At 43.2% G+C, this 72089-nt stretch overlaps 1 protein-coding gene across 2 annotated transcripts; it reads left to right on the forward strand.

Annotated features, from left to right (window-relative positions):
• The first annotated feature begins 29087 nt into the window (after positions 1-29087).
• Positions 29088-43985, forward strand: LOC124980499 (olfactory receptor 10A7-like). 2 transcript variants are annotated; one of them, XM_047546107.1, is made up of 4 exons: positions 29088-29281; positions 37033-37182; positions 39438-39638; positions 41889-43985. In XM_047546107.1, exon 4 carries the CDS (start codon positions 41912-41914, stop codon positions 42824-42826), a length of 915 nt encoding a protein of 304 aa, XP_047402063.1. In that variant the 5' UTR covers positions 29088-29281; positions 37033-37182; positions 39438-39638; positions 41889-41911; the 3' UTR covers positions 42827-43985. The 2 variants fall into 2 exon arrangements, with proteins under 2 accessions (XP_047402063.1, XP_047402062.1); XM_047546106.1 differs by lacking the exon at positions 37033-37182.
• The last annotated feature ends 28104 nt before the right edge of the window (positions 43986-72089 follow it).

Genomic DNA, 72089 nt, shown 5'->3' on the forward strand with positions numbered 1-72089 from the left:
CTTGCTCAGTGTCTGTGAGGGGCTTTTATGAGGCACGGGGGACACAGAAATGATCAGAGCCTGTTCTCCAGTGAGTAAGAGAGAAACAATAAAGAAGTCACCTGTGTGTGTGTGTGTGTGTGTGTTGCAGGTTACATAGTGGTGAGTGCTAAGGGGGAGAAAATCAGCTAGGACGGGGAGTCTGAAGGACTGCGGTGGCGGTGGCGAGAGGCTTTAGGAGGGACAGGAAGCTTCAACAAGAATGTGCGTTCTGCAGGAATGGGTCATGTGACTGTCAGGAGGCAACTCATTCTAGCAGAGGACGTGGCACGTGCCCAGACCCGGAGGCACAGGAAGTGCCTGCGGGTCATCCCCAAGCCTAGAAGATCACAGAAGGAAAATCTACTTTGACTCAGTGATGAGAAGTCACTGGAGAATGCTGAGCAGAGTGGGGGTTTGAGCAGATTGACGTGTGCCAAGGTCCCATGGCAAAGAGACAGATGGAGAAGAGTCTGCGGGGGAGCAGGGGCAGCCACAGAAAAACCAGTTAGGAGACCATGGCACCATCCAAGAGCGAAAGGATGCTTACCTGAACCGTAATGGTGGACCAGGATTGAATTCTGAATATCCTTTGATGGCAGAGCCAAAGGATCTTTCTCACACAATGAGTGTGAGGTGAGAGAGAAAAAGGAGGCAAGGATGACATCTTGCCCCAAGAGAAAGGAAGAGTCGAGCTGCCGTTAGCCAAGATGGGAAGACTTTAGGAGAAGCTGGTTTGGGGGAGGTATTAGGAGTTCAGATTTGGACCACTTCGTGTTTTGCTTTAATGAGGTTTACATAATTTAAAGACAGTGAACTATTATATAGCAATCAAAAGGACCAGTCACATAACATATAATAATATTTTTATTAGGTTGAAAAAAGCACTGTTTATGTAAAGTTTAAGAGACTAACACCAAATACTTTTAGGAATGCATTAAGATGCAATGCAACTATATAAAGCAGGAAGCTGGGGATGAACTTGAGATGTAAGTGATGACTTATCAGGTTGATGGGGGCAAGGAGATGGGATGGGATTGCTGGATGTGCTTTACTGTCATGCTCCTAGCTTTGGTCTGGGTGTTGAGTTCATGGACACATACTTCATTATTAAAAGGAGCTATGATCAGAGGTACCAATTCCAGGAATGCAAGGTTGGATTAACATCTGAAAACCAGTTAAGGTAATATGCTGTGTCAAAGGAACAAAAACCACATGATCATCTCAATAGACACAGAAAAGCATTTGATAAAATTCAACACCATTTCATGATAAAGACACTCAACAGAGTAACAATAGAAAGAATTTCCTCAACCTGATAAAGGGCTCACATCACACTCAAATAGTGAAAGGGAGAAGCCTTTACCCAGAAGGAAGAATCATGAGGATGTTCATTCTGAACCACTTCCACTTGATGTTTTACTAGAAGTTCTTTTAAACATTGCGATTAGGCAAAAATTAATTAATTAAAACAAGGAAGAGTAAAATGATCTCTACATATTCAGATAATGTGATTATATAGAGAAAATCCAAAGGAATCCACTGAAAATGAGTTAGAACTCATCATTGAGTGCAATAGTTTCAGCATACAAGATCAATGTACAAAATCAATGACCTTTCTACATGCTAACAATTGCATTTACAATAGCATTAAAAATACTTTTAAAAATTGACAACAGGCGTGGGATTACTGGGTCAAAAGGTGCGTCCATTCCAAGTTTTCTGAGAAATCTTCACACTGCTTTCCAGAGCGGCTGCACCAATTTGCAACTCCACCAGCAATGTGAGTGTGTCTTTTACCCTGCATACACACCAACACCTACTATTGCTTGTGTTCTTGATAATATCCATTCTAATTGGAGTAAGAGGAAATCTTAGAGTTGTTTTAATTTGCATTTCTCTAATTACTAGAGATCTTGAACTCTTTTGACCCAGTTATCCCATGCCTCGGTTTATACCCAAAGGACTTAAAATTAGCATACTACAGTAATGCAGCCACATCAATGTTTATAGCAGCTCAATTCACAATAGCTAGATTGTGGAACCAGCTGAGATGCCCTTCAACAGATGAATGGATCAATAAAATGTGGTATATATACACAACGGAATATTATTCAGCCACAAAGAAGAATAATATTATGACATTTGCAAATAAATGGGTAGAATTGGAGAATATCATGCTAAGTGAAATAAGCCAATCCCAAAAAACCAAAGGCCAAATGTTTCCCTGATTAGTGGATGATGATATATAATGGGGGTGGTGGGTTGGGGGTGAGAGAAGAATGGAGGAACTTTAGATTATGTAGAAGGAAATGAGAGGGAGGAGGGGGCGGGGGTATGAAAGATGGTGGAGTGAGACAGACAGTATTACCCTATGTACGTGTATGATTACATGAATGGTGTGAATCTACATTGTGTACAACCATAGAAATGAAAAGTTGTACCCCGTTTGTATACAGTGAATCAAAATGCAGTCTGTAAAAATAAAAAGAATAAAAATAAAAACATAAAAAAAATTGACAACAAAGTTAAAGGAACTTGTACTCTGAAAAGTCACAAAATGTTATCGAAAGAAACTAAAGAAGATCTAAATGAATGCAAGACATCCCCGTAGGTACCTGGACCTTCCAGCCCCAAGCTTTCTGCAGAGGCCTAGCTCACTGGGCTGGGTCTCTGGCTGGGCCAACTCTGGCTCCTCCACATGAGAGGATCAGACAATTTCTATATCTTGGGAAGGACGAGTGCCAACATTAGCAAACATGTAGGACTGTGCCATCAGCGATCTGTGCCAAGCAGCAGAGCATGCGTGGAGAAGCCAAGAGTGTCCAAGGGCTTGGGTGTTTGGAGCCTGAGGTTGGCCACACCTGAGCTGGAAGGCCAGTTGCTCCACTGGGTAACAGTGAGGCCCGGCCATTTGCCGGAGGAGGTATAGTAACAGCAGGTACATCACAGAGTCGTGAAGGGTTCAGTGAGAACGTGGGTGAAGCACCATGCTTGGCATACCTCTGGGGCTGTGCTTCCAAAGTAGGGATAAGGTGGCATCCGAACCCTTCCAGTGCAGAGGTAAAGTCAGGCGACAGCAGCACCCTTCCGAGAGGCTGCATAAATTAGTGGCTAAGAGCATAAAACCTGGATTCCAGTCCTTGATTGAACTGAAATCCCAGGGCTCACCACTTCCCCTCCCAGTGTAACCACTGAGCATCTCCATACTTCAGTGTGAGCTGCTGTACAACAGCACTACCTCAGTCTGTGTGGGCTGCTATAACAAAACCCCATGGGTGGCTTATAAACGACAGAAATTTATTTCTCACAGTTCTGTGACGAGAATCCTGGGTGTACCAGGCATGGCTCCAAGGAATGGACTGGGCTTGAACACAGAACACTGGGCTCTCTTCATGTCACATGAGAACACTCTGTGATGACCCAATGCCTCTTGGGCCTTCCTGGTCCCCAGTAGAAGTCCCCATAGTATGGTATTGTAAACATGTAGCCCGAGCAGTGGCCTGGCTGTCTCATTAAGATGATTGGTTCTCACTCCATATATAAACTATTGCACTTCCTGAATCAATCGAGTCTGCGTCACAGAACCTGCTCCTGGTGTCTGAGTTAAAGGGCACCATTGCACTCACTCCCTTCCCGAGAGGCCAACCCACATGTGACGACAGTTCTGGAGTCTGCGAGTCCAAGAACAAGGCACCAGCAGATCCAGTGTCTATGGGGCCACATCCTGGTTCACAGATGGTGTTTTCTCGCTGTGTCTTCACAGGGTAGCAGGAGCAAGGCAGTTCTCTGGGGTCCTTTTATAAGGACACTAATGCCATTCAAGAGGACCATGCTGTCATCCCTTATGACCTCCCAATTCCCACTTCTTGATACTGTCACCCCTTAGAGGTTCATTGTATGAAAAAATTCATGTAGGACACATTCAGACCTCAACGGAAAATAATAATAAAGATGAAGATACCTGCTACCTCTTGGGAGGGTGTGAGATCTGTCCCCTGATGTGACACACTGAGAGACACAACATCCCTTCTGTGGAATTCTTGACAAAAACCACGTAATGTAAGTCTAACCTTGAGGACACATCAGGTGAACTGTAGTAAGGGACATTCAATGAAATCAGTGGCAGTACTTTTCAAGGTCAGAGTCACAGAACAGCCCAGTTTGAAGGAGACGAGAGAGACCTGACGTCTAAACACGTGTGATCTCAGTCGCTTTGCGGGTTATGGCGGGACCACTGGCTAAATCTGAGGAAGTTCTGGGGGTTGGGTGATAGGATTAGAACTCAATTTTTGGAGCCTTAAAAGCCCACAACTAGAGTCCTGTGTATGTAAAAGAAGGCCCTTTTTATTTTTTAGGAAGTGCCTGCCAACGTATTAAGGAGTAAAGGATAATTTTAAAAATACACAAAGTTCTTAGAACCACACGTGGCACAGTGTACGAGCGTCTGCTGTTGTTTCTGATTGGGTTTTTGCAGCCGCCGAATTCCGTGCTGTTGTGACCTTCACCGACAATGTAGCAGGACATTTAGATTAGCAGGGCTAATCTAACTGCGTTTGGTTTCGGATGTCGTGCTGTCCTGGAGAACACAGGAAAGCTATGAGGACCTCCTTGCTGGCACGTCACACCTCCGCCCTCTGCTTCCTCCTGCTCTCCTTACCCAGCCAGTCTCCCCTTAAGGGCCTCAAGTCAGTGCGTTGAGACTGGAGAGAGGATCTGCCCCCGCCGGCTGACAGTTGGGATGGGACTCCCCACCTCCGCGCAGAGCAGTTGTGTTGAGCGAGGAGAGCGGAGCGCACAGAGAAGCACAGCACCCAGAGGTGACCTCTGAATACCCTACAGTGGTCCTCCTTCCCCTGTGGACTGGGGTAATCAGGTGGGATAGGGAGGGGTGGTAAATAAAAATGCTACTTACACCGGGTGCTGGTTCCCAGTTCATTGGGTGCATAACTCCCTAGGGACCCAGACGGCCAGACAAGGACAAGAGAGCTATCTTTCAAAATCCTTGTGTGTGTGGATGGCGAAATCCTGCAGTCAGTCACTTGAACCTTGGGATGAGTGGACTGGATGCTGCGGTTACCTTGGGTATTTTCCTGCTCCTACGTATGACATAGCGACCCAGCTTTATTGTGAGAGAAGCCAGCACTTTTTTTTTTTTAATTTATTTTTATTGTAAACAAATGGGATACATGTTGTTTCTGTTTGTACATGGAGTAACAGCATGCCATTTGCATAATCACACATTTACATAGGGAAATGATGTTTGATTCATTCTGTTATATTTTTCCTCCCCCCCACCCCTCCTACCCCTCTTTTCCCTCTATACAGTCCCTCCTTCCTCCATTCTTGCCCCCCTCCCACTCCCCATTATGTGTCATCATCCACTTATCAGCGAGATCATTTGTCCTTTGGATTTTTGAGATTGGCTTATCTCACTTAGCATGATATTCTTCAATTTCATCCATTTGCCTGCAAATGCCATAATTTTATTATTCTTTATAGCTGAGTAATATTCCATTGTATATATATACCACAGTTTCTTTGTCCATTCATCAATTGAAGGACATCTAAGTTGGTTCCACAATCTGCCTATTGTGAATTGAGCAGCTATGAACATTGATGTGGCTGTATCTCTGTAGTATGCTGATTTTAAGTCCTTTGGGTATAGGCCGAGGAGTGGGATAGCTAGGGCAAATGTTGGGTCCATTCCCAAGTTTTCTAAGGAATCTCCACACTGCTTTCCAGAGTGGCTGCACTGATTTGCAACCCCACCAGCAATGTATGAGTGTACCTTTTTCCCCACATCCTCTCCAACACCTACTGTTGCTTGTATTCTTGATAATCGCCATTCTAATTGGGGTGAGATGGAATCTTAGTGTAGTTTTGATTTGCATTTCTCTTATTACTAAAGATGGTGAACATTTTTTCATATGTTTGTTGATCGCTTGTAGATCTTCTGTGAAGTGTCTGTTCATATCCTTAGCCCATTTATTGATTGGGTTATTTGTATTCTTTGTGTAGAGTTTTTTGAATTCTTTATATATTCTGGAAATTAGTGCTCTTTCTGAAGTATGAGTGGCAAAGATATTCTCCCACTCTGTAGGCTGTCTCTTCGCATTGCTGATAGTTTCCTTTGCTGAGAGAAAGCTATTTAGTTTGAATCTATCCCAGTTGTTGATTCTTGCTTTTATTTCTTGTACTATGGGAGTCCTGTTAAGGAAGTCTGATCCTAAGACAACAAGTTGAAGATTTGGACCTACTTTTTCTTCTATAAGATGCAGGGTTTCTGGTCTGATTTCAAGGTCCTTCATCCATTGTGAGTTGATTTTTGTGCAGGGTGAGAGATAGGGGTTTAGTTTCATCCTGTTGCATATGGATTTCCAGTTTTCCCAGCACCATTTGTTGAACAGGCTATCTTTTCTCCATTGCATATTTTTGGCCCCTTTGTCTAGTATGAGAAAATTGTATTTCTTTGGGTTTGAGTCCATGTCCTCTATTCTGTACCATTGATCTACCTGTCTATTTTGGTGCCAATACCATGCTGTTTTTGTTACTATTGCTTTGTAATATAGTTGAAGTTCTGGTATTGTGATACCCCCTGTTTCATTCTTCCTGCCAAGGATTGCTTTAGCTATTCTGGGTTTCTTATTCTTCCAGATGAATTTCATGATTGCTTGTTCTATTTCTGTAAGGTATGTCATTGGGATTTTAATTGGAATTGCATTGAATCTGTATAGCACTTTTGGTATTATGGCCATTTTGACAATATTAATTCTGCCTATCCAAGAACATAGGAGATCTTTCCATCTTCTAAGGTCTTCCTCAATTTCTTTCTTCAATGTTTTGTAGTTTTCATTGTAGAGATCTTTTACCTCTTTGGTTAGATTGATTCCCAAGTATTTTATTTTTTTTGAGGCTATTGCAAATGGAGTTGTTTTCCTCATTTCCCTTTCAGCTGTTTTGTCGCTTGCGTATAAAAATGCTTTAGATTTATGCGTGTTGATTTTATAGTCTGCTATTTTGCTGAATTCATTGATGAGGTCTAGAAGTTTTCTGGAGGAGGTTTTTGGATCCTCTAAATATAGAATCATGTCATCAGCAAATAGTGACAGCTTAAGTTCCTCTTTTCCTATTCGTATCCCTTTAATTTCTTTGGTCTGCCTAATTGCTCTGGCTAGAGTTTCGAGGATAATGTTGAATAGAAGTGGTGAAAGAGGACATCCCTGTCTTGTTCCCATTCTTAAAGGGAATGGTTTCAGTTTTTCTCCATTAAGAATGATGTTGGCCATGGGCTTAGCATAAATAGCCTTTACAATGTTCAGGTATGTTCCTACTATCCCTATTTTTTCTAGTGTTTTGAGCATGAAGGGGTGTTGTATTTTGTCGAACGCATTTTCTGCGTCAATTGAAATAGCCATATGATTCTTGTCCTTAAGTCTATTGACATGATGGATTACGTTTTTTGATTTACGAATGTTGAACCATCCTTGCATTCCAGGGATGAACCCCACTTGATCATGGTGCACGATTTTCTTAATATATTTTTGGATACGGTTTGCCAATATTTTGTTAAAGATCTTTGCATCTATATTCATCAAGGATATTGGTCTAAAATTTTCTTTCCTCGATGTGTCTTTGCCTGGTTTGGGTATGAGGGTGATATTAGCTTCATAGAATGAGTTTGGTAGGGTACCCTCCTTTTCTATTTCCTGGAATACTTTGAGAAGTATTAGAATGAGTTCTTCTTTGAAGGTCTTATAGAACTCGGCTGAGAATTCGTCTGGTCCTGGGCTTTTTTTGGATGGTAGATTTTTAATGGCTTCTTCTATTTCATTGCTTGATAAAGCCAGCACTTTTTATGTGTGGATGTATAACCAGCTGGGGTCCCACCCACTGAAACCACAGGTGGGTCTTCAGGGTACTTTCACAGTGAAATGTGCTTCATGTGGTTTTAAACCTCCATGGAGGGAGGTCTGCCAATTGGCAGGATGAGAAAACAGTTGGGTCCTCTCTGACTGGTCTGAACTTGAGAGGGAGAAGGACACTGTTCCAGAGGTCAGACTGGCTGCAGAAAGAGGAGGCTGCACTTCTTGGTTCAAGACTGGGTGTTAGAAGAGTGTAAGGCAATACCTCTCAGGGTGAGATGGGACCACTGGTGATTTTAGATGGACACCAACTAGCAGTGACCAACATTTGAGTCTCCTTCATACATTTGAAATATTATTGACTCCCCCAGGTGCCAGACACTGTTTCTAAGTCCTGACAAACCAGTAATAAACATGTGCATGCACAATTCTCTTCCGATCTGTTGACTAGTCAAGGAGAAAATCTCCAGAGTTGAAAGATCTTTAACGCCTCTCTCATTTATCAGAGGAGAAAACAGCAAGTAGTCCCATCTAGCTGGACTTTCATACTAGTGATTTTTTCATGGACTTATTTGTGGTCTCCGTTATTTGTTCACGTATACAGCGCTAGTTACTGAGAGCCTACTGTGGGCCAGTAAGTTGCAGGCCGTGGTGTTGCCCTGGGCAAGCTGAAGTGGGCATATTGTGATTGATGGATGGTTCTGCATCCCAGGGGGCCGTTCTCTGGCATCCCTGAGCTGGTCACCTGTATGACTCTTTCCCCGCTGTTGGGTATACCTGAGGGTCCTACACTGTTCCAGGGGCCTTGGAGAGCATGCTTTGGTTAGCTGTTTGTGTCCTTTCTATTTCCTTCCCTGGAAATCAGACCTTTCTTAATTGATGACAGGAAATTCTGTCACCATGGGAAACCATTTTTCACACATTCACAGCTCATCTGCTCCCTGTTTCTTAGGAAGACTCCCCTGGGGGATTAGAAGGGAGTGCTTTCTCTTGAAGTTTGTCTCCAGGCAGTTAAGACACCGTCATGACTTATCAGCCGGTAATATCTGTTTTCTGTAAATTTAGCAGGATACCCAAAGGTGTGAGAGGCACAAAGCGGGAGGCAAAGGAGGAGCCTTTCCTGAACCACAAGGGGAAGAAAGCGAGAGTCTCAGCATGAAGGCCTGAGGTCCAGGACAAAGCCATGAAGTCCCCTGGGACTTTGGAACCCAGTTCAGTCCCAGGGGTGGGCATTTCCCCACCCCTGCTGTTCCTCTCTGGGTGGCTTCTCACCCATCAAGACACTGCGGTCAGTTGGTCCTCTGATCATGTCCAGCACCCTTTCCCTTAGACTGTTGAACATGACAATCCTCACCTGCCCAAACCGCCCATCTCCTGAGTCCCCAAGGTCTCAGTGGTACCAGTATTCCTGGTTAGCCAGCCGGAACAGAGGCATTTAAGAGGGCAGTGCCAGGTCACCTTACAGCCCTGTGGCTCAGACCCTGCTGAATCAAACCCTGGCCTCAGAGCAGGCTGCATCCCACATCTGCCTCCACGCTGGCCTCCACTCCTGCCATTCAGCCCTTGGGCCTCTGCACATCCTGGGCTCTAGCCAGGGCTCCTCCTGCCTCACTCGCCATTCTCTGAATACGGCCTTCCATCTTCTACCTGTGTGCTTCCTGTCATCCCTTTTCCTGGGATGCCCGTCTCCCCCATTCTCCCCATCTGTCCTTCCCACACCTGAAGGACACCCTGACTCTGTGCTCCCTCTTGGCAAGGCTGTTCTCCTCGCCCCGGCTGGGCTGTGCATTCCGACAGCGTCTGTCCAAGACTGGTTGTGGTACAGTTCCTCGTCCTCATGTTTCATGTCCCCCAGGACCTCTCCTTAGGGGACCAGGCTTTCTCACCCGCACAGAGTGGTGCACTGAAGTGACTGATCCTGGGCTCTGGAGCCATCTGCCTGGATTTGCAGTCTGGCCCTGCTACTCACTAGCTGTGTTACCCTGGGCATTTTACTTAACATTTCTGGTCACAGGTTTTTGGAGCATATGAGAACAATAACAGTGTTACTGGAGTTCTAGACCAGAGACACGCCTGGGGTCAGGGGGATGTCCCAGAAAATCAGGTCCAGCCACTCACCCCCCCGAAACCAAATGGAAAAGTTATGATGAAAAGCAGGAAAGGAACTTTAATCCATATGGTCATACCAGGAAGGCAAAGTGAGATCCAGCATCTCAACCCTGTCGTCAGGGAACTGACAACGAACTTTAGGTTTAATAGCAGAAGAATTGGGGAAAGGGCAGAGAGTGTGCATTATTACACAGTCTTGATGAAACTGCATTGTTTTTTTCATTATCCTGGTTCTGTTTCTATGAGATGGCTCTGGGGAAGTCTTTATCATGTGAGGGGACAGTTCCCATTTGCTATTCAGGATGTTCATCTATAGGCCTGTGAGTCAGGAAGGGGGTCATTGGGTTCCCATGAGATTGCTCCTGCTTAGGGGGGACAGGCAGTCTCATCCTGGGGTGATGTTCCTGAGAGGCTCTGCTTTCCCTAGAAGGTGTGGGGCAATGGCCGGTGGCGTCCGGGTGCCACCTCATGAGTCTGGAGCAGGACATTATAAAAGCTGGCATTAAATGTTCCTGCAAGTCTTGAAAATATCTTGGTTACTCTTACCTTGGTGTCTTCAGCCTTGAAGGGAGACCGGATAGAGTAGGTACCTTTAGGGCTAATAAGCCTTTTATCACACCCCTTAAGTGATTAAAATGCCTATGCGCAGAGTCCGAGCTTAAGGTAATAAGGGAGGCATGCTAAATGAAGGCAGAGGTGCCAAGCTTTACCCTGCTTCCGGTTCTCCCTCGTGGGTTGTGGTGAAGGTAGGTAGAATAGCATGTGAAGAGACCAGTCTGGTGCCTGGCTCAGGGTTGCTGCTCATGGTGTCACCTCTTGTCACTGCTGTCGTCATCATCCGGACCACCACCTTCTTACTCTCACCCCACAGCACTCCCAGAATGCCATCACGGGGCAGGCACTTGTGGTAGTAGCATTACAGTGACGAGCCAGATCAGGTCGCGGCCCGCGTGAGGTGGTGCTGGAGAGAGGGCAAAGGAGACAGGAAGCAAAGGGAGGGCAAGTGTCAGACAGTGATAGATGCGGAGAAGGGATGGGTGCAGACCACAGCAGGACGGTGTGGGGGAGCTCAGGGGCTCTCAGAGGCTTTGGACCACTCTCACGTGGTGCAGCTTGCAGATGACTTGTATAGCCCCCAAGACGTTTGGGAACGATGGACAGAAGAATGAAGAATGGGCCAAGATGACATTTCCCAAGGGCTGTGTTTGTTCTCCTTGGTTCTGGAAATGTGAAGAACTCTAATGATTTGCTGGGTTCAGGTCTCAGACAAGAGGGCAGCCCCTTCCTCCTCATTCCATATGCTGGCAGGCTCCCTTGATCTCAAGTCCACGTCCTCAGGTTCAGACGCTTGATCTGGCCAAGTGACACAACCCCAGCCTTCCACTATTGGAGTGCCCAGGTGACATGAGACACCTGCACTGTGGGCGGTGCTGGGGCATGGCCAGAGAGGCACTGCAGGTATTGACCCAATTTAAACCCACTTGACTCAGTAAGGATGTGTCCAGGGGAAGGACCAACTTTGCACATGGCGGGTAGAACTAACCCCCTTTCTTTCTCCCCTCAAGATCACCTTCAGGGGTCCTTGAGAACTTATCTTTTGGGCAAATTTACAGCAGTTTTTTCTAACCAGATGCCACTGAGAGAAACCCTCTTTCACGAAAGCAATTAAACGTAGGTTCATTTCTCGGTTCTTCAGCAGAAAGTAGGAGACTGAGAGAGCTTTCAGACCCAGGGCAGCGACATTTTCATACAAAATGAATGTGTCAGGAACACGAAATGCTTCTCAGGGCCATGGAGCCATCTCTAATAGGAAATGGCATGCTTGAACAGAGCATCCGAGGTGGAAGGAGGCCAAGGCCAGGAGAGAGTGAGTGTGTAGGGAGAGGAGTGAGATAAAAGAACAGCCCAGACAGGCTTAGTTGTGTTAGTCAGCTTTTCATTGCTGGACAAGAACAACCTAGAGGAAGAAGCGTTTACTGTGTGCACGGTTTCAGAGGCTCTGTCCATGTGGGCCAACTCCATTATTCTTGGGCCCAAGGTGAAGCAGAACATCATGGTGGGAGGGTGTGGTGGAGGAGCACTGCTCCATTCATGGCAGCCAGAAAGTGGGGGCCGGGTGGGAAATGGACCACAGAGCAGAAGAACGCCTCCGGGGCAGCCCCCAGTGACACATCTCCTCCAGCCACAGCCCACCTACCTACAGTTACCACCCAGTCCATCCAAATTTGAATGGACTGAACAGGTTCCGGCTCTATAATCCATCCATTTTACCTCTGAACACTCCTGCATTAACACAGAAGCTTTTGGGGGGAACAGCTCATATCCAAACCATAACATTAGTCTCGCCCTATCTTGCCTGAACTTGGTCATACTATGAATCTAAGTAGAGGTAGCATAGATTTGTGAATGTCAGTAGATTTAAAATGTCTTTATGCTATTTACCCTTCTGAGGTAGTTCTTTGTGCATTAGGAAAACAATACTTAACCAGAATGCATCTCAATGTCATGCAATATATCCCAAACTGTCTTCCAGACCATTTGGGGGACAGCAAGGTTGCATTGCCAGTGTGGTCAATAGTCACAGGGTATTAAAATGTTGACATATTTATATTGTGATTGGTAAGGAGGTGAATAAATAGCTGCTTTCTGCTCCCCATTACACCTTCCCTGTCCCCTGCCAAAGCTGAGTCTGTGCTGACTAGTGGGTGATCTTGCCTTACCACATATAAAATATTTTGGATATTACTCCTAGGATGCCTGAAATTGCTGCATAAAATAACTGTAAATCTATATTATATATTTAGACATTTAAAAATACTGAGTTAAACTATTAGCTGCAAGTTGATACCTTTTTTTAGTGACTGCTATGTTGAGACTTCTAATGGGTTGATATGATGCAGGTGAGGGCCGTGCACCCCCACCTGGACACACTTCACCCCACAGAAGCTCAGATGGTTGCAAGCCTCAGTCTCCCTTCCCACAGTGAGGAGAAACAGGAAGAGGAAAGACATTGTGGACATACCATGGTAGCCAAGCCCAAATGAGCTCTCTTCCTCACTCACTAGGGGACCAAGCAGTGCCCCGGGCATAAGCAGGCAGCATGGAGAGTGTAGTGTGTGGCAGGTGCTTCTCCAGTCTGGAGGTCCAGAGCTTCTGAACAGGCTTTTGAGGTCACTGCTGCAGATGACTAAGCCATTCATGGAGCGAACGCATGGAGGTCACAGGCACTGATTTCTCCGGGTCTGGTGAATGGCTGTAGGTTTGGAGGTAGGTGGATGTGCGACAGAGTGTATAGGTGGTGGCATTTGACTGACTGGCAGGACTTAGGGAGAGCCTTCTCATGCCCGGGCATTTGGGGTCAAGATTTTTCCCAAGTTCTGACATCTTTGCAGTTAAAGCTCTCTCCTGTCCTGAATTATTTATTGAAATGCACAGGTTATCCTTGGATGAAATTTACTCAGTTTGAAATGTCAAAAAATGAAGGCAGAAGATGGAAAGAATAAAAGAAGGCAAAGGAAAACAGTGCTCTGTTCTGTGTTTTCCCTGTTATTAACCCTTGGAGAGCTGCTTGGCTCGCCTGTGGGCCATCTCAGTGGTTCTTAGAGGGCACACTCTCACTGTTGACTGCACGACCCTGCAAGTCCACACAGTGGAGGGGCTTGTTCTCCAGGGAGTCAGGGGCCTTGACTTTCAAGTGTCCTCATCACTGGGATGATGAAATTGACCTCCCCTCTGCTCGTGCTGTGAACGTGTGTTCATGTCATTCATGCCAACATCCAGGGGTTGAAGCAAGGAGCACTCTGTGTTCCTGATCTGCACATGGTAGGGAGAAGGGTTTGAGCAAGGTGGACGTATACAGACATTTTAAGTCACCCACACCCCGAAGGCCACACAGGACCTTTAGCAGCCCTTTCCTCTCCTCCGCACACTAACTTCTCCCCATACATCCCCAGCAACCTCTTGTGTAAGTCCTCATGGACCTGGATTGAAATTTAATTGCAAGCTAATGTTCAACTGTTAAGGGATCAGCGTTGACATTTCAGAAGTTAATTTGTCAGAAGTTCAATGAATAAACAAGCCATGTATGTAAGAAAAAAAAAGAAGAAAGGAAAAGTTAACTTATTAGAAGGTTAATTTATCAGACATTAAATTATCATGTGCTGGCATTTTGAAAGTTACTTATCAAAGAATCCCAAGGTTGGAAAAGATGTTGGAGATAATCCAATACCTGGGTCAGCAAATTATGCCAAATGCAGCCTGATATCCATTTTGGGGAAATAAAATATTGAAATGCAATGTCTATTCACTTACATTTTGTTTATGACTGCCTTTGCTGACCATAGAGCCAGCAAAACCGAAAATATTAATTTACTCCTTTTCAAAGTTCATCAACACTTGATCCAGCCTAACATCATTTACCTCCCTTCCCAAGTGACTGCAATTCTTGAACACCTTCTGTGACAGAGAGCTCCCTTCCTAATACTCACCAGCCCTTTAATTCTAGAAGGTTCTTTCTTACGTTAAGCTGCATTTGTTTTCTTTTTTTGGGGGGAGGGTGGGTACCCGGGATTGAACTCAGGGGCACTCGATCACTGAGCCACATCCCCAGTCCTATTTTGTATTTTACTTAGAGACAGGATACTGAGTTGCTTAGCACCTCACTTTTGCTGAGGTTGGTTTTGAACTTTGAATCCTCCCCCTTGAGCCTCCCAAGCTGCTGGGATTACAGGTGTGCACCACCACCCCTGGCTGCGTTTGCTTTCTTATGTTTCTTTTTTCTACCATTTTATTGGAAAACTAAAATGTCAAGTGATCCAGGAGAACTAACTTCTAATGGCAGAATTACATACACCTTTACAGACTGGAAAGACTGCAGTGAGAGGAAAGGGAAGAAATGCCCTTTTCAAGCCACATGACCCAGGGAATGGCCTCTTTTCTCCCCATTGCAAGGTCCATCCTAGTTCTGAAAATTTGGGGCTCAAAGGTTGAGCCTTTGGGGTGGAATTAATTGCCTCTCAGTGTTCCCTTTTCAGTCTTTTGAAAGCTCATAATATCTGTGATCCACACACATGAAGAGTGTGTTTCTGATCTCTCTCCCAGAGAAAGAGAAGTGATTATGCAAGAGAAGAAAAGAGTCTGAGGTTTTGTAAATCCAGGGTTTCACTTGGATATAATTCTCTATAATATTGCTGTGTGACAAATCACTCTAGAACTTAACAGCTTGAAATCACCATTTAATTTGGCTCATAATTTAGTAGATCAGGAATTTGGGAAGAGCTTAGATGGGTGATTCTAGTTTGGGGCTTCTCATGGGGGCATGATCAGTTGTCTCCTGGGCTGGAACTACCAGATGGCCCACCTGCAGGGTGGACAGAGGATGCTGTCCGCAGGGAGCTCATCTGGATTGCGGACTGGGACACCGACTCCAGGCCTCTCCAGCGCCACAGTTTGGCGCCTTTGGACTACGTATGTGTTGACTCAGATTCTGAGTGCAAGTGTTCCAGAACGTGGCGGGAAGCATTCCCTATCAGTTGGCGCAGTCTCGAGCCCACCCAGCTTCAAGAGGACTGGATCCACCTTCTATTTTTTTTTTTTTTTTTTTTTTTTTTTTTGCGGTGCTGGGGATCGAACCCAGGGACTTGTGCTTGCAATGCAAGCACTCTACCGACTGAGCTATCTCCCCAGCCCCTGGATCCACCTTCTGATGGCAGGAATGGCAAGTCCCATTGTAGAAAAGGAGGTAAGATGGGCGATAATGGTCACAACCATCTTTGGAAAATGCCATCTGCCTCAGGTTTTGCATCTCCTGCTTCTTCAGGAGTGTGCCCCACACAAAGTAACTCAGGTGGGAGGAGCTTTAAAACAAACTGTCTCCACTGTCTATTCCTCAGCATCTCTCTTCTCAATCGATTCTCATTCTTCTCCCCCACCCCATTTCTATAATTCTATTTATATAAAACCCAGAAAAACCAGAGTGTTAACTCAGATACAGATTTAGGTGATGCGACTTTTAAGAAACACAAGAAGGGCTGGTTGTGTATCTCAACAGTATAGCACTTGGGTAGCACTGGGTTCTACCCCACTACCTAAAAAAAAAAGTCAGAATGGAAGTTCTCTTGGGAGCAGAGAGATGATGGTCATTGAGAGGAGACAGAAGAGATCCATGTTGTGTTTCTTGACTTGGGTGGTGGTTACATGATGTTTGCTTTTGGTTTATTGAATTGTCCTTTTTAGTTGGTGTCCCCCTGCATAGTTGATATATTTCAAAATAAAATAAGGTTTTAAAAATGTAATCCACTCTCAGGATATATTTGTGGATGTTCGAGATCCAGGACAAAGTGAGAGCCCTTACACTATGCTGATCAGTCCGTGACCAAAGATTGTTCCGTTTGGGGTTGTTCCCCACTTCTGGGCATTTGAGAGGGACATTGACAAATTAACAAGTGAAGTATGACCCAACTAATGAAGGAAAGGCATCTAGCCTAGGAAGGCAGTGTGACCCGCATCTTCAGAAACATGGAGGGCTGTCATGAGAAGACAGGTTGGTTTGATTCTGTGTTAACATCTGGTGGGCAGAGTGGACCAACGTCATGATGCTCACCCTTCTTGTGTAACAGTGGTAGCAACTGTCAATCTGGACATGCTGGCTTGCCTCTGACATCCATGTAGTCTTGAACATCAATGCAGTGCCATTTGGTTTCACTGTACATTGATAATTTATGACTCGGTACAATTATTTTCTCTATTGCATGTTGCTCAACAGCTTTGTTTTCCTGATATTTATATCATGGTTGGATGACAACAGATGGCAATTGATCATTTTCTGGAAGGTCTTTTGGAAAATGTCCAGAAGGGTGTGAGAACCCACTTTTCACTCTCTATAGGAAATCATCCCTCTATTCTAAGAAGGCCATCTGGCCCCAGACCTCTGGAGAGAATGGCCTGTGCCATCTTGTGCAGCCCCGGATACAGGGCCACACACTTTTCTTCCCATGTCTTTTTCAAGACTAAGCTGGTTCTTAGAGCTTTTGAGTAGTTATTTGGCGGGAGGCGGAGGGGGTGGGGCTTTTAATGCAAAATACATAAACCCCTGAATCATACTTAAATATTTCTGACCTGTACCAGCAGTTCCAGTGCTTGGCAAGCTGTTTCAAAGGAACAGCTAAGAGCCTGTAGGGGAAAAGTAGATTTCTTACTCATCATTTGTTTATGACTAAGCTGTTTTGTAACTCGATACAATTCAGATTTGTATCAAAATTAAAGGGAGAACTTAGCAAAGAAATAAAATTTGCAATACTGTACTTTATGAAGGAATGAGGCAACTGTATACGTATATATCTCTCAAATTAAGGTACCCACCCCACGAGTGGTCACGAGACCTGCGATCACCTTCCGCCTCCCACCCACCACCGCCGGGAAGGCACGTCCGGTGGTGTGCTTGCGCTGTCTGCTAGCCCGCTTCTCCCGGATTTACATCGGACTGCACGGCTCCCTCACAGTCTCGAGCTGTTCTCGATGGGTGTCCAGACAATCTAGGCAGCGCACAGAAGATGAGGTTTGCAAGCCTCCCATGCCTTAGATCTAATTTCTCCATCCTAGAGTTTAAGAGCCATTTTCTTATGCTATAAATGCACCTAAATATTATTTGCATCAAATCACTGCAGGTGTTTGTTAAAACACAGCTTTCTGAGCCCTGTCCCTAAATATTCTGATTTAGTAGTGCGAGGTGGGGCCCAGGAATGGTTACCATCAGCTGCAGGTCACACTTTACCCAGCCCTCCACCTCTCCACCTACTGCCACCCCTGCTCTCCTGTCCCCCGTCGCCCCTCTTCCTGAGGTTCTACTTTCTACTGGGCCATGCCCTGATTGTTTTAGAGAGAGAGAGAGAGGGAGAGAGAGAGAGGCACCCTGGAGGGGCAGAAATGTAAACCCCCTCCTCTTTTGCTTTCACTGAGTTGAGCATAAACCTGACTTCTTAGCCTGAAGGGCCTCTGGTCATGGGCAGAACTATCAAAGTAAGCATTTTATCGATACGCCTTTCTCCCTCTCATCTCTCCAAGTTTCTTGCTAGCAGGCTTCGTGGCACCTGGAGAACGACCTGGAAATGAAAATGGTCACTTCAGGTGTACACCCAGGGTGATGAGAGGACAGAGCCCTCCCTACCCCCACGCCAGAACTAGGAAGTTCTTTCACCTTTCTGCGTTGAAGGGAGAATTAGGATCGTCCTAACAAAGACCTCAGAGGTCTTCAGAGCTGAGCTCCTCAGACATTAATCTGCCTGTGAATTGGGTGGGATCTTGCTATGCAGTCTGACTGAGCAGGTCCGTCTGGCTGGGGTGGAGATTCAGTTTCTAATAAGCCCCCAGGTGGTTCCTGCTGCGGCTGTGGAGTAATGAGGAAGGAGACTAGACACCAGAATCTCACTGGAAGAGAGCATCGCCTTCGCGGGGAAGCCACGTCCTAAATGAACTTTAAATAAGTGTGGGTGGGTAACTTAGTGAGTTTTGGAACCGATATTTTCCCATAAAGGGAGCAGATGAGGGATGTCAGAGGGCCCAAAAAGAGGAGATGAAGTGGGGTAAGGAGGGCTTTTTACCAGCTCCTCTTGAAGGGCATACGATGGGCTAAGGGTGCCACTCTCCTGGGTAGCCCCCACTGCCTCCCGGCTGCAGGGATAAAAGGCGTAGCAAATGAAAAATAAAGTGCCCTATTAAGCTTGAAGTTCAGATAAGCAATAAATACTACTTCACCTTTGAACCCCCGAGCACTGGGCAGGCAGTGAACCTCAGTGTTTATTGAATAATTAATGTCTAATTCCTTTTCCCTCTACTCCCCAATTCCCTGTTGTGTCATCCTTAGAGAAAAGAAGGATAATAAAACACCATGTCCCCGAAATGCCCCTTTCCATTCCCAAGAACCTAGCTGTCAAGGGAACGATGACAGCAGGTCTTGGATGGAATGCTCAAGTATTATCTCAGGGGACACTGACTTTCTCTCAGTGTGCTGGGAATCACAGCAAGTTAGTGTGAACTGTAGGAACGCGCTTTCCTGCTCACAAAGTTCTTGGGATGCTGGTCATCTAATGGGACAAGGCTAGTGATGTCACTTCTTCTGTAGCCTAATTTATAAAACCGCTTTCCCTGGGGGTAACTGGGGCAGAATCGAGGGCTCTGGGAGAGGATAAGTGCCCTTATGCAGCCAGCCTCCCTGGACAAGGTGTCCTGAGGGGCGGAGGCGCTGTCTTCTGGGAAGCACTGTGAGGGACGGAGGCGCTGTCTGTCACCCTGTTGGCCTCTGGCCTTTCGGGAGCACTGTCATGAGAGACGGAGGCACTACGTGGTGAAGCCCGGGGAGGGATGGAGGTGCTGTCTGTCCAGCCTGGACCTTTGCCGTGAGCAAGTTTAAATCGACCTCCTGTCCTGTCTGCTGGCTCTGCGTACTTCCTGTAGTCTCTCAGCAGTCTCTCCCACGGCTCTGCACGATGGGGCCGTAATCCTGATGATTCCTGGGGATCACCTGGGGAGCCAGAGGAAAGCCCAGGGGTCTCTGACCTGAACTCGCAAAGGAGAGTGAGTGCCTGGATTAGGTCCCAGGGGACTCCTGAGACCAAGCTGCAGAGATGTTCCAAAATGGCTCTTTAGGGCCAGAAGGAGTATCAGTGGCTGAGAAGAAGAGCCAGGAGCGGTGAGATTTGCCAGGCAGGTATAGGCGGCCCGAGCGAGAGGGGTGTGGGCCTGAGACCTGCTGGGGCCGCGGCCACAGTATGGGTTTTTTGTCCTTCCATGTGCTCCTGCTTGACTGGGTGGAGTCACATGAGGAAACCGGCAGTAGACCGGTATTTTGAAATGTCGTCTGGGCCTGGGAGAAGCAGGACCACCTCTTGTTGTTCTGTGGTCTCTAGGCTTTGTGGGGCCACCTGGAGACTTGCACAGAAGAAAGGGTTGGGAGGAAGACTGGGTTTCCCACCTGGGGAGAACTAGGCAGGAGGAGAGTCGCTTTGAAACAAAACCTCTTTGGTACTTTTCTTAATCCAATCAGGTTGCTATACAAAAATACCATCAACAGGGGAGCCATTGACAGTGGACATTTGTTTCCCACAGTTCTGGAGGATGGGAGGTCCACGATCAAGGTGCCAGCAGACTAGGTGTTGGTGAAGATCCCCTTCCTCACAGATAGCTGTCTGTTTAGCCTCACGTGGTGGAAGGTACCACCAATAGGGTGGCTAAGTCCATTCATGCGGGATCCACCCTCACGACCTAATCATCTCCTGTGGACCCCACCTCCTCACACCATCCCCTCAGGGTTAGGATTTCAGCATCTGAGCTTTAGAGGGACACAACCCTTCACACCAGAGACAAATCCATATATGTCAAGAGTAAGTAAGTGGAAACAGATGTTCATTTCTTTCTTTGGAGTTATTTTAATAAAAGCCAAAGAAAACAGACAGCACTGATTGACCCAAGATAAGGGTCTAATCATCTTTTGGAAGTTGATTCACCATCATTAAGATGAAGTGAGTAAATGCACTTGATGTTTGTGCCGACCCAGAGTCTGGCTGTGGTTGAGCATAGTCTTTCCTTGTCCTGTGTGTTTACTGCAGTAGTGGTGACTGAACCCAGGGCCTCGTGCACACAGGACAAGCACTCTACCACTGAGTACATCCCCAACTCTCTTTCTGCTTGCCTTGGACTTCTTTGTTTACGGTATAAAAATGGATGAGGGCCTTAAGTCACAGTTACGGTAAGGAGAAGGTTATCAGGAAATGATACACTTATCAGTGCTTTTCATGGCCTATCCTTGTTGGTTTTAAAACAATCAGTAAGACAATAAATTTAAACATGATAACAGTAAAGAAGACAGTATTTAAAAAACCCTCAGATTGCTTTTGCTTGTTGGTGACTCTCATCTCCCCTCGTGGGGGGATTGCTTTCTGGAGAAATGGAGCTAGAGAGGGTGTTTTGTGGTTGATGCGTGCTTCAGCATTCTAGGGGCCAAGGTCACGAGTGTGAATCCCTGTGTGGCACCAAGCACAAGGTCGTACTCGGTAACTGCATATGGACTGCCTTGATATTCTCCTGATGCTGGGTGTGCCTGAGGACCCCAGATCATCCAGGGGTCCTGGAGAACATCCTGTGATTTGCCGACCTTGTGCTTTCAGAGATTTATCTGGGATTCCTTACCACACTCACCACATTGGAGGGGTGGAGGCAGGAACTGGACCCAAAATTTGAGAGCAAGTTTCTTTTGAAAGTTTTGAACTGAGTCATTGACGTTCAAAGAAGAACCCAAACAGCCTTTCTGACATTTCTGTGCATTGCTACACTCTGGAGAAGATGCTAATTGATGCTCTGAACTCTGTATCTTTTTTCAATTCAGTTGAACAATTCTGCAGACCTAGTACAAGGGAAACTCAGGGCTGAGCATTGTAGGTGTTTAGATAGCAAAAGACCTCTAGAGAGCTAGGTGACAACCCAACATGTTAGGCCTCAGGGGCTTCTTTTATTTCTCCCATTCTTCCCACCATCACAGCTCCCCCATCAAACCTAAGAGCAATCGGAGCTCAGACATTTACCCTGAGTCTGTGTGTGGCTCTCTTTCTACAGTACCACCGTCCTGGCCCAAGACCCAGACATCTCTTGCCTGGCCTGTGACAGTGACTGCTGATGGTCTCCTTAGCTTCAGTCTTGGCTCCTGTAGGAAGCTGAATAATGTTTGCTGAAGATCTCAGATGCTATTCCCTGGAACTGGTAATTGTTACCATATTTGGAAAAAGGGTCTTTGTAGACATGATTAAGAACCTTGAGGTCAGGAGATTATCCTGTATTACCAAGGTAGGTCCTAAAGTCCATCGCAAGCGCTCTTATAAAAGAGAAGCTGAGAAATCTTGGACACAGAGGAGAGGAGAGGACAATGTGATGACAGAAGTGGAGACTGGACACAAGTCAATCAATGTCAGCAGCTGCCAGAGCTGGAAGAGCCAAGGATCAGCTTCTCCCCTATAGCCCCTGGAGGGAATTCAGCCCTGCCAACACCTGGAGATAATGATTTCCTTCTTCTGGCCTCCAGATCCATGAGAGAATAAATTCCTCTGTTTTAAGTCACCAAGTTTGTGATAATTGGTTACAGCATCCCATGCCATTCTTGGGGGAAAAAAAGGACAGTGAAACACCTTGTCCCACTGGGTGTGGTGGCACATGCCTATAATCCCAGAGGCTTGAGAAACTGAGGAAGGAGGATCACGAGTTCAAAGCAGCTTCAGTAATTTAGCGAGACTCTAAGCAACTCAGGGAGACACTGTCTCTGAATAAAATATTTTAAAAATGGCTGGGGATGTGGCTCAGTGGTTAAGTGCCCCTGAGTTCAATCCCTAACAAAACAAGCAAAAAACCAAAATGAACTATGTCCCTGAAATACCCCATTCCCAAGAACCTGGATAAGACCAAAGAACAATGAAAATGGGAACAGACTAGAATGTCCAGTAAGTATTATCTTGAAAGACACTGATTCTCTCCCTCCCTCTGGAAACTAGTGTTAATCATGGAAACTGCTTTCTTGCAAATATGCCAAGACAGGTATTTCTTGGGATGCTGTTCAGACAGTGGAACAAAGTAAGTGAATGATGTCACTGCTTATGTTGTCTAATCTATAAAATCCCTCTCCTGTGGCAACTTGTTTGGAGCAGAGCACTGTGGGGAGGATAAGTGTCACTCAGCCACCTGGCCACCACTGGACTTTCTGGGAGGCAGCGTGAGGGATGGAGGTGCTACCTGTCCAGTCTCATCCCTGGACTTCTCCATAAACACGTTTCAATAAGCCTTATGTCTCACGAGGTGTCTCCAGGCATTTTTTTTTTTTTTGTAGTTGTAGATGGACAGAATGCATTTATTTTATTTATTTATTTTATGTGGTGCTGAGGAAGGAACCCAGTGCTTCACACGTACCAGGCCAGTGCTCTGCCACTGAGCTAGAGCCCCAGCCCTCAGGTATTCTTTTCAGTCTCTCAGCAGCCCATCCACTGCCCTAGCACAACTGGACCTGACGCATCTCAAGGGAACTAAAGCAGCCCCTCAATCCATTCTCTCCACAGAAGCCAGAGTGACTTTCAAGGGTGAAAACCAGACCATACCAGTCTCTTGCATAAAACCTATTCATGATTATCTTCACAATTTAAATAAATCCAAAGTTTCAAAGAAGTATTTGTTGAATGGGAAATTTGAATATGGGTTGGATATTAGAGAATGTTGTGGAGAATTATTGTTAATTTTCTGAAGTGGAGATCTTCTTGTGATTACCTAGAAGCAATTCCCTGTTCTTGGGAAATGCATGCTTCAGTATTTTGAGGTAAAGTGTCCTGATGTTTGACACTACCTTCAAACAATTTATGATTAAAGTTCATTTATGTATATTTTTTGGAATGGCCTTATCAGATGGCTCCAGCTGAGAGTCTCTCAGTCAGATTTTGGCTGAGGCCACTGTCATCAGACTTTCTGAGAGCTGGAAGGTCACTTCCAAGGTGGCCTACTCTTGTGGCCGGCAAGTTGCTGCTAGCAGTTGGTTCCTGGCTGTGGGTTTGCTTGAGCTCACACTAAAGTGCCGGCCTGCCCTGGAAGCAAGCAATCACAAAGACAAAGGCAGGAGCTGCCGTACACTGTGACCTGCTAATGGTAGCCCTGCTCCATCACTTCTGTTTGATTCTGCTGTTCACACAAGCCAGCCTCAAGGCAGTATGGAAGGGACCGACCCCAGGAGATTAGGATTATTAGGACCCATGTTGGATGCTGGCTACCATATTGGAAAAAATATCAAACCAAAGCAAATCACTACCAACCACCTAACTCTAGCTTATAAAGTCCTAGACAATCTGTTCCAGCAGTAGTTACAAAGACTAAACCAAGAGTAGCACAATGTGCCAGAGAAGCACAGAGGAGGATGTTTCCTAGCTTTGGAACTGGGGCGCCCTATCCGGTATTTGCTTCCTAGAGCTGTCCTATGAATAGATCTGTGACTGTCCTAATATACCCTGTGACTTGGTCTGACAGAGCCTAGGGACCCTAATCTTCCTGCCAGCACTCTGAAATCTGGAGGTAAGAGTCCTTCTCTAGCCCATCTGTGGACCCACATCTGTGCAGGGTGACCCTGGGCTCTTTATCGACTCTTGCTCTAGTCAACAGAGGCATAGAAGCTTGTTGTCTGGCTAGATCCTGCAGGGAACTCTGAAGAGAACGAGGCTCTTGCTTGCTCATAGTCTGTCGTGGATGGCACGGCATCCTCTGGGAACTTCTGAGAACTGAAGAACTGTAGAACTCAAGCATCAGAACCTGCATTTGAACTTGATCCCCAGTCCATTCATCCGAGCATCACAGTGTGAACAGCACTGATGTGACACGGACAGAAGAGCTGCCCTCAGCAGAGGCAGAGGAGCTGAGGTGTTTCTGCTCCTCCGTGGGCTCCTTACTGGTTGGGGGCTGCCCCAGGGGGAGTGAATTCTCCCCAGGAACATCTGGTTTGCCAGGTGCAGTGGGGGGGGGGGGGGGATTCTGGCAGCCTGGGGACAGTCCTCCAAGGAGGCAGATGCTGACAGCTAGGAGGGGAGGCTCATGACGAGGGGAAACGGAAAGGGAACAGAGCGTGTGTGGGCAGAGCCTGGATCCACAGCCACGCTCCTTAGCACTGGCTCTGATTTCATCTCTGATCTACCCACCACTGCTCCCAGCAACCCACTCTGAGAGGAAGTGGAAACACTTAAAATGAAATATCCTTCCAGGCTGCCAGACTTTGAACGAATTGTGACCAGGTTGGAGGAACAAAGAGAGACAATCTTAGCAAAGCTAATTTAGTTCTCTAAAAAAAAAAAAAAAGAAGAAGAAGAAGAAGAAGAAGTTGTCGTTAAAATCTATGTTTTCAAAAACAAAGATGAAATTGAAATTACCTACCATACAACTCACCCCCTTTACATTGTACAATTGACTGGTTTTCGTATATGTACAAAGTTGTGCAATTATCTCTACTACCTAATTCCAGAATATTTTCATTACTCCCAAAAGAACCCCAAACCTGCTAGAAGCTACTGCCCATTTCTTTTTCCCTAAACCCTGGCAAGAGGTAATTTTTGTGTCTCTACAGATTTGCCTATTCTGGATATTTCATGTGAAATAAATCATATACTATATGGCCCTTGTTTCTGGCTTTTTTTACTTAGCATGTTTTCAAGGTGCATTATATTGTAGCATGTGTCAGAATTTCATCTTAGTTTTGTTTGTTTGTTTGTTTGTTTGTTTTGGTGCTACTAGGGATTGAACACCCAGGACACTCACTCTATCATGAAGCTACATCCCTAGCCCTTAAAAAAAAATTTTTTTTTTTTTTTAAAGTTTCCCAGGCTGGCCTTGAACTTGTGATCCTCCTGCCTCAGCCCCTTGGGTAGCTGGGGTCACGGGTGTGGGACACTGCAGTCGGCACTCCCTTACCTTGGTGCCTTTGTCATTAACCAATTGACCACATTTGCTTGGTCTTTTTCTGGACTCTATTTTGTTTCATTGATGTGTAGGTCAACCCTCCTGCCAACACCATGCTTTTAGAGTAAATTTTTATGTCCAGTAGTGTTACTCTTCCAATCCTGTTCTCCTTTTCCAAAGTTATTTTGAGTATTCTAGGTTCTTTGTTTTCTCATATGAATTTTGGAATCGGCTTGTCAGTTTCTATTTTAAAAAAGAGGAGAGTTGCTGAGGTTTTGATTTTAATTGCATAGAATTTATAGATCCATTTAGGGTGATTTGAGATTTTGACAATATTGAGTTTTCTCACTTAGGAATGTGTCCATGAGCAGATAGTTCTGGGGAAGGCTCATTGCTTTGCCCTATTCTGACATGTTTCTCTCTCAGCTTTGGTTGTTCTAAGCCAAACGTGGCAGTTCCCCTCCTCCTGCCATGCTTGGCTGAGAAAGGGCGTGTGACAATTCTGGTCAGATGCTAAAGGGAACATTGGTTCTGGCAGTTCCGGAAAGACACCTCAGCCTTAGAAACTCACAGGAAGAGGGGCCCCTTTCTTTCTCTGGGTGTGGTATTGTCTAGATATGATGCCAGGAACTGTCTCCATTATCTTGTGAAAACAACCAGATGGGGCAGATAGCCAGCAAGCAGGCAATGATGTAGAGAGATCTTGTACCTGGATGACCTCCGGGTGTCCAGAGTAACCAGCCCTTGAGCCCTGAGGACACTGTCCCGTTACGCGAGAAACAGGTTGTCTGTGGCTTCTGAATTCAGCCTGCACGGAAGCTCTCTGTTTTATACTGTGGAAGTCATCTTATCTAATACAGCCATTCCCATCACACAGTGACGACACATCCCTGAAAAATCACAAGACATAGATATTTTTACCCCAAGATTAATGTATTTTTCCCATTCTCTCTTTTAAATTTTAAAATTGACTTCAAATTTATAAATTCAATATCTTAATTCAGTCATAAAAGTACAAACAGACCTGATTAATACAAAAAGTCAGCTTTCCTCGAGCATCCCCATAAGCTAACCCAACCCCTTAGATGGGAAGTAACCATTGTCATCAGTTTGATGTGTATCCTTTCAGATCTTTATATATGAAAGAGATGTATGTAAGTATGTTGTAAAATTATAGCTTTTTTTACACATTTCTAGGCACAAGTGAATACATATTTAGAATTTACAAAAACTCTTTCATATAAGAATTTTGTCATGTATATTTGAAAGTGTTTTCATTTATGGAAAAATATTATATTGAGATATTATACGTTATTTCTCAGAATCCAGTAGATAGTCCTGCAATAGTTTCCCAGTAACCTTTTCTAAAAGATAAAAATGTTTATCTGAAAAGAAAAATAGTGATGTCATTGAATACTGGTTCACATATTTACTATTGATTATGTTAGTCTGCTTTTTGTCTCTGAAACTAAAACACTTGAAAAGAACAGCTTAGAAGAGGAAACAATTACTTTGGCTTGTGGTTTCAGAGGTTCAGTCCATGGTGGGCTGACTCCTTTGCTTTGGGCTTCAGGTGAGGCAAGAAGAACATCATGGCAGAAGGGCATGGCAGAGGAAAGCTACTCAGCTCATGGCAGAGAGGAAGGAGAGAGGGAGAGGGAGAGAGAGAGAGAGAGAGAGAGAGAGAAAGAGAGAGAGAATGTAGGAGCTTGGGGGGAAAATACTTTCCCAAGAATATGTCTCCAGTGACCTACTTCCTTCAGCCATGCCTTACCTGCCCACAGTTACCTCCCAGGAATTCACTCAGATGTTCAATCTATCAAATGCACTAATCCACTGATTAAGTCACAACCCTCATGATCTAATTATTTTACCTCTGAACATCCCCGCATTTTCTCACACGTAAGATTCAGGGGACACCTCATATCTAAACCATGACAATGATACAGTTCCAATTTTAGACGATCCTATTAGAATTGGTGACTTTCACCTGCTGTAAATTTGCACCCTTTCCTCAGTTACACTTTTCTTCCACTCATAAAGACCAGGGCTGCAACTTAAATGAAAGATGCTATTTTTGTGTGTTTTACCAGTGGAGGCATGTGAATGAAGGCTGCCCAGAGTTATTAAAATAAGCAGCTTAATTGTCAAAAAATTCAAATAAATCAACATTGAAAAGTTCATAATTTCCCCCCAAACTTCTACAATCCTAATGTCTGAAGTATTTAATGTTCAAGTTTTCTATACAATTTTCTTTGTCTTATGCTCTGTGTGTGTGGGTGTGAGAAAATGGGGCAATGCATTTTTATAAAAATAACTACAGGAAGCATTTAGGATGCATTCAGTTACAAGGAATTGAAAACTCACGTTAACTTGGCTTCAAAAAACAAGAAAATTAGTTGGTTCACATAACTAGAAACTCCAGAAGTAAGACAGATTTCAGCGTTAGTTTAATTTAGTACCTTAGTTCTTTAAGGACCTGGTTTTTCTTTATATCTCTTTTCTGCCTTTTGGGGTTTCCTCTTCATTCTAAATCTGCTTAGTTTTGGGGTGACAAGATGGTGGCTAATAACATCCAGCACTGGGTCCTCCAGACACAAAGGAGTCCTAGATTGTCCTCAGATTGGACCATCTTGATATGTGCCTCTTCATGTCAAGCACTGATTGACTCAGATCTGGGTTAGATGCTTGTCCCTAGAATAAACACTTTCAAGAGAGGATCTTATGCTGGGGTTAGAGATGGAGTGAATCCCAACAAAATTGCCTAATGTTCCCCAATGGAATGATGTTGAGGACCTGGACCACCTCAAACCTGTCATCCCCAAGAAAAAGACTGGAAGGTGTAAATCACAGTGGTTATATTTAACATTTGTTTTACAGAAAATTATTATTTGAACAACTTCAAAGAGAAATGAAGGCTCTGAATATGACCCAAAACTGGCGTGCAATGTCATTAGCAGCTTGAGGGATTTAAAGCAGATGTGTTGGCAAACAGGAAATAAGAATTTTCAGAATCTAACTGCCTTTCTTTTGCCTCTGTTGTGAAATTGCAGTGGCTTCTACAGTAATCGGAGATCTTTTTTTTTTTTTTTTTTTGGTGCTGGGGATGAATCCAGGGCCTTGCTTATGCTAGGCAAGTGCTCTACCACTGAGATCCAGCCTGAGCCGATGATCTGAGATCTGTGAAGGCTAGTTGTTGACTTAAAAGCATAGACTCCTGCTGGTCAGGCATGGTGGCATATTCCTGTAATCCCAGGCTGAGGCTGGAGGATTGCAATTTGGAGGCTTCCCTGGGCAATTTAGTGAGACCCTGTCTCAAAATAAAAAATAAAAAGGGCTTGGGGTATAGCTCAGTGGCAGAGCACCTCTGGGTTCAATCCCCAGTACCACAAAAAACAAAAACAAACAACCTAAAGTGGGCCCAAAGCCCAAAGGGATGCAGAACCAGGTGCCCCTTTACAGTGGGACCTTGCGGGCAACAGTGAAGCCCATGGCTCTGAGTTCTGCCACTTCCTTTTTAGACAGAGAGGCTGAACTTTCTTTCAGGAAGTGGCCACCAGAGTCCCTGACTTTCTCAGCCACCCGAGAGCCCTACACCCTGTGAATCATAGTGTGTCCCTGGCAGTAGGCACCAAAGAGGGGACCCTCGGGTCTGAAGGCTCAGGGTCCTGGGTAAAAGCAAAGTGAATCACACCCCTTGGTTCACTGCCATTGGAGTTTGGGTTTTGGAAGTTTTGCCTGGAATTTCAGAGAGAATTCTGTCACTTTTCCACGTACTTTTTCATGGGAAAGAGAACTCGTACTGGCAGAAGAGCTCTCCACGGTGAGTTAAGGTAAGAACATCTTGCATCAGGCTGGGCCCTGTGTGCCCACTTTGATTTCTGCTTGACGTTGATTCTCAACTCTGCATTTTCAGTACTTGACTTTGTGTGATCATGTCCCTTGTGAGTTATTCCACCGAGGTGATAAGCAATGGGCCTGGCACTTAGAGTTCTGCTTTACCAAAAGGGTGGAATTGCCCCAGGTTGGACGGTTAAGGCCACTCTGGTCTCAGTAGAAAAATACACGTGCTGGGGGAAATGAGGTGGGAGGTAGATGTTGGGTGGGCTTGAAGGAACCTTTCTGTGTCTCTCCTGGTAATGTCATTGCCCCACAGGACATAAACTTCGTGAGAGAGAGGTCTTTCTCTCATCCAGTGTTGCTTCCATGGCATCTAGAACAGTCAGAGATGCTCAGCACACGTGATGAATGAATGAGCGGAAGGCTAGCTAGCTGAATGGAAGAATGATATTTTTCACATCAGTGTCCTAAGGGAAGTCTCTGACCATTCTAGAAAGATTGGAGTTCCTTTTCTGAGTTTCCATAGCACTTTAAGTTGAAATGCTTAATTCATAAAGTTGAAATATTTTGCCTATGTATCTGTATTCCCTGAGAGATGACAGACTCTGCCAATGTGGTGATTCTGCATCATTTCTTCCATTTACCCGCAGGCATTTGTGCAGTGCCTGATGCATAGTAGGTTCCCATTGAATAAAATCATATTGCTGTGGCAGGGCTGCAAATGTTTCTCACCTCGAGGAACAGACTTGTCAAGTGGATCAGACTATGACAAGTGCCCTTCTGCTTCTTCAGTGTTGACAATGCATTAATAAGTTCTTGCTCTCTGCTTTTTGTGAATTTTAAGGGAATAGCCACTCTTCAATTTTCAGCTGTTACTTGAATACTCTCTATACTTGTTTGAACCCACAAAATGTGCTGAGTGATTTGATGACTTACACTCTGGGATCATCAACCACTTCCTGATGTTACATAAAGAGGCACCAAACCATCTGTAAGTCTTGGTGCAGGGTATGTTATTTCCAGGAGGGTCTCCTTGAGACTTGACACTGGTCTTGGGCTACGTGGATTCTGACAGCTTTGATCACACAAGCTGAAGCCCCAGTCTTGTCCCACCTACTTTTGGCCCATCTCTTTTACTGCCTAGGGCTCTCCGTTTGCATGTGCTCCCTCTGATGGCACCCTTGCCCTTTGATCAAATTACTCTTTCTTCGGTTCCAGGTAGGGATTGGCATGTCACCCTTATAACCATTCTGAAAGAGCAAATGACCTATGTGACTTCCAGTTCTGCATCATTCAGAAATAATATTCAATGTTTTGAGACCAGCAATCCCAAAATCAAGACACAGACTAAATGGGAAACACATCAAGTCAGGGTAGGATAAAAGATCAATTAGATACTCAAGTTAGGTCACATGGGTAATAATCCCAACCAGAGAATGAGAACGTCAGTCTGATTCTTAGGTAGAGTTTGCTACTGCCCAAGATTCCTCGTTTTCTGTTAATTTATGTGAATCTGAGCCCATTGATGTGGATGGATTAAGTGGCCAAAGAGTTGGCGAAAAGGAAGGTAGGGACTTTACGGTTATGCCGAAAGGTTCTTTGACCACTGGAGCAACTCTCACTAGATGGGAGTGACACAGCCCTGCCTTTGTCGGGTCCACACCATGGGATTCATGTGTCCCAGCCATTATCCCTTATGGGAGGTCCACCTCCCTTCCCAGGACACCTTGCATCATGCACCTGCGTTGTCACCTGAATCTGCTCAATTGTAGTGCACGCTGAGAATCCCTTTAATGACTGACTGTCATCTGTCTGTGTTGGAGTGGCCTCTCCACACCCTGAATCCCGGTGACTTTGAGTCTGTTAGTTATTAGGATCTGGTCATGAACTTAGCCAGGGTCAAGACCTCGCTGACTGTGCTCTTCGACACTTGCAGGTCCTTCAGTCAGGTTCAGTGAGGTTCTCTCTTGACCATTTCCCTCCTGCAGGCATGGGATTCAAGCCCGCCTTTATCTCCTTCCCTCTCGTTTCCTAGCCAGCCTTTGGCACCATCGTCGGCCCTAGAGGGCCTCCTACCTGCTGTCTCTTCCTCTAACAGCCTCACTAAGCATCCTGGGGCCCTGGTTTTTTCCAGGAGGTTTCTTCTTCTAGCCCCATGTCTGTGCTGACTAGGATTCATCTCAACATCTCCTGCCTGGGCTTTCATGCAAGAGAAGGAAGGGTCCTCCAGATCCTCTTGGGAGAAAGAAATGAACTCTCCTTTCTCTAACCAAAGAGTTATAGTTTTCATACATTTTCTCCAACTTTAAGTTTTTTAAAATATGAAATTGGTCTGTTTTTGCCTTTTCTCTCATAAACTGTCCTAGTGTTAATTTCTGCTCCCCATTCTCAAGTCAATGAAGTAAAGTTTTTCAAGGACAGTGAGCTTATCTTATTCGTCTCTGCTGGCTCTGCATGGAGCACAGTGCCTGACACTGGGTAGGTGCACAATGCATGCTCCTTGAGTGAACAAATGAGCACATGAGCGAATGAGCGAGCAAGGATTGTATACATGGAGAAAATGGGACATGGGTGTGAATTGAATTCCAAATGACTCCATGATTTGTTCATTCAAATATGATATAATGATAGATAGCTGGGGTTTTCAAAGTTAGTAATATTCTTTGTCATCAATACTGAGAATGTAAGTAGCATTAGAAAAATACAAACTGTATTTACGAATTGAAAAATGGCATTAATAATAATAAGTATATTTTCTATTTGGGAAGTCTATTAAATAAAAAAGATAAATATAATGGTTGAACTTTAAAAAAATCACAAGGATAAGTATAAACAGCTATTTGCTCTCTAAGCATGATTCAGAATTCTATACTAATTCATAATCATCTAAGACAAATATAAATACTAATGAAAAAGACAAAAACTTTAGTAACTTGGCATAAATGGATTTTGCTATGGAGAAATGCAAGTCCATCGACATGGTAATAGAATTTGATATGATCGATGGGCTTATATTTCTTCCAAAGTAACTTTATAAATATATAGGCCTACTACAATTGGGAGAAATTGATTACATGGTAATTAAGTGAAAGTTCAAGTTCATAATGTAGTATGTGCCAGAAGTACTCAGAGAAGGCAAAGGTTAAGTTATTCCATGAATTTTCAGTTTCAATTTTAGTATTTATTTAAAATCATATAGTTTTTGGATCTGAAGAACAATTTTGCACAGCACATATAATCAAGTATATTATATACCATGTAAAGACACCTAATAAAGATAAAAACATGTAACCAAGCCATGCATATTACATGTACACTTCAAAACTAAGCCATGTATCTTACATTTGCACTTCAAAACTTAGTTTCTCATCTGTGAAACTAATCACAGGATATAAAAAATGTTAGTAAGAATAGCTATAATTAAATTATATTTTATTTTAGAAAGTTACAGCTGATGGTTTACAATAATCCCAACTGCTAACTCAGAGAGAGAAAACTAAAGAGCTTCATGAAATCTGCTGATTTCAACTTTTCTAAGACTTGCACCAATAAAACAACCTGGTTTATGGCTAAAGCTGGGTGTGTTCTGCTGAGACAGACAGGGCTTGTCTTATTGCTGTAGGTGGGGCCGCTATCTTAACTGTGCAGTGAATGAAAATGGCTGACTTTTGAGAGAAGCTGGCCAACTAGCAAATCAAACACATAGGCTATGATGTGTTGTATTGTAGGCTTTAATAATGCTAAGGTCCTACACAAGCAAATTAACTTTTAACTAGCTTAAAACTTGCCATAATGCAGCATTTTAAAAGCATCAGCATATTTCAAAGTAAATGCTACAAGATGAACTCAAGAGACAAACCAATGGCCCAAAGGCAACATCTTCCCTGCTTCTGGAATATAGTATTGGCAATGAATCACGTGCTCAGTAATGTACAGATTGATGTTCATTCTTTGTGGCTTATTGGCATCACATTGCCCTTGACATCTGGGAGAAAGGGAAGAAGGGAGAAAGATCAGATCACTCACAGGATTGAGGATTGGACAAACTCCATGATGTCAATCTGGTTCCTGTGGTTGTCCCAGCACTTGAATCCCTGCTGGGGGCACTTAGTATTTAAAATTCACTAATTGGTTGAATAAATATCTGTTGAGACAGCTTCTTTTGTTCCTTGACCTGTCCAATGCCAGTGCAGAAAACTCTGATGATTGTTTTATTTTAGCTAGAGTACTGTAATTTCTGATAAATTCATTACTTAAGTTTTTATTGAGATTCATGAAATTCACGAAATATGATAATTGTCATATATGTCGCTATTATAGTTAGTGTTGCACAATCTTTTTCTGAAATTCTGGAATGACCCCTACACCTTATTTTTATTTACTTATCTGTACATATAGTAAAGATTGAAACATGTCATTAGATTGTATCCTTTGTTCCTACAGATATCATGGTTAGTGATAAGGTATAACCACATACACTTATCATTAAATTGTAAGATGAAGAAACGCCATCACCATTGCTATCAGCTACCTTCTTTCCAGTATTTCCCTTTTGAATATTTCTTTATGTTCTAGGTTTGGTAAAGATGCAAGTGCATGTTACTTTTAGAGATGTGTTTTTAAATGTAAGTATTTTAGAGAAAGAAAGCATTCTATTAAAGCCAGAGAGTGACTCTTTTGAATAACCAATCTCATGAGCACTTAGAAGAATGTCTGTAGATCAAAATTTTGGTCAGAAAAAAGTGGAGAAGGAAGCTGGAGAATTTCCTTTCATGTGAAGAAGGCAGGTTAAGGCTTACAAAGTTAATTGTCTGGGGAGCCTCTCATTAGGGAAACGTGTAATTTTCCTGAATTCAGAAGTGACCAGAATTCCTAAGGAGGCTTTCTGATTTCACTCAGGCCTCCATGTCACCCTGTGAGCTCTTTCCAGATGATTGACAGTCATAGCTGATGTTTAGTAAATGCTTCCTCTTGATGTCGAGAATCTGGTGATAAGTAAAACCCATTCCCTCCCTTCCTTCCTTTTGAGAAGAACAAGAGAGGAAGTTGCCAAAGTTTTATGGACTGGAGTGATTTCCAAAATATCAAAGAAGAAAGGTCCTAGAACACAGCAAAATATAAGGAAAGGTCCTTAACGAGAAGGGGCATGTTTATTGCAGAAGAGGAGGAGATCTGATCCTCAGGGGAGGTTGTAAGAACATTCTGGAAGCATCTGCTTCTCTTCCTTGACCTTCTGCCAGTAACCCTGAGCACATGACATCACTTCTGTACTTCCTGGTCGGCTCATGAGTTCTGCCCATCAGCAATTACTCAGACACTTGCTCTGACCTTGGCGGCAGGCACTGCCTAATGGACCATAAACACCTAAAAATTAAAGAACCTCCTTCCTCTCAGAGATCATAGGTCTTTCTTCCTTCAGAAGTCCACATGTGGGTCCTGGGAGGAGTCTAGCTGAGCCCATGGGAAGCCACCCAGACACAGATGGCAGCTGGCAGCTGCTTCTCCCTGCTGTAGCAGTGCGCTTGTGCTGCATAACAAAAGTCAAAATGCTGGAGGCTTAGACAACGCTTCTCAGGGTGTGGGGGTTAGAAGTACAAGATAAGGTGTCCTCAGGTTGGTTTCTTCTGAGGTGTCTCTCCTTAGCTTGCAGGTGGCCACCACCTTCTGGTCTTTTCTCTCTGTGAAAGACATCCCAATGTCTGTCTTTTTATGTCCCAAACTCCTTTTCTTAGGCCACAAGGACATCAGATTGGATCAGGGATCATTAATAAAGTCATTTTACCTATTGACCTCTTTGAAGGTCCTATCTCTAAACACAGTCGTATTCTGAGGTGCTAGGGTTTAGGACTTCAACATAGGAGTTTTAGGGGGACATAACTTTGTGACACCCAGGATTTTTTTTTTTTTATGCAATTCACTTACCCAACCTTTGTGCTGTTGGGAAAAAAGGTTGAACAAACCACAAGAACAAAACATGACTTCAGACACCAGAAGAGTTGGGGTTGAAGTGGGACTTCTCTATCAACCCACCGCTCCCTCCTCGAGAGTTCTGTGTTCGCCTTCTCTCAGGAGGCAGGATGAGAACATGGCCTGCTCCCCTCTCTGCAGCCTGTTGGGAGGAGCCAGTGAAAGCACGCGTGGGCACCCTTCACAACTGTTAGGTGTAGGCTTGGTGCACCTGGCCCAGGGGCTTAGCGAGGGGCACCTAGAGTTGGACTGCCTGGTTCAGATTCTGGGATCACCACCTCAAGTTCATTGTCCTTGGCCAAGTTACTCCTTCCTCCATCCCCCAGTTTTGGGGAATATGGTAGTATTGACTTCACGGGCTGTTGGCATGGATTAAAGAGATCGGTACCTCCTAAGCCATCTCAAAGGATATGGTCAATCAGGCTGTCCTCGGTCATATCGAGCATCCGTCATCACCCTTCTCTTATGTTCCCTTCCAGTTCAACCCTGCTACCCACTTGGATTTTGTCTGAAGTGGGGTGTCTGTTCAGCAGGGTTGCCTTGTGGACTCTCCAAAGTGAGAGAAGTGGAAAATCCTCCCGGCTCAGTGACCCAGAGCCCAAGATCCAGAGACGAAGGTAGCGGTTACCTTCCAATCTGTCTCACTTGCCCTAAGTCCCCAGGATGCCCCTGCTGTTGACCAGGAGGGCATGGGATGGGGAGCTGCATGGACCTCCACAGTTCATAGTCTCCTGGAAACTGGGCTTGGAGCACATGTCCTCCTGAGAAGCCACTCGCACCGTCTTTTCATGCTGATGTAGAACCAAAGACCAATCAAACGAGAATAGGCAGATTCTTTACTCAGAGCTCATGTTTTGGCAGAGACTCGAGGGCAGGCAGAGGAGCGAGAAAGCTTTACAGCGGGAGAAAGGGAAGGCTTCAGGTGTGCCCTGACTGGAGGCTGCTGGCACGGGGAGGCTGCAGACAAGCTAAAGAGAAGGGGGACAGCCTAAGTGACTGGTTAGGGGAGCATATTTGACTTTCCCTGTTTAGTTCCGGGTGTGTTAAGTTTTTAGAACCCAAGGATGAAAAATGCAGGACAGAAATTAGGAGAAGTGTCAGTTAGTAATCAAGTCTTGACTCTTTGGGGTCAGTTTTTATAGGATTTATCATTTGGCTTCCTGGACTGTCATTAGAGATAGCAGTCTGACTTCCGGCAAGCCTGACAGCACAGATAAGGGGTTGGGTTCCTGGGTTGGTTGCTGCAGGTGGTAGGTCAGAGTTTTATTTTTGTGTATGGCCCATTCATTTCTACTTCTGTCTCTCTGCAAGGGGGGCATGTTGTCCTCAGGGTTTGCCCTGAGCAAGACTCTTAGGAGGCCAGATGGTGTGCTTTGTCACCTGCTACACAGGACTTTTGCAGAGAGTGGGGGTGGCTGGCTCTGATTTTGTCAGGGTGCTTGGAGATGTAATGTAATTCCTTGCTCCAGTGTCTTATCTCAAAGTGGAGTCTAAGTAATAGTTTGGATTAGAAGGAAGTAGGTGTTCCCCATTTTAGAAGTTCAGAAAGTGGTTCTAAGCACTATCACTAAATGGGATTAATATGTAGAAAGGGGAACTGACTACCCATGTAGTCAGTTGGCTGCCACAAGTTCCTGGTATGCAAATATAACTCCGGGAAGGAATGGATTTGGAGGCTGGGAGGTGCTGGATGTATGATCCTAAAGAAATCGCTGATCCTCCTGAGATCTCACAAATAAACTAAAGGTAATAAAACCTGCCTTTATTGATTTTGCAGATTTCCAACCCTCTTGAAGCTCAAGTGTCTGCTGTGCCAATTTTCCCTTTGCTGGGCCACCTGCTCTGCATGTCCAATACCACCCCGCACAGACGCACCTTGTCTTGGCTCTTCACCTCTGGCATGCGTTCCTCATTTTAAATGTGCAAGGTTACTTATTCTTCTTCCCTTATTTTGAGTAATGTCTTTATTAAAATCACAATAGGTACCACTTTGTATCCACTTGTATCCAAGTACTTCAAAATCTGATAATAAACTTGGGCAGCTGTAATCCCAGCTGCTCAGGAGGCTGATCCAGGAGGATCAAGTTCAAAGCCAGCCTCAGCAAAAGTGAGATGCTAAGCAACTCAGTGAGACCCCATCTCTAAATAAAATACAAAATAGGGCTGGGGATGTGACTTAGTGGTGGAGTGCCCGAGTGCAATCCCTTGTACCAAAAAAAAAAAAAAAAAAAAAATCTGATAAGAAGTGTGAATCTACAAGCTTCCTTTTTCTTCTTATTTTATTAGTGCATTAGAGTTATACGTAACAGTTGGGTTCATTTCGACAAGACATTACATGCATGAAATTTGCTTTATTCCATTTTGGTCCCCCCACCCCCATTTTCTCTTCACTCTTCCTTCTCACTCTTCTTCTACTCTACTAGTCTTCCTTTCACTCGTTTGTTTATTTTTGATTGGTGCTTTATAAATAAACATAAAGGCAGAATTCACTGTGGTGCACTGGTACATGCACATTGTGTAATTGTGTTAATTTCACTCCACATTTCCTTCCCTTTCCTGTCCTTCTCCATCTCCTTCTGTACCACTTATCTGCCCTATGTCTTTGTGATATCCAATCCCTCTCCCTTTCCTCCTTATTTTGCTCTCACTTCCACATATGAGAGAACACATTTGACCCTGGATTTTCTGAGTTTGGCTTATTTCATTAAGCATGGTGTTCTGAAATTCCATCCACTTACTGGCAAATTCCATAATTTCTTTTTTTTTTTAATTTGTTCTTTTAGTTATACATGACAGTAGACTGTATTTTGACATATTATACATATATGGTGTTTAACTTCCCAATCTTCTGGTTGTACATGATATGGAATTACATTTGTCATGTATTCATATATGTATATAGGAAAATAATGGCCAATTCATTCTACTATCTTTCCTATTCCCGATCTCCCTCCCTTCCCTTCATTCCTCTATGTTTAATCCAATGTACTTCTATTCTTCCTTACCACCCTCCATCTTAAAGAGAATATTTGGCCTTTGGATTTTTGGGGTTGGCTTATTTCACTTAGCATGATATTCTCCAGTTCCATTCATTTACCAGCAAATGCCATCCATAATCTCATTCTTTTTATGGCCAACTCATTGTGTATATATACTGCATTTTTTTTTAGGCTATTCATCTATTGATGGCATCTGGGCTAGTTCCATCAATTGGCTGTTGTGAATTGCACTGCTATAAGCATCGATGTGGCTGTGTCACTCTAGTATGCTGATTTTAGTTCTTTTGGATAAATACTGAGGAGTGGTATAGTGGGGGCATATGGTGGTTACATTCCTAGTTTTTTGAGGAATCTCTACCTTGCTTTCCAAAGTGGTCATATTAACTTACAGTCCCACCAGCAATGTAAGAGTATATGCTTTCCCCACATCCTCGCCAGCATTTGTTATTATTTGTATTCTTGATAACTGGCAAGGCTACTTCTCGCTCATGAAATAAGCTTTAACCCTTGGAATGGTATGCGGTCCTCCAAGTCTGTCCTGAGGGCCCTGAACAAGACTTCTGTCCCATAAAACCCAGTTACTCATCCCACCCTGAAGCATCAGGTGTGGTTCACCTTGGCTCTGCTGTTTCTCTTTGCCTGGATTCAGCATCGCTCCTCTCTCTCCTCACTCCTGTCCCTGTTTCTTGTTAGTTCTTATCCTTGAAAGGCCTGATTCAAGCCTCACGTCCTCCAGGAAGCCTTCTCTGACTTCTTCGGACCACAGTGATCACTTTTATTTTCACACTGGTCTTCTTGCTCATTTGGTGATTAAGTAAAGCTGAACATGATGTTCTTGGTGCACGCTATCTAATTAAATCGAAATCTGTGTCATGCACTGAACAATGAGTTCCAGGGGTCAGCGGCTCTTACTGTCTTATAACATCACCGTTCAGGGATATGCATTCCATGTTTCAGTGCTCAATAAGGGTTGGTTGAGAACAGTGGAAAACAATGAGTCCATTGGTCAGGGAGGAAGCATTAAGGAAGAAGCTTTTGATCAGAGCAGATGTGCAGTCTTCTGTTGAGTACCGAGGGGTTCTCATGTAAGATTGTTATTGAAAATCTGCCACTAAAAGAAAGCTCGACAGTCAATGGCTTTGAGGTTGACAGCCACCCTTACAGTTTCTATTCCTCTCTGTAGAACTGGAGAGAAGAGAACATAAATGCCTGGAGTTTATGAGCACGACAATGGCACCAAAGATCCATCAGCTCTGGGAATGGTCTCCATAGAAGGTGACGACACAATACCCAGCAAAAAGCAGCTCTGCCTCGGCGAGGGATCTCACACAGAGCTGTGGCATTTAGGTGCTCAGGAAGTTGGAGTAGGGGCATATCCGTTGTGGTAAGTCCTTTGGAAAATCAATTCGTTCTACCTCTTCGGGGAACATTTTATCTACTTTCAAGTCTAGAGAACAGAAAAAAAAAAAAACAATAGAAACCTCTTCAAGCTAGCTCAAATAACAGAGGGATGTCTTAGAGCCCAGAGATGGAACATTCAGGACATCTCCATGAAATCAGAAGTTCCAGAGAGAAGGCTGCACGAGCTTTCGTGGCCTCTCAAGGGCTCCATGGCTTCCTTTATCCCTGCTTCTTTCCCACCCGTCTCTCTGTCTCTTCTGCTTGCTCGTGCTACAACTCGAATAGCAGGCTAGCTACGTAACAGCGCTCCCAGGCCACATTCTTGTGTGCCTTGGGTCGGATTTTTAAAAGACAGACTCTGATTGACTCAGTGCAATCTACAGAATGGTTTTCAGTTGCTGTTATGGACCATGGGTGTCCCGACCCGCGGGACATCAACACGGGACCGCAAACCTGAGAGAGAAGGAATGAAGGGACAAGAGACGCAGGGAGAGGCAGCAAGACAGGAATTCTGATCAAGCTGCAAATTTTTATTGTTCACACAGGGGTATTTATACTGAGGGAAGGAGGGGTGTGACAAGGTGCAGGCTGGTTGGCTGTGTTCTTCTGCTGGGTTCCTGATAGGGTGCAAATTCGCGCCGGCCGGGAGGTGAGGTTCGCGCCGCCGGGAAGGTGAAGTTTGCGCCGGCGGGAAGGGAGGGGCGCTGCTGCTTATTGTAAAGATCAGAATGTTCTCAGAATAAGAACTTCTTGGTCCCTGACACATGGGAAAGGAGCAGGGCACCCAGGGCCCGAGGGCACATCACCTTGGGTGGGGTACAGGTGGGCAGGCCGCAGCTGCTATCTCCACCACAGGCTTCGCAGCAACAATAGTGATACGGCAGTTGGAGGGTTCCCCAGCCACCGCACAGTCTGCCATTCATTGCTCTTCATGCTTGAGAAGGTTTATTGAGGCTACTGTGTCTGCTTCGTCATTTGTCATCAACCGTGAAATTCCAGCACTTTCCTGGGTGCGCAGACTATCGACTTCCTCAAAATAGAAACAATATTCCTACAAATGGCGTCCAGTTGGCTGGTAAAGGACACTGGTATAGGAGAACCTGCAGAACCTGCATTTTGTCCTGCATTTGACTTGAGCTTCCTTGTAGTGATTGAGAGGGTCGGTTCTGGAGAGGGGCTCCCAAATCTGAACTCTGGCTCCAATAGGCAAAAGTCACATAGCCTTGAGGAGATGGCTGTGTGTTGGTCAATCTTCAATCACTGTAATGAATACGTGAGGTTGTCGACTGATAAATCACAATTTTAGAGGTTCCAGTCCATGACTGCTGGCCCCACTGCTTTGGGGCTGATGGTAAGCCAGCACGTCATGGACTGAGCATGGAGCAGAGAGAAACTGCTCACCTCCAGCCAGGAAGCTAGAGAGTGAGGAGGGGGCCTACAATCCCACATCCCCTTCAAGGCCATGTCCCCAGTGATGAAAGCTCTCCCACGAGGCCCCACCATCTCCCAGTAGGGTCATCCTGGGGACGAGGTCTTTAACACATGAGCGTTTCGGAGACATTCAAGATCCAAACCATAATTCTGAACCCTTCTGAGTCTTAGTTATCCCATTTGTCAAGAGTGCATTATAAAACTGCTTGCCGAGACATAAAACATCCCTGTGGTCCCTTTGGAATATACTCTGAGAATAGGTGTTAACCCCTAGAGAGGTCCGGCCAGTGTCACCCCTGATGGCCATGGTCACTGTTGACCTCCCTTTCGCGGAAGGCCCTGAATGGAGGGCTGCTCCACTGTTCCTCCAGTTCCTGCCCCAACTTCTTCCCAGATCTGGGCAGGGACTAGGTGTTAACTAGTGCTTAGTGGTTACTCCATTGACGTGATAATGGACTCTACGCTCCTACTTCAAGAAATTCTCACAATCCAAGAAAGAAAAGGGTGCAGAAAGCTTTAGAGCTTTAGACCTGGGCTGCAGCAGTTTGCTGAGTGCTCAGAACACATCTCTCAAACCTCCTTTTTGTATGACTTGCTCGTATGCCCCTCCCCCAATCAAAGAGAAGACTTGGGATGATTTCTCCTGTTTCTTCGATCCCTAGCAACACTCTCTGAAATTATCTTCCTCTGTCCCAAAGGAAAGGCAGTCTGTTCCTCAAGACCTTACACAGATGGGTGAGCTGGGGAGTCACACGAGAAGCCTCAGCACAGAGTCACTTATTCTTGTCCTTTTCCCCTCCAGGAGCTGAGCCAGCCCTGAAGACCATGAACGTGTCTTCTGAGCATTGCAACATATCAGACTGGCTGGGGCTGGAGGCCTCCGTGAAGGCCTCCGTGTATTTGGTTGCTTTCTCCTTCGCCACGTTCATCACTGTCCTCATTATCACAATAGTGTCACGGGATCTGAAACTGAGGAAAGAGGTCCGGTACATCCTCCTCTGCCACCACCTGCTGTGCATCTCCTCCTACTGTGGCCTGGGGGTTATTTTCCAAGGAATGCGGGCCTTGCAGACCCACAGCCCGCTGCTGATATGCTGGGCGGTGTTTGGGGCACAGCTAAGTGTTGGAGAAGGGATTCTCTTCACTTTGGCCCTGATGGCGCTCAACACTTACCTGGCCATTTGCTGGCCACTGAAATCTCTGTCCTTCACAGGTTCAGTTAAGTACAGGATTCTGGCTGGGACTTGGACGACCATACTACTCAAGAATGTGGGCTTATTCCTCATTGAGGTCACTAACTCTATCCCTGTTGCCGTTTTTAAATCGGAACCCCTTTGCCCGGTGACCTTGAATGGCATTCCGGCCAGAGCCACGGGCATGGTTTTCCTTTTCCTTCCTTTATTCATCATTCTTATAAGTTACTCTCTGATATTCCAAGAAGGGAAACGGGCTGGCCATTTCAATAGGTCAAACATCAAGGCAAGGAAAACCGTTCTTATTCATTTGGTGCAGATAAGTTTACACGTATTTCCAACTCTGATCATCATAGGTTTAGGGAAGAGGTGTGGGGTGTCTTTCTTTGCTCTAAATCTGGTGCTTTTTGGTGTCTTTGCATTTGCCCAGTGTTTTAACCCGCTGGTCTACGGGCTCCGGAACAGAGAGCTGAGGATCAGGTTGTACCGGGGCATGTGCTGTTGGCTGGGCTTTGGTCACACAAAGAGCAGCAGAGGGCCTGTTTAAACAAACTCAGCCACTTCGGATGGATGGCTCCAGTGCTAACGGACACAGCAGCAGGGGCCGGGGACCTGCCTTTGACGCAACCCCAAACTGGGATCTTTATTTGGTTATGCAAGTACTCTGAGTAAACCAAAGGTATCCATTTGGCCTGCAAACTCTGCCGCCACATCCACTCAACTGGCCTATGTGAAATCATTTCAGTGCCTTTAATTCTAGACTGAGTTCAGGGCCTCTGACAGCCTCCCTTCGGTGAATCCAGGCCTATGGGGTAGCTCTGAGGGAGACGTGGAAGGGCCCAGCAGCCAGGGCAAGATGGCAGGGAGGAGGTGGGGCAGGGCCAGAGCAGAGGAGCACAGAGAGGGACTTCTGAGGAGGCCATCTGCTGGACGGGACTGTGGGGACCCATTGGGACAGACACTTCTGTACTCATGCTCCTAAAAGGGGGACCCAGTAGAAAAAATAAAATAGACACATGAACAGAGGGGGCACCAGTCAATAATAGTGAGGAGCGAGTGGACGGGGAGGAGATAAGGAGAGGAGGAAATTCCAGCGACCATGAAAAACCAAGCCCAAACTCCCCGCTGGATTCCCAGCTCTGGGATCCCCTCTCTGGAGAAGCCTATCTCTGCATCTCTCTTGCTTTTACAATAAACTGACTTCTTGCTTGCTATCTCTGTCCTGTTCCTCAATTCCTTGCTGAACAGAGACAGTGAACCCAACTCCCCTAGACCAGGGCAGCTCTGCAGTCAACAGTCTCATTATCTTCTGCTCTGCCACGATCTGCATACTACCTCATGACACAGAATGGCTGTGAGTGCATCTGTCATTGCACTCACACTCCAGCTAATAAGGAGGAAGGAGGGGCAAAGAAAGGATTGGACCCTTCTTCTAAAGACACTTTATAGGGGTTCTACAAAACATCTTCTTGCTTCTAACTGGCCAAAACTTCGTCAAATGGCTATGCCTTGCTTTAAGAAAGGGTGGGAATAAGCTTTAGTTGGGAAGCAGTGTCCCCAGCTAAAAACTGGAGTTCTTTATACTATAAAAGGAGGGAAGAATAGGTATTGGAAGGCAAAATTGTTTTCATTTATTTTTTTCTGTACTGGGGATTGAACTCAGGGGGACTCAGTCACTGAGCCACATCTCCAGCCCTATTTTGTATTTTATTTAGAGACAGGGTCTCACTGGGTTGCTTAGTGCCTTGCTTTTGCTGAGGCTGGCTTTGAACTCGCAATCCTCCTGTCTCAGCCTCCCGAGCTGCTGGGATTATAGGCATGCGCCACAGTGCCCAGCATGTCCAGCACAAAATTGTTTTAAGGATCAACCAAAAAAAAAAAGACAATGGATGGGTTGTGATCGCCGCACATATTCTGCATTTCAATATTATACATAAGCAGAGTTAACTGTTCAGGACCCCAGAAAGCTGGAAGCTTTATGTTAACAGCTCTCCAAAAGCAAGGAGAACATCAGAATGGCTCAAACCTGGGGCTCACCTCATAATTTGAATCTGAGCCAATCAGAGATAGCGGCATGGAATAAACTCTTCCGCAGACGTTTGCCTGTGTGGTTTTTCAGAGGACCCATTTCAGAACTGGTCTAGAAACATTTCTAGAAACAGGAATCATCTTTCTTGGTATTTTAAGCAGAAAGGACTCGATGCAGGACATGGAAGCTTACAAAGCCACTGGAGGGGCCAGAGGGGCAGGAGTCAGGAGCCCCTGGTGGATGTCAAGGGTGAACCTGCCTCTGGACCCCACGTCTTTGTGACTGCTCTTTCCAGAAGGAGCGAGATGGCCTCCGCCTCCTTCTGTTTCTGCACGTCACATGATCACCTCTAATTGGTGGCACCTGGTTGACCCTGGCGCCCTAAAAGCAAAGGAGTCTGCTGTTCCTAGCCCCACGGGTGTGGCGGTGCAGGGGGTTACCACAGCGGGCGTGAGACGAGGGCAGAAGGAGCCGATCCACAGGAGTCCCCGTTCCTACTTGGGTTTGTTTTCAGGTTAGAGCCACAGAGATAAAAACAAAAGGACCATTTGCTGAACAACTATTGAGCTCCTTGACACTGTGCAAGGTATTTTACATGACGTCAAATCCTCATACCAGCTTTATAATGTAGTTCTAATTATTCTTGATTTACAAACGAGAAAAGCTGAGGCTTAGGAAGGTCTTACATGAGCTCAGAGGTCAGGACATTTTCCTAACATTTGCCATGCACATTATGTGGCCCAGCGTGATCACCGCTGGGAGCTGGGCCAGTTGCTTGGGAGGTTCAGGCCTGGATTCTCCACTCCGTCTTGGGTGTGGACACCTGGGCAGGAGAAGAGGTCTCTTTCCCGTCACTCCACACTCGGGCCTCCCTTGCTCTCAGGTCCTAGGCCTCCTCGTCCCACCTGTACCGGCTTCAAGTTCTTCCTGTCTCCTCTAAAGGTGTTCAGAGGAGCCAAACACCACTTCACTTTTCCAGAGTCCAGGTGTCTTTCCAGGCTGGCGCTGGGTCTTCTTATCTTTGTCCCTGGCACCCAACTCGGTGCTTGGTAGACTGCAGTCACTCAAGTGAGAAAGAGACCCAGCGACCTGCGAATCCAGCTTTCTGCAAACTCCCTCCCCACAAAAGCCATGCTTCCTTTGTCAAACTATTAAGCACTGTTAGGTATAAAGCAACCTTTCTCTCCCGCTACAGGAACCCAGCCTCCCAACCCACCTGTCAATCTGCCGTTAAGCCCGCCTCTCCCATTAGAGGAATTTCCTGCTCAGGACGCCATAACTTTCCTGCCTCCCACATTACGTTCCAATACGTCATTGGTCCATCAGTCAGTCTGTGATAATTCTCCTCCGCAATTGGTTCCTCCCAGTCCGCGAAATTCCAATATCTGACAAGGAACCCTATGCCGTTTTCTTCTTTCCCTTTCCCCTTTCCCCCGAGCGGACACATTTTGTCCACTTAGAATAAAGTTCCTCGTGTGGGACCCGTATCTGTGGAGCGTTTTTTCTGGGAGTTATGGACGAACCAAAACTGCCCCCTTACATCTAACTAACAAAAAGTAGTAATAATACAAACTTCTCCTGGGAGGGAGAAGGGGGCCATGGCTGATGTTCTAAAGTTCCAAGAAGTGAGTGCATCCTACATCTTTTACAGGTTAAGGTCTCTTTTGTTCTCCAGTTCTCTCCCCCCTCATCTCTCCTTCCTGCCTATGTGACTAGGCCTGGTTTAGCAGGTGAGATGCATAAAGTGAGAAGGGGATGGGGCAGGGAGGGGAGCAAAGTGATTCAGCCAGGCAAGGGCCCAGGGGGCATTAATTAGCAGCTCCTTGCCTGTAGTCCCCGACAAGGGCAGGTAAATTTGATAATCAACGGGCTTTGCAGGTTCTTGACATTCCATTCTCCCAGGGACAGTCTCCAACTTCCATAGGTAGATGGCTTCATGGCCTCCATTTCCTCGATTTGACCAGATTCCCTATTTCTCCACTAACTGCCTGTCCTCAATTCTGGCTTCAACTCCTTTGAACCCCCAATGAAATGCAAACTTGGGCAGATGCAGAAGGGAAGGGGAGAGAGGAAGGGGTGGCCCAAGTCACTTGCAGTTCTCCGCGTTCTTGTAAAATGTTCTTTTTCCATATAGATATGGCGCAATGATCCTGAGTTTCAAGTTGGAAAGTGTGAGGTTTGGGGCAAATGTTCAGAGAAGATGGACTTTGCAAATAATCCTGAGGAAAAAAATAAATCACTTAAGAAAGAAATGTGAATTATCTCAGAATTTCCAAGTTTTAACCAACATTTTATATAAATAACTGCAACCACATTATGCTGCCTGAAACTCATTCTGGCTTCTATTTAGATATGCCAGTGCTGGCGATATAGATATGCCAAATAAAAGCACATGTCGACCAATTTAATAAACTTGAGCAAAGTATGTAAAGCAAGATCAGAAAAATAGTCATAGTTTTCATCATAAGAAAATGTTGAATGAACCCAGAACATTATTTAAAGGAAGTTCAAGACACACAAATTCTAAACCTTATTTCCCTCTGAGAGGTCAAAGGCTGTGGCTGGAATTGCCTGCCTGAGGGCCAAGCAAAGGCATATACATACAATGGAGAGAAAACTGGGTGGGAGAAGAGGCAGGAGTGGCCTCCTGGGCCAAAGGACTAGGGGGAGGAGCCAGCTGTGAGATTATTGGGAAGACAAGTCCATAAAGTCTTCATAGTAAAAGAGAGGGGGCCTCAGCCGGGAAATTGGACTGTTTACCCCTGGCAGCAGAGGATGAAAATGGAGTGAGAAACATCTGTCCAGATGCAAGCACTGCTCCAACTGAAGATCCCACAAAGTGCTACAGAAGAAAAAGAATCATCACTGGAATCTGCTTTACCAGAAGAGGAGAGCATCTGCCTTTGTTGAGGATGGTCTTTCCTGAAACGTCCATCTCCCAACTCTGGAGGAGTCACAAGCATTCCGGAAGTCAAGGAAGCCCAATAGAAACCTTAAATCTGATACCACCGTTTACTGGTGACGAGTTCTGCTCCCTCTAATGTTGAAGTTTGAACACTAGAGAAGCAGCCAAGGCAAGCAGATTAAGCAGGTTTTATTTAAAAGTAATAATACAGACTTCTCTCGGAAAGGAGAAGGGGCCATGCTGATGTTCTAGAATCCCAAGAAGTGAGCAGCCCTACATCTTTTATAGGTTAAGGTCTCTTGTTTTCCAGTTCTTTACTTCCTGCATGACAAGGCCTGGTGTTGCAGGTGAGATGCATAAAGTGAGAGGCGAATGGGCGGGGGAGGGCCAAGGTGATTTAGGCAGGTAAGGGCCCAGGGGGCATTAATTAGCAGCTCCTTGCCTGCACTCCTTGATAAGGGCAGGGAAATTTGGTAATCAATGGGCTCTGGAGATCCTTGACATTCCATTCTCCCAGGGGCAGTCTCCAACTTCCAGAGGCAGATGACTTTCATGGCCTCCATTTCCTCCATTTGGCCTGATCCCCTATTTCTACACTAACTGCCTGTCCCCAATTCTGGTTTCATCACTTTACGTCCATTAGGATGACTACCATTAAAAAAATTAACAAGGGGCTAGGGAGATAGCTCAGTCAGTAGAGTGCTTGCCTTGTAAGCACAAGGCCCTGGGTTCGATCCCCAGCACCCAAAAAAAAAAAAAAAAAAAAAAAAAAAATTAACGAGTGTCTGCAAGGTTGTAGAGAAATTGGAAAACTTGTACACTCTTGGGGGATTGTAAAATAGGCAACGACTATGGAAAACAGTATGGAGTTTCCTCAAAAAGTTAAACATGGCTACCATACGATTCAGCAATCCCACTGAAGCCAGAATTGGGGACAGGCAGTTAGTGAGTGTAGAAATAGGGGATTGGGTCAGATTGAGGAAATGGGGACCATGAACGCCATCTGCCTCTGGAAGTTGGAGACCGGCCTGGGAGAATGGAATGTCAAGGACCTGCAGAGCTCATTGATTACCAAAGGTACCTGCCCTTGTCAAGGACTACAGGCAAGGAGCTGCTAATTGATGCCCCCTGGGCCCTTACCTGCCTGAATCACCTTGGCCTCCCCTGCCCATCGCTTCTTACTTTATGCAAAATCGGGCTTAATCATGTAGGCAGGCAGGAAGGAGATAAGGGGGAAAGAACGGGAGAATAAAACCTATAAAAAGGACAAGATTTGCTCAATCCGAGGGATTCCGACTTTGGGTCCCCTTCTTCTACCCGGGAGAAGTCTGCTTTTACTTTTCTTTAATGAAGCTTACTTTCTACTCTACGCTTGCCTGGGCGTGCTTCTCTGGCATTATACTTCAACACCCGAGGAAGCTGGACTCGTCAGCGGTAAATGGCGGCATCACCACTTCTGGGTATAAATCCAAAAGAATCGAAAGCAGGGTCTCAGAGAGATATTTACACATCTGTATTCACTGAAGCTAGTTCACAACAAACAAGAATCCAGTGGAAGCCACCCAAATGTCACAGATGAATGGATAAACAAAGTGGGGTATTATGCAGTCTTTAAAGGGAAGGAAATCCTCTCATGAGCTACAACATGGATAAACTTTGAGGACATTATGCTAAGAAAAATGTAACAGCCATAAAAAAAGCAAATATCATAGGATTCCACTTGTGTGAGATGCCTAGAGTAGGCGAATTCATTGAAACAAAAAGTAGAGTGGGCACTGCCAGAGGCTGGGGAGACGGGCGAATGTGGAACTGGTTAATGAACATAGGGCTGGGGATGTAGCTCGGTTGGTAGAGTGTGTGCTTTGCATGCACAAGGCCCTGGGTTCAATCCCTAGCACCACATTAAAAAAAAAAAAAAATATATATATATATATATATATATATATATGTGTGTGTGTGTGTGTGTGTGTGTATATATATATGTATAGAGAGAGAGAAAGAGAGAGAGAGAGTTTTGTTTTCAAGATGAAAAAGTTCTGGAGATCTGTTTCATGAAAACGTGAATATACGACATCACTGGATTCTATACTTAAATATGTTACGTGTTTTCTACCGCAGTTTTAAAAAGAAAGAGCATCTAGACAAGAGTGGGAGGTCTCATTGGAGATTTCACAAAAGGGAAAGTAAAGGTCGAATCCCAAAACACTGCTGGAATCAAGCTGCTTCCTGCTGGTTCCCAGAGGGTCTTGCAGGTTCAACCTAAGGGTCACTAGTGGAGCATAATCAAGAGTACAGTTTATCACAAGGGATTTAAAGAAAATTCATATTTCAAACTGAGTTAAGGTCAGATACACCTTAGTTATGATTGTAATGTACAAATCTGAGCCCCCGCCCTTTCCCCGCCTCCCAACTACTGTCAGTCTGTGAACATCCTGGCTATCTATTGGTTCATCAGTCAGCTCGCAAGTATCCTTCTCCGTTATTGGTCCCCTGTTAGCCCGGCGGAATTCAACTGCTTAAGGGGAGCTCCCCCACCATCTTTTCTCTTTTGCCTTTCTCTCCCCCTGACTCACTTTCTTTCTCCTTCTCGCTTTCCACTCTCTCTCTAGCGGGCCCTTTCTCGTTCCCTTTCTTTTCCTCTCATTTTCTCTCTTACCCTGCAGGGAGACACTGTTTGCTTCATAAACTCCCTTATGTGATTTCCCGTGTCCGGCATGGTTTTCGTGGGATTCCTTACAACGATTATACTTATGGTTTATGTGGTATCGTGTACATTTTTAAATTTAGAAAACTCACTGTCGTTCACTTTGCTTTGGGTGTGAGAACTTCTACCCATGCTCTCCTTTTCTTTCTTTCTCTTTCATTTTGGTGCTGGAGATTGGGCCTCAGGCACATGGGCAATGCTCCCCCACTGAGCTGCACCCCAGCCCCCAGTGTCCCCACTTCATTTCCAAATCTCCCACCTTTGATCTCCTAGTTGAAGGTAAATAACCACAAGAGGCAAAAATAAGATCGCATGTGGATGAAAAATTGGTAATAAGCATTTCCAGGAATTCCCAAATACCTTTCTTTTTATATTTTAATGTTTATAAAAACAAAGAGTATTTTTCAACAAAGTCATTTAAAAAGTGCTATCCAGTGTCAGTGTCATTGCCTGTATATCTCTGACCTGGCTGTATACCTGGTAGAATCTTGAGATCAGAGCAATCCCATGATGTTTCAATCAAACCTCTGGGCCAGCCACTGGAGAAAGGAGCGAGTTCAGGTTTTTGTTTGAAAACTTCTCATTGACATCTTGTGTTAGATCAAGACATTTACAATCAATTAGCTCCTCCCTGCACTAGGGCAAGGGGAAACTTGAATTTCCCCACCACTTTGAAAGTCACGAGCATCCTTGTCTATTGCTGTATAACAAATGGCCCTCAAAACTCGGAGGCTTAAAACAATCACAATCATGTATTTCTCATCATTTGTGTGGCTCAGGAATTCAGGCAGGACACAGATGTGGGGAAGATGGCCTCTCTCTGCCTGGCTATGTTGGAGGGTCCAGGTGAAGGACTAGAGGCCTGAGGGTTGGAGTCACCTGAGAGCTAGATTGAGGCTGGAGGAGCCATCCACTGGCCAGCTAGTTTACACTGGCGAGCTGGCTCCTCCCACAGGGACTCCTTGTGTGTCCTCATGCCACGGTGGCTGACCTTCACCAGAATGAGCAATCTGAGCGGGGGCCAGGTATCCTTTTAGTGACGCAGTCTCTCAAGTCACACAGTACCAGCAGGAAGGCACTCTGCCTGGCCCACCTGCAAGGGAATGGGATTTAGCTCTGGTTGGAAGTAGAAACAGCAACAAATCTGCAGATGTATTTTTAAACCACAGTGCCACGTTGCTGGTTTTACCAATGAGAAGTGACATATGTCACCCCTGGAGAAAGCCTAAACTGGTGTGTGATCTCCCGCAATCTTGCCCCCTGCCAATACTGAGGAGGCCCATGTTTGTATGGAGGAGCAAAACTCAGTCATTGCATGGGGGTGGCTGCCCTAGAAAGCAGCCCTAACCTTTAGAGCACCTTGAATGAGTGGAAATAGGCCATATTTTTCAGACACTGAGATTTGGGGACTGTTTGTTATTGTAGCACAACCCTGCCTATCCTGGTGAAACTTTCTGGTTATTCAGATTTATAAACCAGGTGTCAGTGGCCCAAAGATAATCCTGGAAACTAAGTATATAACTTTGAAAATACATATTGCATTAGCAATGCTCCCAATGGCTTAGGGCAGTGGTTGGCAAACCATCATCCAAATTCAGCTCACTGTCTGGTTTTATTCAGCCTGTAAGAATGTTTTTACATTTTTAAATAGCTGAAAAAAATCAGAAGAAGAATAAGAGATCACAATATGAAAAAACTATGAAATGCAATTTTTCATCTCCAAAAATAACGTGGCCTTTTTTTTCTTTTTCTTTTTCTTTTTTTTTTTTGTCCCAGCAGCTTGGGAGGCTGAGGCAGCCTCAGCAACTTAGCAAAACCCTGTCTCAAAATAAAAAATAATGGAATGCAGCTCAGTGGTTGAAAGACCCTGGGTTCAATCCCTGGTACCAAAAAAAAAAAAAAAAAATTTTTTTTTCAGGGGTGAACATACCCATCTGTGCCATTCATTTAAGCATTGTCTATGTCTGTTTTTGCTCTTCAACAGCAGAGTTGAATAACTACCAGAGAGCACATAACCTGGAAAAACCTCAGTTAATTGCTATCTTGCCCTCTACAGAGCAAGTTTGCCAACCCTGAACCTAGAAAGTGGGAGAGTTTGACAAAACATGAGATTTGATGCCTTTGAATTCAAATGAGATGTGATTCAGAAAAATTGGGCCCATACATTTAAGGAACATCCTAATTAATTAACATTCTTTGCATGTATTTTTTCATGTGCCCAAAGGTGAAGTAGGATTAAAAAAAAAAAAAAAAAAACCTGTCTGAATAAGTTTAAAAGCTCTTTGAATAAGTGAACAGTGCAACTCCTAAGAAGTAAGAAGGCATGGGGGCATTGTTTAATTGCAACTTCTTTTCCTATTTTACACAATCGATGACGTCTTAGACACAATGAAATACGGCTGCACAAAAGATAAAGAACAGAAGGAATGATTTTCTGGAGAATGCTTTGAAAGGCTAATCATGGTTAAAAGGTTTTCTGAGTCAGAAGCTTTCTTACACTTACTCATTGCTGGCAGTTGACAGAGTAAACACAACACAGGACGGATTTCTTCCATGTGGTTCTGGTAGCATGAGCATCAGGATCCAGATCTTAATCTGGGGCATCCCTGGATTTCAGTTAGCAGGCATGCCCTTGGGCAGGTGTTGTTCCTAATTTTTCTGAGAAGGGCTTCTTTCCATTACGAAGGGAAACAACAGCCAAAGAAGCTCAGACTTTGTGTGAATTTGTTTTCTGAGGTTTCTGTTGTCAGTACTTGTAAGAATTTCTTCAGAAGGGCCTTTGCTTAAGAGTATGCATCTGTGGAATTTTTGGATAAATACACAGAAACAGAAGCCCAAGTCAAGACAGTTGTGTGATTTCTCTTTTAAGTTCTCAACTCCTCTGTCAATTTAGTCTTGGACAGTAGGAAGTGAAGTTGGCAGTGAATTCTAAATCTTTACCCTGGGTTAAAGTGGGTGGGCCCTTGATGTTGCTGTGCTTCTGGGAATGGCTCCTTCCAGTGGGCCCTCCACTACAGAGAGATTTTCAGGAAATGTCTAGAAAATACATTTATTACCTTGGAAAGTACAAATATTAAGAATGATTAATTTAGGGGATCATGTAGTGGTGGGACGAAAATGTAGGTTTTTTTTTTTTTAAAAGAGTAGGGATCAATCTTCTGATTGTCTTAGTATTACTCCATTGTGTATATATACAACATTTTCTTTATTCATTTATCTGTTGAAGGACACTTAGGTTGACTGCATAGCTTAGCTATTGTGAATTCAACTGCTATAAACATTAATGTGGCTGTGTCACTGTAGTATGATGATTTTAAGTCCTTTGGCTATATACTGAGGAGTGAGAAAACTGGGTCAAATGGTGGTTCAATTCCAAATTTTCTGAGGAATCTCCATACTGCTTTCCAGAGTGGTTGTACCAATTTGCATTCCCACCAGCAATGTATGAGTGAAACTTTCCCCCACAACCTCACCAACATTTATTGTTACTTCTATTCTTGATAACTGCCATTCAGACTGGAGTGAGGTGGAATCTCAGTGCAGTTTTAATTTGCATGTCTGTAATTGCTAGAGATGTTGAATATTTTTTCATATACTTGTTGACCATATTTCTTCTTCAGTGAAGTGTCTGTTCAGTTCTTTGCCCATTTATTAACTGGGTTATTTGGGGGTTTTTTTGGTGTTAAGTTTTTTAAAGTTCTTTATGTATTCTGGAGATTAATGTTCTATCTGAGTGCAGGTGGCAAAGATCTTCTCCTACTCTGTGGGCTTTCCTCTTCACATTCTTGATTGTTTCCTTTGGTGTAAAGAAGCTTTGCAGTTGACACCATCCCATTGATTGATTATTGATTTTATTTCTTACACTTTTAGAGTCTTGTTGAGGAAGTAATTTCCTAAGCTGACATGATAGAAAGTTGGGTCTACATTTTCTTCTAGTAGGCACAGGGTCTCTGGTCTAATGCCTAGGTCCTTGATCCACTTTGAGTTGATTTGAGTGCAGGATGAGAGATAGAGATAGGGGTTGAATTTCATTCTACTACATATGGATTTCCAGTTTCCCAGCACCATTTGTTGAAGAGGCTATCTTTTCTCCAATGTATGTTTTGGTACCTTTGTCTAGTATGAAATAACTGTATTTATGTGGGTTTGTCTCTGTGTCTTCTATTCTATTCTGTTAGTCTTCATGACTTTTACTTTTTGGTGTCAATACCATGCTGTTTTTGTTATTACAGCTTGTTAGTATAATTTAAGGTCTGCTATTATGATACCTTCTGCTTCACTACTCTCATGAAGGATTGTTTTTTTAAAAATTTATTTTTATTGTAAACAAATGGGATACATGTTGTTTCTGTTTGTACATAGAGTAACAGCATACCATTTGCGTAATCATAGATTTACATAGGGAAATGATGTTTGATTCATTCTGTTATTTTTTCCTTCCCCCCCACCCCTCCTACCCCTCTTTTCCCTCTATACAGTCCCTCCTTCCTCCATTCTTGCCCCCTCCCACTCCCCATTATGTGTCATCATCCACTTATCAGCGAGATCATTTGTCCTTTGGATTTTTGAGATTGGCTTATCTCACTTAGCATGATGTTCTCCAATTTCATCCATTTACCTGCAAATGCCATAATTTTATTATTCTTTATAGTTGAGTAATATTCCATTGTATATATATACCACAGTTTCTTTATCCATTCATCAATTGAAGGACATCTAGGTTGGTTTCACAGTCTGGCTATTGTGAATTGAGCAGCTATGAACATTGATGTGGCTGTATCTCTGTAGTATGCTGATTTTAAGTCCTTTGGGTATAAGCTGAGGAGTGGGATAGCTGGGTCAAATGGTGGGTCCATTCCAAGTTTTCTAAGGAATCTCCACACTGCTTTCCAGAGTGGCTGCACTAATTTGCAGCCCTATCAGTAATGTATGAGTGTACCTTTTTCCCCACATCCTCTCCAACACCTACTGTTGCTTGTATTCTTGATAATCACCATTCTAATTGGGGTGAGATGGAATCTTAGTGTAGTTTTGATTTGCATTTCTCTTATTACTAAAGATGGTGAACATTTTTTCATGTGTTTGTTGATTGCTTGTAGATCTTCTTCTGTGAAGTATCTGTTCATATCCTTAGCTCATTTGCTGATTGGGTTATTTGTATTCTTTGTGTAGAGTTTCTTGAGTTCTTTATATATTCTGGAAATTAGTGCTCTATCTGAAGTATGAGTGGCAAAGATATTCTCCCACTATGTAGGCTCTCTCTTCTGCTGCATATGGATTTCCAGTTTTCCCAGCACCATTTGTTGAACAGGCTGTCTTTTCTCCATTGCATATTTTTGGCCCCTTTGTCTAGTATGAGAAAATTTTATTTCTTTGGGTTTGTGTCCGTGTCCTCTATTCTGTACCATTGATCTACCTGTCTATTCTGGTGCCAATACCATGCCGTTTTTGTTACTATTACTTTGTAGTATAGTTGAAGTTCTGGTATTGCGATACCCCCTGTTTCATTCTTCCTGCCAAGGATTGCTTTAGCTATTCTGGGTTTCTTATTCTTCCAGATGAATTTCATGATTGCTTGCTCTATTTCTGTGGGTACATCATTGGGATTTTAATTGGAATTGCACTGAATCTGTAAAGCACCTTTGGTAGAATGGCCATTTTGACAATATTAATTCTGCCTATCCAAGAACATGGGAGATCTTTCCATCTTCTAAGGTCTTCCTCAATTTCTTTCTTCAATGTTTTGTAGTTTTCATAGTAGAGATCTTTTACCTCTTTGTTAGATTGATTCCCAAGTATTTTATTTATTTATTTATTTTTTTGAGACTATTGCAAAAGGAGTTGTTTTCCTCATTTCCCTTTCAGATGTTTTGTCACTTGCATATAAAAATGCTTTAGATTTATGCATGTTGATTTTATAGCCTGCTATTTTGCTGAATTCATTGATGAGGTCTAGAAGTTTTCTGGAGGAGGTTTTTGGATCCTCTAAATATAGAATCATGTCATCTGCAAATAGTGACAATTTGAGTTCCTCTTTTCCTATTCGTATCCCTTTAATTTCTTTGGTCTGCCCAATTGCTCTGGCTAGAGTTTTGAGGACATTGTTGAATAGAAGTGGTGAAAGAGAACATTCCTGTCTTGTTCCCGTTTTTAAAGGGAATGGTTTCAGTTTTTCTCCATTAAGAATGATGTTGGCCATGGGCTTAGCATAAATAGCCTTTACAGTGTTCAGGTATGTTCCTGCTATCCCTATTTTTTCTAGTGTTTTGAGCATGAAGGGGTGTTGTATTTTGTCGAACGCATTTTCTGCGTCAATTGAAATAACCATATGATTCTTATCCTTAAGTCTATTGACATGATGAATTACGTTTATTGATTTATGGATGTTAAACCATCCTTGCATTCCAGGGATGAACCCCACTTGATCGTGGTGCACAATTTTCTTAATATGTTTTTGGATACAGTTTGCCAATATTTTGTTAAGGATCTTTGCATCTATATTCATCAAGGATATTGGTCTAAAATTTTCTTTCCTTGATGTGTCTTTGCCTGGTTTGGGTATGAGGGTGATATTAGCTTCATAGAATAAGTTTGGTAGGGTACCCTCCTTTTCTATTTCCTGGAATACTTTGAGAAGTATTGGATTGAGTTCTTTGAAGGTCTTGTAGAACTCGGCTGAGAATCCGTCTGGTCCTGGGCTTTTTTTGGATGGTAGATTTTTAATGGCTTCTTCTATTTCATTGCTTGATATTGATTTGTTTAATTTGTGTATGTCCTCTGGGTTCAGTTTGGGAGGAGCATATGTCTCTAGAAATTTGTCAATGTCTTCGTTAGTTTCTATTTGTTGGAATACAGATTTTCAAAGTAGCTTCTCATTATGTTGGAATCTCAGTGGTGGTTGTCATGATATTTCCTTTTCCATCATGAATTTTAGTAATTTGAGTTTTCTCTCTCCTTCTCTTTGTTAGTGTGGCTAAGGGTTTGTCTATTTTGTTTACTTTCTCAGAGAACCAACTTTTTGTATGGTCAATTTTTTGAATTGTTTCTTTTGTTTCAATTTCATTGATTTCAGCTCTGATTTTAATTATTTCCTGTCTTCTACTACTTTTGCTGTTATTCTGTTCTTCTTTTTCTAGGGCTTTGAGCTGTAATGATAGGTCATTTAGTTGTTGACTTTTCATTCTTTTCTGGAATGCGCTCCACGCAATGAATTTTCCTTTTAGTACTGCTTTCACAGTGTCCCAGAGATTTTGATATGTTGTATTGTCGTTCTCATTGACCTATAAGAATTTTTTTATCTCCTCCCTGATGTATTTTGTTATCCATGCTTCATTCAATAGCATATTATTTAGTCTCCAAGTGTTGGAGTAGTTTCTGTTTTTTATTTTGTCATTGATTTCTAATTTCATTTCTTTATGATCTGATAGAACACAAGGCAGTATCTCTATTTTTTTGCATTTCCTAAGGGCTGCTTTGTGGCATAACATATGGTCTATTTTCGAGAAGGTTCCATGTGCTGCTGAGAAGAAAGTGAATCTGCTTGTTGATGCATGGAATATTCTATATATGTCTATTAAGTCTAGGTTATTGATTGTGTTATTGAGTTCTATGGTTTCTTTGGTTGGTTTTTGTTTGGAAGCTCTATCTAGCGGTGACAGCAGTGTATTAAAGTCACCCAGAATTATTGTGTTGTGGTCTATGTGATTCCTGAAATTGAGAAGGGTTTATCTGATGTACAGGGATGCACCATTGTTTGGGGCATAAATATTTACTATCGTTATGTCTTCCTGATTTATGGTTCCCTTAAGCAGTATGAAATGTCCTTCTTTATCCCTTCTGACTAACTTTGGCTTGAAGTCCACTTTATTTGATATAAGGATGGAAACCCCTGCTTTTTCACTGAGTCCATGTGTGTGGTAGGTTTTTTTTCCCATCCTTTCACCTTTAGTCTGTGGATGTCTTTATCCATGAGATGAGTCTCTTGCAGGCAGCATATTGTTGGGTCTTTCTTTTTAATCCATTCTGCCAGTCTATGTCTTTTGATTGATGGGTTTAGGCCATTAACGTTTAGGGTTATCATTGAGAAATGATTTGTATTCCCAGTCATTTGGCTTATTTTTGGTTTTTAAGTTGGCTTGGTTTCTCCTTTGAGTGGTTTTTCTCTAAGGTAGTTTCTCCCTTTGCTGACCTCCATTGTTGTTTTTCATTTCCTCCTCTTGGAATATTTTGTTGAGAACATTCTGTAGCGCAGGCTTTCTATTTGTAAATTCTTTTAACTTTTGTTTATCATGGAAGGATTTTATTTGATCTTCAAATCTGAAAGTAAGTTTTGCTGGGTATAGGATTCTTGGTTGTCAACCATGTTCTTTCAGAGCTTGATATATGTTGTTCCAGGCCCTTCTAGTTTTTAGAGTCTGGGTTGAGAAGTTGGCTGCTATCCGTATTCGTCTCCCCCTATATGTAGTCTGATGCTTTTCTCTCGTGGCCTTCAAAATCCTATCTTTATTTTGAATGTTAGGCATTTTCATTATAATGTGACTTGGTGTGGACCTGTTGTGATTTCGTGAATTTGTTGTTCTGTAAGACTCTTGTATTTGATTTTCCATTTCATTCTTCAGGTTTGGGAAATTTTCTCATATTATTTCATTGAATGGTTTGTTCATTCCTTTGGTTTGTATCTCTGTGCCTTCCTCAATCCCAATAATTCTTAAATTTGGTCTTTTCATGATGTCCCATAGTTCTTGGAGATTCTGTTCATGATTTCTTACCATCTTCTCTGTTTGGGCAACTTTATTTTCAAGATTAAATATTTGTCTTCATTGTCTGAGGTTCTGTCTTCTAAGTGGTCTAGTCTTTTGGTGATGGTTTCCATTGAGTTTTTTGTTTGGTTTATTGTTTCCTTCATTTCAAGGATTTCTGTTTTTTTTTTTTTTTTTGAGAATCTCTATCTCTTTGTTGAAATGATCTTTTGCTTCCTGCAGGTGCTCTTTCAGCTTATTGGTATTATCATTCATTGCTCTCTTATCTCATCCTTTGCTTCATGAATCATCTTAATCATGTATAATCTCAAGTCCTTTTCTGACATTTCTTCTAACATACTGTCATTGGATTCTATTAATATAGACTCTAGATTTGTTGGGATCATTTTCTTCCCTTGTTTTTTCATGTTGTTCATGTATCTTCCCCTCTAGTAGTGCAGATCTGGCGTATTGCATATTTCCCCCTATAGGCTTATAGTGGCCCTATAGGTTTCCAAAACCCTTTCTTTAAGGGGAGATCAATATTAGCAGTGCCCAATTCAGACACTATGCAATCCTAGACCAAATAGCCCCTATGAGGACAATAACAAAATTGTCATAATAAACAGAATGAGTACAAATATTATCTTCAGTAAAACAAACAGATTTGCAATGAGGTCTGCAGTTTCAAATGGAGGACAAAGAGGATGCAGAGGGATGTAGAATGTGGCTGTTAATGGGATAAGAAAGAATATACAGAAGTTCTAGGTAATAGAAAGGGTGAGAGTATAATCAAAAGAAATTGGATGTTAGTATGCAAAAACGGGAGAAAGAGACTCTGAGGAAACAGGTAAACAAAAGGAAAAGAGAGCAAGAAAAGTAAAGAAATAAAAACTTAAACTTTTTCAATAAGGAGAAAAAAGAAAATCTACAGTATAACAGTCATATAGTAATGAAACCTCCCAGAGTTCAGTAGCCTGATGCATGAGAGGTACCTGACAATGAGTTTCAAGCCTCCAGCAGGCGTCTCAGGATGGGATTTGCCCCATCTAAAGATCGGAGCTACGGCTTCCAGGATTATCCAAGATGGCCGCTCTGGCTTCAAAATGTGTTGGTGAATGGGGAGCTGCAGCTCAGGGTGTGGCTGTGGGCAGCAGGAGGTCCTGGAGGCAGGACATGGTTGGTCAGGCAGGGGTCCTGGAGGTTGGGTGTGTTTGGTGTGGTTGTGGAATCCTGGAGGCTGGTTGCAATCAGTCGGTCTGGGGTCCCTGTGATAGGGTGATAGGGTGCTGGGGGTCCTGGCAGCAGGCAGCAGTCAGTCGAAGTGAGGGCCCCAGAGGCAGGGAGCGGTTGGTTGGGCTGAGGGATCCTGGAGATGGGGCTCAGTCAGTCCGGCCAGGGGTCCTACGGGGCCTGGCTATTGTCTCAAAATGGCGGCAGCCACATGTAATCAAACCTGCAGGTACTGTAACAGTGAACTTCCAGGCAACAGCAGGCAGCTGGTGCTCCACTGGCGGTCAGCGATCAGTTTGCTGACTATTGTCAGACAATCGGGAGGTGAACCTCGTGTGTTGGGTGATGGATAGGTGTAAGGCAGGCGATGGATAGGTAAGAGGCAGGCAAATGGCGGATGATAGGTGCCTTATCAAGAATCAGATATCCTCTGCTTGAAACTGGAGTTACGGAGCAACAAGGAATGCAGCCTCCCTCGAGTCTGCCATCTTGGATCTCCCTAAGGATTGTTTTGTCTATTCTGAGACTCATTTTTCCAAATGAATTTCATGACTGCTTTTTCTATTTCTATGAAGAACATCACTGGAATTTTAATGGGAAATACATTAAATCTGTATAGTGCTTTGGATAGTATGGTCATTTGACAATATTAATTCTGCCTATCTACAAACATGGGAGGTTTTTCCATCTTCTGAGGTCTTCCTCAATTTCTTTTTTTAATGTTCTGTAGTTTTCATTGTAGAAGTCTTTCATCTGTTTTGTTAGATTGATTCCCAAGTTTTTTTTTGTTTGTTTGTTTTTGTTTTTTGAGGCTATTGTGAATGGGACGGTTTTCCAAGTTTCTCTTTCAGCTGATTCATCATTGGAATATAGGAACACAATTGATTTATGGGTGTTAATTTTATATCCTGCTACTTTGCTGAATTATTTATGAGTTCTAGAAGTTTCCTGATGGAGTTTTTTTTTGGGTCTTCTAAATATAAAATCATGTCTTCTGCAAAAAGAGAGAGTCTGAGCTCTTCTTTTGCTATTCATATTCCTTTAATTTCTTTCTTTTGTCAAATTTCTCTGGCTACAGTTTCAAGGACTATGTTGAATAGAGGTGGCAAAAGTGGGTATCCCTGTCTTGTTCCTGTTTTCAGAGGGAATGGCTTCAGTTTTTCTCCATGTTGACCTTGTGTTTATCATGTATAGATTTCACAATGTTGAGGTATGTTCTTACTATCCCTATTTTTTTTTTTTTTTGGTGTTTTAAACATGAATGGATGCTATATTTTGTCAAATGCTTTTTCTGCATCTCTTGAGATAATCATGTGAGTCTTGTCTTTAAGTCTTTTTATGTAGGAATTACATTTATTGATTTCCATATGTTGAACCAGACTTGCATCCCTAGAATGAACCCCTCTTGCTCATGGTGCACTATCTTTTAAAAATATTTTTGTATGCAATTTGCCAGTATCAAGAATTTTATCAAGAATTTTTTTTCCAAATGCAAAAAGTGAACTTTACTTCTACCTCATATTTTACACAAACTTAACTCAAAGTGGAACATAGACTTACAAGCAAATCAAACAAAAGGAGGAATCCCCAGCACGAAAACCAAAACAAAAGCCAATTATAAAAAAAAAATGGACAAAGGATTTCTGCATAGATGTATGAGAGACATACAAGCATAGGAAAATGTAGTTGACGTCATTACTCCTTAAGGAAATGCAAACTGAAATCACAATTAGATATCATTACACACCTATTAGAATGACTAAACAAACAACCAAAAAATGAAAATACCAAGTGCTAACAAGGATGCAAAAAATGCAAACTATTATACACATGGTTGGTAGAAATATACTCTCATATAGCCATTTTGCAAAAACAGCTTTATGGTTTTTCACAAAGTTAAACATACACATAAGGAACCCAGCAATCCTGTTTCTTTTTCTTTCTTTTTTTTAAACATATATTCAAACAATCTTTTGGAAGATTTAATGGAAGAAAAGATTTCATATATAACAGTAACAAAAAATATATTAATATGTTTGTTAATAAAAATGTGAGTCCTATTAAAAATAAAAATTAAAATACAACTGAAGGCAAACAAAAGCCTTTCTACAAATAGGACCATATTATTGTACAAATTAATTTATAACTTTAACTAAATCTCACTGAAAACTTAAAAGTTTTAAGCTATGTCATCAGATGCTAATTTAGTGAAAAAATAAACATAGAAGTGGGACCAGCACTAAAACACATTAAGGCATTTTTAAAAGCCTAAATAATTTAAGAGTATCATACTGGTCTATTACAAAACAGAATGCCCAGATGTAAGTACACTCAGATACACATAGAAATTGAATGTATTAAAAGGACATCATCTTAAATCACTGGGAAAAAGAAGTAGTCATAAATGTTATAGGGATAAGTAAAGTAATATCCCTGCCTTACCTCATATACCATGATAAATTCCATATGTACCAAAGATAGTTTATTTATAAACCATTAAATAATAAGAAGAAAACCTGGAATTTTTTTCTTTACAAATCTGGAATTAGCAAGAACTCTCTCTTTCATGACTCAAAATCCCCAAGTCACAAGTTATTTCACTGGTACTTTTTGTTATGTAAAAATCAATTTTTTAGGGAAAGAAGTATTATAAACAAATGTAAAAAAGACAACTAAGGGAGATATGTACAGCTCATATCACAAAGAGCTATCCTTCCTAACATGTAAATTGACAAAATTATAACCCTTTTGAAACATAAAAAAGGAAATAAAATTTGTTATTAATAAAAAACAAGATATTTAAATTCACTCATTAAAAAAGAGAAATATAAATTAAAACTGCCTATGAAAGAACATTTTCTCTCTCTCCATTGGCAAAAATTATAAGTTAGCTAATATACTCTATTGATAGAAATCTGGAGGGGAAAGCATTTTCTCATGTATTCTGACAGCAGTGTGTTCAAGTCACCTAGAATTTTTGTGTTGTGGTCTATTTGATTCCTGAAATTGGGAAGGATTTGTTTCACGTACATGGATACATCGTAGTTTGGGGCATAAATATGTACGATCGTTATGTCTTCTTGATTTATGCTTCCCTTAAGCCATATGAAATGTCCTTCTTTATCCCTTTGACTAACTTTGGTATGCATCCCACTTTATCTGATATAAGGATGGAAACACCTGCTATTTTACTAAGTCTCTGTGTGGGGTATGTTTTTTCCCATCCTTTCACCGTTAGTCTGTCGATGTCTTTTTCTATGAGGTGAGTCTCTTGAAGACAGCATATTGTTGGGTCTTTCTTTTTAATCCATTCTGCCAGTCTATGCCTTTTGATTGATGAGTTTAGGCCATTAACATTCAGGGTTATCATTGATATATGATTTGTATTCCCAGTCATTTGGCCTTATTTTAGGTTTTTAACTTGACTTGGTTTCTCCTTTGACTGGTTTTTCTTTTAGGGTAGTTCTTCCCTTTGCTAACCTACATTGTTGTTTTTCATTTCCTCCTCTTGGATATTTTGCTGAGAATGTAGTGCAGGCTTTCTATTTGTAAATTCTTTTAACTTTTGTTATCATGGAAGGATTTTATTTCATCTTCAAATCTGAAGGTTAGTTTTCCTGGGTATAAAACTCTTGGTTGGCAACCATGTTCTTTCTGAGATTGAAATATGTTGTTCTAGGCCCTTCTAGCTTTTATGGTCTGGGCTGAGAAATCTGCTGATATCCATATTGGTTTCCCTCTATATATAATCTGATGATTTTCTCTTGCAGCCTTTAAGATTCTATTTATTTTGGATGTTAGGCATTTTCCTTATAATGTACCTTGGTGTGGATCTGTTGTAATATTGTGCATTTGGTGTTCTGTAAGCCTCTTGTATTTGATTTTCCATTTCATTCTTCAGGTTTGGGAAATTTTCTGATATTATTTCATTGACTAGGTTGTTCATTCCTTTGGTTTGAATCTCCATGCCTTCCTCAATCCCAGTAATTCTTAAATTTGGTCTTTTCATGATATCCCATAGTTCTTGGAGTTTCCATTAATGATTTCTTACCATCTTCTCTGTTTGGTCAACTTTATTTTCAAGATTAAATATTTTGTCTTTGTTGTCTGAGGTTCTGTCTTCCAAGTGATCTAATCTGTTGGTGATGCTTTCCATTGAGCTTTTTTTTTTTTTTTTTTTTTTTTTTTTTTTTAAATTTTAGCTTATTGTTTCCTTCATGTCAAGGATTTTTTTTTTTTTTGAGAATCTCTATCTCTTTGTTGAAATGATCTTTTGCTTCCTGCAGTTGCTCTTTCAACTGCTTATTGGAGTGATAATTCATTGCCTGCATTTTTTCTCTTATCTCATTCTTTGCTTCATGAATCACTTTAATTAAATATATTCTGAACTCCTTTTCTGACATTTCTTCTATCATGCCATCATTGGATTCTATTAATATAGAATCTTGGTTTGTTTGGAACACTTTCTTCCCTGTTTTTTTTTTTTTTTTTTTTTTTTTTTTTTCATGTTGTTCATTTATCTTCCCCTCTAGCAGTGCAGATCTGGGGTATTTCCCCCTATAAGCTTATAGTGACCCTGCAGGCTTCCAAAACCTCTTCTTTATTGGGGAGATCAATATTAGCAGCATCCAGTGCAGACAATATGCAGCCCTAAGCCAAGTAGCCCCTATGAAGATGTTAACAATATTGTCATAATAAACAGAGAGGATGAGTTTGATTATTATCTACAGTATAGCAAGTAGATTTGCAATGAGGTCTGCAGTTTCTAATGGAGGACAAAGAAGATGGGTAGGGGTGTAGGATGTAGCTGTTAATGGGATAAGATAAGAGTATATAGAAGTACTAGATCATATGAAGAGTGAAAGTGGAATCAAAAGAAATTTGTTGTTAGCATGAGAAAAGGGAGAAAGAGACTCGAGGAAACAGATAAACAAAGGAAAATAGTATGAGAAAAATAAAGGAATAAAAAATTAAAAATTTTCAAAAAGGAGAAAAATAAATCTACACTCTAACAGTCATATACTATTCAAATCTCCCAGTCTTCTGTAGCCTGATGCACGAGAGCTACCTGACAATGAACTTCCAGTCTCCAGTAAGGGTCTCAGGATGGGATTTTCCCCACCTAAAGATGGCAGCTTCCACTTCCAGGATAGTCCAAGATGGCTGCACTGGCTTCCAGACATGTTAGCAAGTGGGGAACTGCAGCATGGGGTGTGGGTGCTGAGTCCCTGTGGGGTGTAGTTGGTTGAGCCAGGGGTCCTGGAGGCAGGGTGCAGTTGGTCGGGTTGGGGTTCTTGCAGGTCCTGGCTATTGTCCCAAAATGGCAGCAGCCATGTGTAACCGAACCTGCAGGCACTGTGACAATAGACTTCCAGGCTACAGCAGGCAGCTAGCAATCTGTTGGCAGTCTGTGGGTGGTCTGCAGGCTATTGGTGGATGATCAGTGTGTGGACCTTGGGTTGTGAGTGATGGGTAGGTGAAAGGCAGGCGATGGGCAGACAAGAGGCAGATGATAGGCAGCAGTCAGTAAACGATCTGCACTCAAAGAGTAGTTGATATACTGGCAGACTGCAGGTGATCGAGGTGGACAAATGGGATAAACAGCAGGGGATCCATGAGCAGCAAAGACAGCCCCATAGAGAAACAGATTTTCCTCTGCTTAAAACCTGAGTTATGGAGTGAAAAGGAAAGCAGCCTCCCTCTAGTCCACCACCTTGGATCTCCAATAATTTTTACATCTATGTTCATCAAGAATATTAATCTGAAATTTTCTTTTCTTGATGTGTCTTTGTCTGATTTTTGTATCAGGATGATACTTGCTGCATAGAATGAGTCTGGAAGATTTCCCTTTTTTCCCATTTCATGGAATAATTTGAGGAGGATTGCTGTTAGTTCTTCTTTAAAGGTCTGGTAGAACTCAATTGAGAATCCATCCAGTACTGGGATTTTCTTTGTTGGTAGGCTTTTGATGATGCCTTCAATTTCATTACTTGAAATTGATCTGTTTAAATTTTCTATATCCTCCTGGCTCAATTTGTGTGGGTCATATGTCTCTAGGAAGTTTTTGATATCTTCAAGATTTTCTAGTTTATTGGAGTATAAACTTTCAAAATAGCTTCTGATTATCCTCTGTATTTTAGTAGTGTCTCTGGTGATACTTCCTTTTTCATCACAGATTTTAATAATTTGAGTTTTTTCCTTTTTCTTTCAGTTTGCCTAAGAGATTATCAATTTTGTTTATTCTTTGAAAGAACCAACTTTTTGTTTTGTTGATTTTTTTAATTTTTAAAAATCTAAGTTTCATTGATTTTGGCTCTTATTTTTGAGCCTGTCTTCTACTGATTTTAGTGTTAATTTGTGATTCTTTTTCTAGGGCCTTGGAATGTAATGTTAGATAATTTATTTGGTATCTTTCTATTATTTTAATGTATGAGCTGAATGCTATGACCTTTCCTTTTGAAACTACCTTCATAGTGTCCCAGAGATTTTGATATGTTGTATCAATATTCTTATTTACCTCTAAGTAGTTTTTTTATTTTACCCCAACTTCTTCTGCTATCCATTCATCATGCAGTAGTGTTTTATTTAGTCTCCCAGTGTTAGAGTAGTTTCTATTTTTTATTTTATTATTGATTTCTAATTTCATTCCATTATGATTTCATAGAATGTGATGGTATTAACTTTATTTTTATATATTTGATAAGAGTTTCTAAAATATGGTCTATTTTAGAAAATGTTCCATGTGCTACTGAGAAGAAAGTATATTTGGTCATTAATGGATGAATATTCTATATATGTCTGTTAAGTCTAAATCATTAATTGTATTTTTTAGTTCTGTAGCTTCTTTAGTTTTTGTTTGAAAGATCTATCTAGTGATGAGAGAGGTGTGTTGATGTCACCCACTATTATTATGTTGTTGTCTACTTGATTCTTGATATTGAGGAGGGTTTGTTTGATGTACATAGATACTCCATTGTTTGGGGCATAAATATTTACAATTGCTATTTCTTGTTTTGAATCATTTCTTGTATGAATCCCTTAAGCAGTATGAAATGACCTTCATTGTCTCTTCTGATTAACTTTGGCTTGAAGTTCATTTTATCTGATATAAGAATAGAAATCCCTCCTTGTTTACAAGGTCCATGTGAATGATATGGTTTTCTCCCACCCTTTTGCCTTCAGTTTCTTGATGTCTTTGCCTATGAGAACAGTCCTCTTGGAGAAAGCATAGTGGTGGGTCTTGTTTTTTAATCCAATCTTCCAACCTATGTCTTTTGATTGATGAGTTTAGACCATTTACATTCAACATTACTATTGAGAGATGATTTTTATTCCCTGTCACTTTGATTTGTTTCTACTTTTTAAGTTAACTTAGATCTCCTTTGATTGACTATTCTTCTAGTGTAGTTTTGTCTCTACTGCTTTTCATTTCTTCTTCATGAAATATTTTATTGAGTATGTTTTTAGTGCAGGTTTTCTAGATGTGAATTCTTTTAGTGTTTTTTATAGTGGAAAGTTTTTACTTATTCAATTCTGAAGCTTAATTTTGCTGGAGATAGTATTTTGGTGTGGCATTCATTTTCTTGCAGAGTTTGCTATATATTATTCCTACACCTCCTAGCTTTGAGGGTCTGGGTTAAGAAACTGGCTGAGATCTAGATTGGTTTACCTCTAAACGTGACCAGTCATTTTTTTCTATTAGCTTTTAAAATTCTAGCCTCATTCTCTATGTTAGGCATTTTCACAACAATGTGTCTTGGAGTGGATCTGTTGCAATTTTGTATATTTGGAATCCTGTATGCCTCTTGTATTTGATTCTCCATTTCATTCCTAAGGTTTGGGAAATTTTATAATATTGTTTCATTAAAAAGACTATGCATTCCTTTAGTTTGTATTTCAGAGCTCTCATCTATCCCAATTAATCTTAAATTTGCCTTTTTAATGTTATCCCATATTTCTTGAAAATTCTTTTCATGGTCTCTTAACATCTTTTCTCCATGATTAACTCTATTTTCAAGATTATAAACTCTGTCTTCATTGCCTGAAACTGTTTTCCAAGTGGTCTAGTCTATTAGTGATGCTTTCAATTGAATTTTTAATTTGGTTTATTGATTCCTTAATTTCAAGGATTTCCAATTGATTCTCCTTCAGAATCTCTATCTCCTTATCAAAGTAATCTTTCATTTCTTGTTTTTTCTCTCTGATTTTACTCCTTACATCATCTTTTACCTTGTAGATCAGTTTACCTATGAACTTTCTAAATTTCTCCTCTGACATTTCCTCCACTGTTGTGTCAGTGGAGTCTGTTGTTTGGGATGGTTTGTTCCCTTGCTTATTTATATTGTTTGTGTGTCTACCCATCTATTCAACTGGATCTGAAGCAGCAGAGTTTCTACTAATAGTGTTCCTGTAGGTTTCTAGTACCTCAAAGATTAGGGAGAGACAAATAATAGCAACAACCTATGCAAATGGTGTATAGCATTAAACTAAATACTTGGTTCCTACTATGATATCTACAATATTAATTGGCACAATAAACAGAAATGGTAGGATCAGCAATTTCCATCAGTAAATATAGTAAGTAATCATGCATTAGGTCTGGCACAAAAACAGGTGTTATCTATGACTTCCACAGCATTAATAATTGCTACAGCATTAGTGGTGAGGGAAGGCATTGTATAAACCAACTAGTGCTAAAAGATGTGAAGAATAGAATTAATTAAGAGGAAAGAAGACAAGATAGGTGGGTAGAAAAGAGTTTTCAATTTCAAAAGGTGAACAGGGAAAATGCAAAAGAGATGTAGGATGTGATGGTAATGAGGGGGAGAAGAAAAATAGAAGTAAAAAATTAAAGGAAGTGAAAGAGAGCGCAGTTAGCAAGAGAAAAGAGAGAAAGAGCAACAAGGGAATCAGACTTGTGAAAAAACAATACAAAACAAAACCTAAATATACCAATCCAAAATCCTAATCCTCAAAAGACAGAGCAATTAAAAATAACTACCTTCAAAAAATGCTAGAAATAGAGAAAACAGAAGCAAATATGTATATGTATAAATGTCCATGAATGGGGCTGGGGAGCTAGCTCAGTCGGTAGAGTGCTTGCCTTGTAAGTACAAGGCCCTGGGTACGATCCCCAGCACCCAAAAAAAAAAATGTCCATGAATCATTCAGTACACACACACACACACACACACACACACACACACACACGAGAGGATCTTGATGACAAATGGAGGAATTACCACTGTGGTGGACAAAACAGTTAGGGAGAATGTATGCTTGCTGTCTGTGCCCAACCATCTTTCTGTTTCTTCTTGTGGTATGTACTGGGTGCGAGAGTAGGGGCCACAGGCTGCCAAACCCTTTCTTTTTTAATGTTGCTCACCAAGATGCCAGTTGGAGTTGACAAATTCTCAGCTTCCCTTCTTGGCAGTAAGAGGTAGGCTGGAATGGGAAGTACCATCAGTTCCAATCCCCGGATGAAGACTCTGCTGGGTTTGTGAGATGAGTTCCCATAAGTGGAGCTTCCAAAGTCAGGGCTTACATCTACTGAGGCCCACACGCTTTATTGCATTGAAACCTACTCTGGATATATTACATTAATGCACCGCAAGGGCCTGGCAGTTGCTGATCTATGCTGGGAGATTGTACCCCAGCTGTTTCTTGGGGCTTTAATTTACATTTCCCTGAGGGCTAGTGATGTCGAGCACCTTTTTATGTGCTTAATTTGCCACTTGTGCATCTTCTTTGGTGACATGTCTGTTCAAATCTTCTGCCTTCCCCAATTAAAAAAATTTGAGTGCTTTTTCTTAATTATTCTAGTATTCTCATTTTCATCCGATATGTTTTGTAAGTATTTTCCAGTTTTTGATTTAAAAAAAAGTACTATTCAAAGCTGCAACGTGGATGTGGGGGACTGCGGGCACAGACAGGATCCCCGAAACAAGCTCGTGCCACTTAAAATAGGAATTTGCCCATGTTGAGGCTGTACCCCTGGGGATCTCTCTTGGTGGTCATGGCATCTGCAGGGATTAATGAATAGCCTGTGATGTGCCATCATCAAGTTTGGCTCATAGGCCATCTGTGTTTAGAATCAAAGGGTAGAGAGACCAATGGTTGAGGCAAGGACACTTGAATTCTTACCCATTTATGTTAGTTTTGTGTTGCTGTGAGCAATATATCTGACAAAAACAACTGAGAGGAGGAAAATTTATCTTGGCTCACAGTTTCAGAGGTTCAGTTCATGGTTGACCGACTCCATCGTTTTGGGTCCAAGATGAGGCACAGCATTATGGTGGAAGGGTGTGGTGGAGGAGTACTGCTCACCTCATGGCAGCCAGGAAGCAGAGAGGGAGGGGAGTAAGGGGCCACATCCCCAGCAACCCACCTCCTCCAGCCATGCCCTATCTGCCTACAGTTACCAGTCAGTTCTTTCAAACTAGGATTGACTGATCAGGTTACGGCTATCCCAATCTCAGTATTTCATCTATGAGTATTCCGACATAACACAGGTGCTTTGGGGGACACCTTGTATCCAAGTCGTAACACCATATCTTTCCTAAGTGGAAGAGCGGGTTGCAGTGGCCAAGCTTGCTGAGTTTAAAGCCTCTTGTGTCTCCTGCAGAATATTTGGCAGAGCAGCCTCAGGTTTCTGTGTAAGCTGGCCTCAAAACTGGGGGCAGCAGCAGAGGCTGGGACTGAGGTGGCCCCTGGGATTTCCTCTGAGGGTACTCAGGACCGGCAAGGCCCTGGGTGACGGAGTGTGGCCGGGCACCTGGGCTTCCCCCATCACTGTCCTCAGGAAACTTTGCAGGGGCACTCTGGCTTTCCAGGGTCAGGGAAACCTGCCTCTGTCTCATCCCTGCTACCCACAGTGCTCTCTGGAGGGTGTGGGTGGTGGGCACCGCGGGGGCTGGGTGGAAGCCAAGTCCTCGGGTAGGCAGGATTTCTTGACCCCATCTTGTTCTCGGCCTGCCTGGCACTCAAGGTGGGGCAGGAGAACAAGGCCAGGCAGGAACCGGACCTTGCAAGGGCCTCAGGGGCTGGCCTTGCCAGCAAGGACTCTGCTTCTCCATGGGGGAAACAGACTGTCTCCTCCATTGAACTGGAGTTGGGCCCCTCTTTCTTTTCTGTCTTGGGCTTCCAGATCTGTCCTTGTTGGGGCTGCGTCACCCAGTTTTGGCAAACACCCTTCTGGGGCAGGTCAGAGAGGACCCTTCCCCTGGGGAGTCTGATCACCCTGCCCTGCCTTCAGCAGGAATCCCGCCATGTCTCTTTCACCAGAATCCCTCTTGACTCCTGATGTTTCTTCCTGGTAATTTTCTATCATGGACCCCACTCCTCACCTGCTCCTGGGCTACAAAACCCTACTTGTTCTTGTTGAATCCGGAGTTGAGCCCAGTCCTGTACTGAGCTCTCTTTCCCCTATTGCTAAAATTCCAATTTTTGGATCCAGTTTTTACCACTTTCTGTCAGGCTCTGAAGACCTTCAGTCAGGGCTCAGCTGGGCAGGGAGACGTGGCAGCAGTGGGGGAACCCCAAGGAAGTGATGGGGGTCTGCTGGGTGGAGCAGGGCCCTGGGCAGGGAGGGAAGTGACTGACTACAGGGCGTGGCCAGGACCAGCACGGGAGTCTGGGTGCCCGGTGGACACAGGCCTGAGTGCCCAAGCGTGAGACTCCGACTTCCGGACACGCTAGGGGGTGGCCGCTCCAGAGCCCGCAGGCTGCTCAGCTAGCTGGGAGGCAAGAACAGTCCTACCAACGTGGACTAAGCACTTCTGAGCTGGGAGGTAGCGTAAGCCGGCAGGCAAAAGAGACAAGGATTTTGTCCTGGTGGGGATTAGGTGATCGCGACAACGCACAGACACCAAACAGAAACCTCGTCATCATGTGTCAGGACACCATAAAGAGGCAAGTCAAAACCCAGCACAGACGGGATTCAGAGAGCTGGGCATGTGTTGGGGCGGGGGTCCCCCAAGAAGGTGATATCTGAGCAAACACTTCAAGGATGTGAGGGTGAACCATGGGAATTTCCAGGGGAAGAAACTTCTAGACGCAGGGAGTCACTGGTGTCAAAGATCTCGAGGCAGGAGTGGCCTGGTGTTTCTGGGAACGGTGAGGAGGAGGCCAGGAGGTGGAAGAGAAGGACAGAGGGAGGGGGAGTGCGGGCGTCCCTTACCTGGGACCCTGGGCTCTCGTGGG

The sequence above is a fragment of the Sciurus carolinensis genome, chromosome 3 (assembly GCF_902686445.1).
Source record: "Sciurus carolinensis chromosome 3, mSciCar1.2, whole genome shotgun sequence".
NCBI classification, from domain to species: Eukaryota; Metazoa; Chordata; class Mammalia; order Rodentia; family Sciuridae; genus Sciurus; species Sciurus carolinensis.

Bases quoted from the DNA above. Each gene is read 5' to 3' on its own strand.
- LOC124980499 (XM_047546107.1), top strand. From the start codon at position 41,912: ATGAACGTGTCTTCTGAGCATTGCAACATATCAGACTGGCTGGGGCTG.